At 41.8% G+C, this 72089-nt stretch overlaps 3 protein-coding genes and 1 long non-coding RNA gene across 5 annotated transcripts in view; 2 read left to right on the top strand and 2 right to left on the bottom strand.

The window, feature by feature from the left end:
- Nucleotides 1-8360, top strand: part of mcu (mitochondrial calcium uniporter) — a 143070-nt gene extending 134710 nt beyond the window's left edge. For both annotated transcript variants that reach the window (XM_084076902.1, XM_084076901.1), the window contains exons 8-9: nucleotides 661-777; nucleotides 2399-8360. In XM_084076902.1, the coding sequence (XP_083933028.1) occupies nucleotides 661-777; nucleotides 2399-2479 (198 nt within the window). In that variant the 3' untranslated portion in view covers nucleotides 2480-8360. The remainder of the gene's footprint in view (nucleotides 1-660; nucleotides 778-2398) is intronic.
- Nucleotides 8361-25890: 17530 nt separating this feature from the next.
- On the bottom strand, nucleotides 25891-28721 carry LOC311058900. Its single transcript, XR_014602093.1, has 4 exons — nucleotides 28631-28721; nucleotides 27107-27189; nucleotides 26867-26938; nucleotides 25891-26162 (listed from the first exon to the last, which is right to left on the bottom strand). It is a non-coding gene; the product is annotated as an uncharacterized lncRNA (long non-coding RNA).
- A 2255-nt stretch (nucleotides 28722-30976) lies between these two features.
- On the top strand, nucleotides 30977-45864 carry oit3 (oncoprotein induced transcript 3). Its single transcript, XM_084076903.1, has 8 exons — nucleotides 30977-31235; nucleotides 33055-33165; nucleotides 37167-37289; nucleotides 37429-37551; nucleotides 39688-39848; nucleotides 41819-42243; nucleotides 44866-44965; nucleotides 45635-45864. The coding sequence occupies exons 1-8, from the start codon at nucleotides 30992-30994 to the stop codon at nucleotides 45791-45793; spliced, it is 1446 nt and encodes a 481-aa protein (XP_083933029.1). The 5' UTR covers nucleotides 30977-30991; the 3' UTR covers nucleotides 45794-45864.
- A 20355-nt stretch (nucleotides 45865-66219) lies between these two features.
- LOC311058687 (ATP synthase subunit g, mitochondrial-like) lies at nucleotides 66220-66531 on the bottom strand (the record flags this gene model as incomplete). Its single annotated transcript, XM_084076151.1, has 1 exon — nucleotides 66220-66531. One exon carries the CDS (start codon nucleotides 66529-66531, stop codon nucleotides 66220-66222), a length of 312 nt encoding a protein of 103 aa, XP_083932277.1.
- Between the last annotated feature and the right edge of the window lie 5558 nt (nucleotides 66532-72089).

The raw sequence follows: 72089 nt of genomic DNA, 5'->3' as shown, positions 1-72089 counted from the left end.
GTTATAGTTTGGCTATTCAGAAATAGCAGATATGCAAGCTCATAGATCTGCTATTTTAGAAAAATCGTGAAAACTTGTGCAAATCTTTGAATTTTAAGTGAACATTTGTAACTCAAGTAAGTCTTTGCTTCTGGGGGGTCCCTGGAACAACATATTTTGAGATGGGGGTCCACGGCCAAATTCAAATACATTTTGGGGTCCTTGACAGGACAAAGTTTGAGAAGCACTGCTATAGAGTACCGAAGTTCTGGCGCGTCACTCGCTCATCCCTTGGGTCACGGTCAAGTTTTATTTTCTCTATGGAGAATAACATTGGGTCATCTTAGAATCGTCTTTTATAAGAATTGTGGTCCAAAAATAAAGGATTTGTCCCGGCGCTGTTGTAGGGGAGGTGGCTCCGTATCGTTTACAATAGTCAGTCACTCAAATTTGATACAGTCTGTTTCTGGCAAAAGTTTTATCTACATTCAGATGTAGTTTGAGCTTCAGATGTAGTATGAAGCTGTGGTTGTTTGCATATGTGTGAGAGTGTTGTGTGAAGCTTATTGTGTGTGTGTGTGTGTGTGTGTGTGTGTGTGTGTGTGTGTGTGTGTGTGTGTGTGTGTGTGTGTGTGTGTGTGTGTGTGTGTGTGTGTGTGTGTGTGTGTGTGTGGCCCATAGGAATACCTCTATCCTGATGCCAGGGACAGACAGTATCTGCTGACCCTCCACAAGTCGGTGAAGAGGACACGCTTTGACATTGAGAAGTACAACAAACTGAAGGATGACATCGCAGAGGTACAGTCCCTGGGGAGCTGTGTGTTGTGACTGAAATAGAGAGGGTGATGCCACCAGCAGCTGGTGTGACACCTTTCACTCCTCCAACAGCCCTAAACACTGCTCCTTGACTGTCTGTATACTGTAATCTGTCCTTCACCTCCCTGTACCTCTTGACAGTGGTGTAGGGATGCAAATTATCGATCAATTCATTAATTGATAATTGATAACCTTATCAACCGATTAACCGGTTAACTGATAAGCGGCGTTTTTTTTAATCTGAGAATCTTAATTTCAGATTAAAAAAAAAATCCCCCAAAAAAGTGCTTAGGAGCCGAGATACAGCCTTTTTCAGTAAGTTAAACAAGAAGTAGAAAATCTTCAAATCATCATATCTTGGGTTCTGAACATTTAAAAAAAATAATAATAATAAAATAAACTTTTTTTTTTCAATTAATTGTTAATTGTTTGATTTAATCGGATAATTTCTTAATCGATTAATTCGATTAATCGATTAATTGTTAACATCCCTACAGTGGTGGTAAAAGTACTTGCATTTACTAGCATTATATCAATACTGCAATGTAGAAATACTCTAAGTAAGACAGGCATTGCCCCTCTTAAGTAAAAGATGAGCTGTTTCTAAAAAAAAAGATTTAAGGTATCCTTTTAAATGAAGAATTTGAGTACTTTTCCCACCACTGCCCCCTCCACTGCCTAGTCGCGGCTCAGCACTCACCATCTCTACTCTTGCAAATAGCACCTGGTATCAGGTACTTAGAGGTACAGTACTTTTTTTTTGTGCCCATCGCTGCCAGGTTCCAAGGAGGCTGAGCGAGACTGAGGCGATGCTAAATGGTGACTTATAAGAATTCTCAATAGCAAAACACAGACAGACATAGGACAGCTCACAAGTTCTGTGAGGATTTTTTTTAAAGATATTCTTTGGGGCTTTTATGCCGTGCGTGGCGTGCACAGACATTTTGAGGGCAGGTGCTCAAGTAAATTATACTTTTTTTTTGTTTACTTGGTCTGTTCTTTTTTCCCTCTACACCTATACCAATAGCCAATTCTCAATAGCAAAACACAGACAGACATAGGACAGCTCACAAGTTCTGTGAGGATTTTTTTTAAAGATATTCTTTGGGGCTTTTATGCCTTTATTTGGACAGGACAGTAGGCTGACAGGAAATGGGGAGAGAGATGGGGGGGAGACATACAGCAAAGGTCGTCGGGAACGGGAGTCGAACCCGCGACACGCTGTCATGCTGGATTACCAGTTTATGTGGTATGCGCCTGGACCGCTAGGCCAGCAGACGCCCCAGAAGACCTACCTTTTTAACCAAGCATTCTTTTAGCTACACTGGTTTTACCTCTAGGCTTTATGCCCTCATGTTTTAAATGTTTTGTTTCAGTTTCTTAGATGTTTTTTTAATGGTCTGATGATTCTTTTTTATACAACTGCCTATTGTAGCACTTTGAGATTTTCATTATAAATAAAATCCATTATAATTATTATTATCAGTAGGCAGAGATCTCTGATCCACTAGACTAGTAGATAAGCTACAACACCGTTGTGTGCAGCGCATAATAAAATAAATGAAGCATAACTTCTCTCTGTTTCCCGTCCCGTCCCGTCCAGGTGGAGTTGGATCTCAGGCGTCTGCGGGACCCCCTCCAGCTCCAGCTCCCAGTTCAGCAGCTCACCTCCAGTAAAGATTGATGGAAAGACTGAAAACCCCCCCAAAACCAACCAACAACCACCACCAACCACCAACCTGTCCCACCCCTCTCCTCTCTGAGCTCCTTATATCCCACCTCACCCCTTAACCCTTCCAGCCCCCCCTATACCAACCCCCCCCTCCCTCCCTCCGTCCACGCCTTTCCTTTCCTCTCCTTTCCTCCCTCCCTTCCCCACGTCTCCCCAACAGGCCCCATCACTCTCTTGACCGTGGTGGGAGTTGGTTTTCTGTTCTTTTTTTCTCTCTCCTTTTTTTATTTTACTTTTTATTTTTACCTGAAATATAATTGCAAGGCAAAAACCCCCCCATCGAATGGAGATGGAGGAGGAGGAGGAGGAGGAGGATGGTGGGAAAAAAGCCCCCCAAGAGCAACACTGAACCCCTTTTTATCAACGTCCCGAGAAGTGGGAGATGATGATGATGATGATGATCGCAAAAAGAAGAAGGTGGAATTAATGAATGAACCTGGGCATTAATATGGGATTTATGCCTCAAGACTCCAGAGGGACGGCCCGCGAGGGGGGATAGGACGTATCAGAGCCAGGAGGCACTCCACCTGAGAGGACATGCAGTGTGTGTGTGTGTGTGTGTGTGTGTGTGTGTGTGTATGTTCCGAAATACACTCTGGGGGACACACTGGGACATGAGTCCCCGACTCATCCGATGGGCCACCGACGGAGGTGCCATCCATCCATCGAGCGGTGTGGTCGTGCTTTTTTGCAGCGTTCACACCGTGTGGACACACATGCAAGCGCGCGCCACGCCCCTGTTTGGTCAGGGTGGGGGCTCCAGAGGGGGGGCATTGTCCCACAAATCAAAAGTTTACAAGGATGCCCTCTTCCTACCCTGCAGGCGTTTGGGGGGGGTGGGGTTCGGGGCGAGAGGGGCAGGGTTGGGGGCTCAAAGGGGGCGCGGCCGGACCACCGGGTTGACCTTCAACGTCCTGTGGCCCAAAAAAGAAATCTGCTGCCCCCCCTACCTCTTTCCCTGGACCACGCCCCGCCCCCCCTCTGGGTGACTAGGACAGTTGTCCCGCCCAGTGTGTGACCCTTATCAGGGGCCTGTGTCTTCAGCCTTTTGCAGGATGTTGGGGGGGGGGGAAGGTGCGGCTTTCGGGGGGGGGGGGGGGGGGACGTGCCTCACTTCCTCTTCCTGTTGACGTCCTGTGTGTACCGGGGGGGGCCCGGGTCTGTCTGCGCCGAGGATGAGAGTAACTACCGACAAAAACATCACTGTGTGTTCTTTTATTCCAAAAAATATTTTGGCACTTTTTATTTTGAAAGCCATAGTATATTTGTTATGAAAAATATATAGAAATATATATAGATATATATATATATATAGTACATATACAATCAAAGTGAACAGAGGCTAGTTTTTTTTTTCAGTGGGGGGAGGAGCTCTCTCTTACAGACATCTTTTCAGTAGAAACTAATTTGCATTTCCTCCAGATCTCTCTCATCATCAAGAAACCCCTCAACTGTCCAGTGTGCACTCTCTTTCTCTCTCTCTCTCTCACTATCACTCTCTCAGTGGCGTGCACAGACATTTTGAGGGGCAGGTGCTCAAGTAAATTATACTTTTTTTTTGTTTACTTGGTCTGTTCTTTTTTCCCTCTACACCTATACCTCTTTGCCAAAAATAGCCGATCTACAAGCGGCTTGTAGATCTGCTATTTTTGGCTAAAGTTCTCCTCAGAAAAGGGATGCTAGGTTTCGAGTGGTTATGGTAAAAAGAAAAATCATATCACATAAAGATTTGGCCGACCCCCTGTAGTAACTCCGAGGACCCCCTGTTGAAGACCCCTGCTGTAAACTGGAAAAAAAAACTTTTTTTTTCTTCTTTTTTTCAAAAGGGCACTTCTGGTCAAGAGGGCAAAGGGCAGGTGCTCCAGCACCACCTAGAGTCTATCTGTGCACGTCCCTGTCTCTCACACACACACACACACACACACACACACACACACACACACACGCACACGCACTCTCTCTCACTCATCATACTATGCATTCACCACCTTGACCTAACCTATCTGTCGATAATAAACACTCTTAATGTATTCCACAGTTGCCTGTGAGGCATCATCCACCCAGATAACCTGCAGACCACTCCAAAACAGCACGCGCTAACATGCAGCAACAAAGTGCATGGCCACTAAAGCAAAGCAAATGGATGGTGATGGATGGTAAACAGGGTTAATATGGCTTTGATGTATATGCTTTGGAGCAGAAAAAGCCATCAAAAGGCCATACGATCATCTTTATATTAATCTCATCTTTGTGAATACTGAGACTATAGTGGAATATGCTAAAGTATGAATATATGAATTAAAACTACTTGTCGTGAGTGTTTCCCCAGACATTCACTGAGGCATGCCGTAGATTGACTTTTGATGTGTTTTGTGTATATGAGGGCTTTATATGAAGCCGAGATATGGAGGAATAGAGATTGGATGGATGACTCGGTGACATCTGCAATCAATCGTGATTTTCCCCATTGGAAAGCATTACCGTGCCGAAAGTACAAATATTTCCAGGCTCCTGACAATTTCTCAACATGGGGATTGGTCCATCTTGGTGACAGATGAAAACCACCGTGCCCGTGAGGGTCACATTTGACTGAATGCATACAGAGTGCAAAGTAGTGCGGCGAGTGCAAAAAAAAACGCTCCCTCGCCTCACCAGGCTTGGCAACCAATCTCGGAAATGGCTGTAAGGGCCGTTCGCGTTGTAAATCGTACACCACTATACGGCATTCATTCATTCACTCACTCACTTCACTCACTTCTGGTGGCTTTCTCATCGTCAAACTAAATTCAGAGTGTTCTCTCCTCCCTCTGCTGTAATGCTGCCTGCCCCTCGGTAAGGCAGGTTTAGACTGCATGCTATGGTATGCCCTCAGTAGAAACTTTGTGAATGTGTAGGAGCGTTGTTGCAATTTTGTATTTTCATCGGGTCATTTTTCTTCTTTGCCACCTCCGGCCTCCATGCCTGATTTATATACTCGGTTTGCTGCGCTGGTGTTGCGCACCAAAAATAGCCAAACCACAAGCTCGCTTGTAGCTTGTAGATCGGCTGTTTTTGGGTTTATGACACGGCCCTGCGTGCAACTTGAGTATAACACAGGCTTTAGTGTCTCACCCTGGTAGATTTTCACAGCCAGTTAAAGCCATATATATATATATATGTTGTCCATTCTTGGAACTGACAGAGGGTGGACCTGTTTCAGCTCAGTTAGGTTTGTGTTTGTGTTTGTGGTGGGGATTGGACGTTCTCTACTTAGGACTTATTGCTCTAGATAGGTTTCAAAGACGATTTTTTTCGGTCCAAGTTTGAACAGGACGCCTTTGTAACGGTGTGGGGAAGCACAATGACCTGACACCCCAAATGTCCTGAGGCCCCAGGGCAGAGACGCTATAGTCCATGTTTATCTCCCATTCATTTGTCATCTCCTGCGTCCCGAGATCCTATAGTGCGTGAAGCTGAAATGCATGATTTTATCAAAAGTTATCCATTCAGATCTCAAAGTTAGGATTTGTCCGTGTGTGTGTGTGTGTGTGTGTGTGTGTGTGTGTGTGTGTGTGTGTGTGTGTGTGTGGATGGGCGAGAGTACATGTCTGGAATGCGTGTGATCTCCAAGGAAAATGGTGCCTTTTTGGATGGTAAAGAATGCTATATAGAGGATGTTTATACAGTCATTTCTAATGTGAAGATCGTTGAGCCCCCGAGTTGAAACTTTCAATCTCAACCTCCATTGCACTTCAGAAACCAGCCTCTGCTGCAGAAAGGAGGGCACTTTATAGTGCACTGGCAAGAGGAAGAAATTAGAATAAGTGAATTTTAGCAGGTGTATGTGTGTGTGTCTGTCTGTGTGTATTATTCCACATGCTTGTCGTTGTGTGAGCGTACTGGGCAGTGTAGGCATCAAGCAGATAACCACGTCCATGAATCCTTTCCCCCCCTAATCGCTGCTGCTCAGTAAAGCGTATAAATCAATTGAGCCCGCACTCCCACCTCATAGGGATCAATAGCTTTAAATTCTACTTCTTGTACACACTATGCCAAGTTACACGTACACACACACACACACACACACACACACACACACACACACACGCACGCACGTATCACATAATGTGATACTGCTTCCTTGGAGATGTTTCTTTCCTTTTGGGCTAATTTTACACAGTTTTTACTTGATTTGAAAACGCCAAGGCCGGGTCGGGCAGACCCGAGTATAAATGAAACCCCTAAGGGTGTTAGTTAACTCTGTCTGCAGTCCAATCCTCCTCACCACTGACTTCTTCTGCGCTTCGCCCACCTCCTCCTCCGCTTCGTCACGTCCACATCCACCTTTTATTGCCTTGGTTTTTCTTTCCTTTAAAAAAAACTACAAAAAAAAACAAAACAAAATATATCGAATATAGGAAACTTTATTATAAAGCGGGTGTTGCATGAATGTATGTTTACACGGGGAATTATGTAAAAAGAAGAAGAAGAAAAAATATACGATTTATCAAGAAAAGAAAAGAAAAAAAAATCTTCAGAAATAATTTAAAGAACATGGTTTGTAAGAGAACTCTGTAGGTGTAAAGAGGGAGTGAATGAACAGGGCTACTACTACATCTTTATGCCATGGTCCTCAGAACGTCCTGCCCAGCCAAAAAATCTGACTCAATCCCAGCCAACCCAACCCAACTGCAACCCATCCTCCACCCCTAGTCCTTCTCCCCATGTCTAGTTGCCCCCCCACAGCGTGTCATCTGCCTGCAATAGTCCTCAATAGATGGAAAGACACCTTCGGTCCTCTGTGCAGCTTTGGGAGATCTCTCGATCCCCTCCCACCCCCCTCACCTAATTAAAGGTTTCATGACATTCATTATTTTATTTTTATTTTTTCATTTTTTTAATGATTTCAATTACACCAAAAAAGAACTTTCAGTGGATTATCTGTGGTCTGGGGTTTTCTGAATAATTCGGAATATATATATTTTTTGTTAAGTGCTGGGATTGGCCCCTGGACTTTGATGTCACAGTCCATTAATCCCGCCCCCCTCTCCTCCCTCCCTCTCCCCTCCCCTATCCTTCTTCTTTGGGGGGGCGGAGCAGAGGCGATGATAGACAGGCAAAATCCCTCAACAGCGACACCCGCAGGCAAATATAATTTGTTTTCATTGCAGCTGAAAAGGCTTCAGGACACAGAGAGAAAAAAGTCTGCCATGGCTCACTGGAGTGGATTTTTCAGTTAAAACCTTTAAATACATGTTTGAAGGACCATGATAAAGACTTCAAATGTTTTGTAAATCTGAATGTCATGAAACCTTTAACTCCTGTCACAGAATCAAGTCCAAAGGGAGGCGTATAGGGCACTTAAAAAAAAACGTTTTATAGCCTACTTTGTCGTGCGTGCCGGACTCCGCCGTATGACGGCGTGTCGGACTGTCACTTTACCTCCACTGTTTTCCACTCATCCCTTTGTCCTTTCATCTGTATCCATCCCACGTCCTCTTTTCCCGCTCCCATTGCATTGAATACGTTTTCTTTTTTTGTTGAAACGCGTGTTATTGTTTTGACGTTTCATCTCGTTTGTTTGTTTGTTTGTGTGCACTTGCAATACAAAGTACGTTGAAAATGCCTAAAAAAGAGTGGAGCAAAAATATTGGGTTGAAATGATCATTTTCTCCATTCGGAACCGCTTTCTTTTTTTTGTTTTTTTTTTGTTGGTTTCTTCTGTTGACATCTGAAGCTGTAATGTTGGCAAACAAAAAAAAAAGAAAATGTAAAATCCTGTATCATTTATGAAATATGTATAAAAGAGAAATGTAATTCAGTTATCAATAAAATCCTTATCCAGTTTTTGGAACTGGTGGTCCAGCTTTTTTTTTTTCTTAAAAAAAGTGTTATTTTATCCATTTGTAACTCTTGAGAGGGTACACATTACGGGTCCATTTGGTTAGGTGTGTGTGTGTGTGTGTGTGTGTGTGTGTGTGTGTGTGTGTGTGTGTGTGTTACTAGCGAGGACCAAGTATAGTGGAATTTGAAGAAATATGCATTTTGAGGACCGTTTTCCTGGTCCTCACTCCTCACAAGACAAATGGTTGTTTTATAGTTAAAAAAACGATTTTTAGAGATACGTTAACAATTAGAAAAACATTCAGGTCAGGATTAGACATTTAGGTGCCTTAGAGGTTAGGTTTAGGGATTGGAGTTAGAGTTCAACATGATTTATACTTAGTTGCGCGCCAGTGTCATGCACCGAAAAACAGCTGATCTATAAGCTCACAACGTGTCGCGACGCGTTGTGGGCTTGTAGATCTGCTGTTTTTCGGCCTTAGGCTTATGGTTAAAAATGGCAATTAATATTTTTAAATGGCATTCATAACATGGCTGTCCTAAAGTGTTGATGTCCTCACAATTATAGTAATATAAACGTGTGTGTGTGTGTGTGTGTGTGTGTGTGTGTGTGTGTGTTGATTAATGTGACATATCAGATGCGTTTGCTAGCAGCAGTTACTGGAGGCCTTGACTGACTGTCCTTGGCCCGCAGGTCTTCCCGTTCTAGCCGGATGTCCTATGAAGATACACAGCTGCTGAGGTAAGGCCAGACAGGTTTATTTGTATGGACCACGTTTCAACAACAAGGCAATTCAATGTGCTTTACAAACATCAAAGCAAAGGAAACACAATCATAAAATGACATTAGGATGCATAAAACAAAAAGTTAAAACTAATACAATTACAGTGCAGAAGAGAAAGAAAAAGAAACGTAACTCAATCAAAGGTACTGACTCTTTACAATACAAAGTGATGGGGTTCAAGATTCAAATCACTGGGTTTCAGCTCCTCGACATTTGCAACAAAACATTACAATATAGTAATCATCATAGTACATAGAAATAACTCAAATATAATATATCCACTCCTTTGCAGTGTTCTTTAAAAAGATATAGATACAAATATATTTCTTTGGCTTTTTCTGCCTTTATTGATAGATGCAGTAGACCAGGGGTCTTCAACAGGGAGAGTTAATACAGGTGGTCCGCCAAATCTTTGTGTGATGTTTTTTTTTTTTTTTACATTAACCCTAACATCCCTTTTCTGAGGAGAACTTTAGCCCAAAAAAGCAGATCTACAAGCTCACAACGCCTCGCGCTGCGAGGCGTTGTGAGCTTGTAGATCGGCTATTTTTGGCAAAGAGTTATAGGTGTAGAGGGAAAAAAGAGCAGCAAAAGTTTATCTGAAACACAATTTAATACAATATAGAGGGGGTCCCTGCTTCATCTCTCTCTCAGCTAGGGGGTCCTTGGCCTGAAAACGTTGAAGACCCCTGCACTAGACTGACTGGAAATGGGGAGAGAGAGATGGGGAGTGACACGCAGCAAACGTCGTCGGGATTCGAACCTGCGACACGCTGTCAGCTGTCAGCTTGTAGATCGGCAATTTCTTTTAATCGTGAAGATGTTTGCAAATCTTTGAATAATATATTTATTTATTTTTTAAGCGAACATTTTTAACTCAAATACTTGCTTCTGGAGGTCCCCCTGGCACACAACCTTTTCAAATGGGTGGCCGGCGGCCAAATACATATCATTTTGGGGGTCCTTGACATGAAAAAGCTTGAGCACCACGGATATAGCAAAAGTTTTTCCGAAAACTGAAAAAGATTATTTTTTTTCCAAATCGGCCTCAGGTCATAATGAGGAGGGCTAACTGAATCAATCCACTTGTGCCTGCCTGGGGCATAAAGACATATTGGGGCCGGTAGATCTAACTGTAGAGGTTGAAAAGTAATCACAGAAGAAGCTTCCCATGTTCCAACTCATTTCTGCTAATGGCCTTGTTGACTAGAGTGAACTATTGATTTAATTCGCGTAGGAGAAAGAAGAAACCGCAAACGTCAGGTCCATTTGAAGATATTGTATCTAAAATGGCCACATCTGTTGTGCGTTTGTTTGGGTTTGACCGCTGATCAAGTAATAATTAATACGTATTCACGCTTATTGCTTGCCCGATGTTCACACTGATGATCTTTGTTTACTGCACAGTCAATCCTGAGCCCGTTGTCTCGTAGGAAGTGGTATACATGCATCAGTATGACAGTTGGCAGATAAGTCAAATTACTTTTAATGAAGTGTAATTTGTTTTTTTTTCGTCTAAAATGAAGCAGTAATGACAGCTTCAAAACCACAGGGACGCAGAGAATCCAGGGAAAGAGTGGAAGGAGGAGAGATGGAGGATGGCAGATGAAGATGGCAGCAGATCGATCTCCATAAACAGGCCTGTCCGGCTCAGGGGCCCAAAGGTCAGCGGGGGCCTCTGGGAAATTTGGCCAACTGGGATCCACTGTTCCAGAGCCATGATCTTGAATTGAATTAGCTGAATCAAAAATACCCACATACAGGTTAACTTGGCAACTACAGTACCTTATGGATCATTCTAGATGGTCAGAATGGCCCCATTGGCATCTTCTGTGCAGGTCACAAGAATTGTCTCTGCTCACAAAAGGCTAAACATTCAGTTTAGCTGTCCTTTCTGTTTGCAAAAGGCCCCAGGACCTGCTGTAATGTATACTGTAGAACTTCACCAATGTCTATCACAATGTTATGCCTTATCGCTGATACAAGCAATTACGCTGGTTCTCATTCATGGAAATATAAAAGGTAGGCAAAGTTTAGGCGGTGAGTTTCATCCCTGAAAATCTTTACAAACAAACTATACTGTATATTGAAATAAAGTACCTATTTCTAATAGGTTTACACATTTAAATGTGATGTTACTGAATTATAGTGGAGCGGCTAAATGCTTTTTATTGGCAGAATCTTTCAGTTGATGATACAAGCGTGAAAATTGGCATGAGCAGTCTCCATGGGTCACTTGACAAGAAAATTGTCCGAGGCAGTTGTAATTTCAAGATGGCGGCCATTTTTCAAGATGGCCGACACCTTAGTGGGCAGTTAAGTGATATGATGGTTTATTTGGTGATACAAGCATGAAAATTGGCATGAATAGTCTCTGTGGGTCACTTGACAATAGGCCACCCACAGCTACTTGAAATTTCAACATGGCGGCCATTTTTCAAGATGGCCAACACTTTAGTGGAGCAATTAAGTTATACTAGACCATACCCGGTCGGCGCAGCGCATCCGTGGGGGGATATACGCACATGATCTGGCAACCCGGTTCGTCCTATAGCTGGGCAGCCCCGTAACCATGGCGACAGTGTTTGACACAGAAACGCTAATAAGAAGCTGAGATTTGATGAAATTGAAAAACGGGCTTCACAGTTGCGTTCAGATGGTAATGGTCAATGGCTGTGTGCAAAATCAGAGCAATTGGTCCAGCCAGTGAGGAGAACCGGGTATCTTCACTCACGTACTACTACAGAGGTTACTAGAATTATAGTATGATAATGGTTCATTTGGTGATACAAGCATGGAAATTGGCATGAGCAGTCTCGGTGGGTCACTTGACAATATGCCACCCACAGCTACTTGAAATTTCAAGATGGCGGCCATTTTTCAAGATGGCGGACACTTTAGTGGAGCATTTAAGTTATATAATGGTTCATTTGGTGATACAAGCATGAAAATTGGCATGAGCAGTCTCTGTGGGTCACTTGACAATAAGCCACCCACAGCTACTTGAAATTTCAAGATGGCGGCCATTTTTCAAGATGGCCACCACCTTAGTGGAGCGGTTAAGCTTAAGAAATCATTTAGTTGGTGATACAAGCATGACAATTGCCATGAGCCGTCTCAAAATGTCATTTGACAAGAAACCCCACAACCACCACTTGAAATTTCAAGATGACTGCCGCCCGCCATGTGGATCTTTAAATGATACCGTTTTCTCATAGAAATGTATTGGGTTGGGGGCACGGTGGTGCAGTCGGTAGCGCTGTCGCCTCACAGCTAGAAGGTCCTAGGTTCGATTCCCACAGGGGACGCTGTGGGCACTGGGGGCGTGTTCTCTCCTCCGCGTCATCAGCGCCCATACCCTAGGCGGGGTTGGCGAAAGGGCCTTTCTGTGTGGAGTTTGCATGTTCTCCCCGTGTCTCCTAGGGTAGGTACCCTCACAAAAACATGCAGTAATCCTGGTCACTATACTGCCTCCCCCTGGCCAGCCGGGGCGCCTGATGGAGGGGAAGGGAACTGGTTGGAATAACGTGTTCCTTCCACGCGCTACGTCCTACCAGGGAAACTCCCCCCTGTCAGGTGACAAGAAGGTCAGTTGGCTCTCATGCATTGAAGGAGGCATGAGCTCGGCCCTGGCCTCCCTAGGTTGGCAGAGGGAAGGTAGTGCCCAGGATTACATAGACGATTGGCACTGGGTGTTAAAAATAGGGTTACAAAATCGTGGGATAAAAATGTAAGTTTAAAAAAAAAAAGAAATGTATTGGGTTCCTCAAAAAGCTCTGTCAAGAGAGGTTGTTTGACTGTGTTTTGTCTGACTCCTCGCCCACAACCTGTCCAGTTTGGTAAAACCTGTAGGAGTTGCCTCCCACTGGCATAGCTCTCAGGGTTCACTGAGGTACACAAGCTCCCTTACCACGACAAGGTAACAGTCACAAGGGAGGATTTATGTTTTATTTTTTAACTAACAGCCATTACATGTGTCAAATAAATACTAAGAAATGGGGAAACAAAAAATATGACTAATAAATGAGCACAGTTGTGGTGCTGATTAGCACAGTTGTGGTGCTGAATGGACAGTGCTCCAACATTATAATTGAGCAATGGCTAATACTGAATGGCAGTAGCCACAGAACCATGACAAACCTATACTAAGGAACTAAACTGAAAATGTGCTTCACTGTTACGTATGGCAGTGGAAGCAATGTTACAAAGTAACAACTGAAAATTACACACTAATAGGCCTACACTTGAAAACACAGAGGACAACGGGGAACAACTCTGGCAAAATAAACATGCAAATAGGTTCTAGCAGGGGCAACTACATAGGCATGTGCAACCATATCTGAAGCACTTACACCTTCCAGTACATGCCTTGGTGCACCCACATTTGGTCAACTCCCAACAACTCTCCGCAATAGGTGGAAGTGGAGTCCAGAAGACTTTCCACTTCTCGTCCTGTTCCACCCATCCCCAGTCAGATGGGCTCGGCATTTGTGGATGTCGCTTCAATGCCTGTCCCCACACGTATCCAGCCTCATAAGAAGCACGTTTGGCATGCTCTTTGAGTGCTGCTTGAGTTGGTGGGATCAAGTCATAATGTCTTTGCTTTCTGGCAAAGAGATCAAGATGTAGATGCTCTCTTTTGGGCCCTTTCCAGCTCTGTGTTGTTGAACCTAAGTTTACAGCTTAAATTATATTTTGCTCTGTTTCTTGTCAATGTGATTTCTATGCCATCACCTTCATCTAGTCGGGTTAGACTAAGTAAGATAGGCAGAGCATTGATCTTATGAAATAATGGAACATTTCTTGCAATGGTATCATAACCAGTACGATCTTGCTCTCTGTTGAATAAACTCGGCTGAATGAGTTTTTCCTTGGTGACCTGCTGACAAATGAAACATCTGTCCCAGTTAGTTTTCTCAGCTGTTATGATGGCTTCTGCCATGTCTGCAGCATAGGCAGAGGCCGAGGGTTTATCCTTTTACCACCTTTTACCAAGCACTTTGATGTATGGATACAACTAAGTTCGTGCCTTAACCCTACACTTAGTCCGATCATTCATCCAATGCCATTTAAATCCCGTGCGATCTGTACACCATCCGGTTAACTAAAACCCCATTAACCTTGGCTCGGCTCTCCCGCGCTGGCACAACCTGTCAATTCAGGTGCGGCTATCTAATTGTTTTGGGGTAAATTAGACAGCATTTGGGGTACTAACTTTCAATTAGCTGACATTGAACCCCACTCTGAGTTTAACAGCAGTGATATATCACCAGTGTGCCCTGGTAGTGCGGATATTCACTCTTATCTAATCTATCTATGATCAACAAATCAACACAACTGTATTGTGATGTGTTAAAAGTTGTTCTTTAGCATAATAACAATAATCGTATAATTGCCCTTAATGAAAAAAAAACATACATTTCTATGAGAAAATTTATCTTTTGAGGATCCAGGGGAAAATAGAAATTTCAAGTGGATGTGAGTGTTTTCTTGTCAAGCAACCCTTAGAGACTGCTCATGCCAATTTTAATGCCTGTATCACCAATTAAACCATTATATAACTTAATTGCTCCACTAAAGTGTTGGCCATCTTGACAAATGGCCGCCATCTTGGAATTTAAAGTAGCTGTGGGTGGCCTATTGTCAAGTGACCCACAGAGACTGCTCATGCCAATTTTCATGCTTGTATCACCAAATAAACCATTATATAACTTAATTGCTCCACTAAAGTGTTGGCCATCTTGACAAATGGCCGCCATCTTGGAATTTCAAGTAGCTGTGGGTGGCCTATTGTCAAGTGACCCACAGAGACTGCTCATGCCAATTTTCATGCTTGTATCACCAAATAAACCATTATATAACTTAATTGCTCCACTAAAGTGTTGGCTATCTTGAAAAATGGCCGCCATCTTGGAATTTCAAGTAGCTGTGGGTGGCCTATTGTCAAGTGACCCACAGAGACTGCTCATGCCAATTTTCATGCTTGTATCACCAAATAAACCATCATATCACTTAACTGCCCACTAAGGTGTCGGCCATCTTGAAAAATGGCCGCCATCTTGAAATTACAACTGCCTCGGACAATTTTCTTGTCAAGTGACCCATGGAGACTGCTCACGCCAATTTTCACGCTTGTATCATAAATTGAAAGATCGTAGCACTTAGCTGCTCCGCTAATTAATGCATTAATAATGTATACTGACAGTCATTGCCGAGGTCATTACACTGCATGGTCACTGAGCGTTATTTGCTATTTGCTATTTAACGGCAGTGGCTCAGGGGTAGAGTGGCCGGTAGAGCGGCCGGATGGGGACTGTGAGGTTCACAGTTCGATCCCGGGCTCCCTCAGAGTTAGTGTCTTAGTGTCCTTGAGCAAGACACTGAACCCCTAATTGCTCCCGATGAGCAGGTTGGTGCCTTGCATGATTTCCTCCTCCATCGGTGTGTGAATGGGTGATACATTTACCCATGCACAATCTATGTAAAGCGCTTTGGATAAAAGCACTATATAAATGCACCATTTACCATTTACTAACTGAGAAAATGTAGCTTTGGATGGCAAACCACTGAGTGGAGCTGACCTGAGGCAGTCTCAGGCCCTGAAGACTGCAGTGTGGACATGCATGTCCATTGTCCACACTGTTTGGGATGGAGAGAGAGAGAGGAGACTTAGGGAACAATGGGAGGATGGATGGTCCTATCGCTGATTTTGGAGGTCAAGGTACGTGGGACAGACATTCAGTAAGTGACACACAAACCGGGATGTTCTTCCAGCAGATAAGAGGTCCCAGAATAAAGACCTGCTTCCCAAACTAAAAGGATCACAACAAGGTCTTCATACTTTGCTGTAACAGACGCTTGGATTAAAATTCTGACCTGAGAAGGACCATCATGTTATTGTTGCTGCTGACCATTCTGGTCCAGGAAACTCCTTCTGTTCCAGCTATGGGTGAGTTTAACATTTCCGTTCGACAAACAGGTGAGTTATTATTCTGTAGTGTAGACCAGTCGTTCTCAAACTTTTTCATGTCAAGGACCCCCAAATTGACACTTATTAGCCCGCGGACCCCCATTTTTAAAAGATAAGCCAGGGACCCCCATAAGAGAAGATCTTTTACGGCTCTAGCAGTGATTCTCAACCATTTTAATTTCAAGGACCCCCAGTTTGACATGCATTAGGGCTACGGACCCCCATTAAATGGCATTTATATCTCTGGGACCCCAATTCATATTGTAAAATCAATGTTAATTTAACTCTGAGAGTGTACAAATGGAACCAAATGGACCCGTTAGGGGGGTCCATTTGGTTCCATTTGTACACTCTCAGAGTTACAGACCCATAAGGGTCCATTTGGTTCCTGTCCATCATTTAGCTGGGGACCCCCTGGAACCCCCTCAAGTACCCCTGGGGGTCCCCGGACCCCACTTTGAGAACCAATGGTGTAGACTCAGTGAAAACATACACATAAAAAACAGACATCAGAAAAATAATATTGAGAAGATCTTGGCACATAATCTTGCTTTTGAAAAACAAAGAATATGAAAACAAAGACCAAATAGAAAGAGAGAAATAGAAAAGGAAGTAGAGAAGGAAAGGTAGAAAGAGAGGAGAAGAGAGAGAGGGGGGGCTTAATCATTCAGTGAGAGGGGATTAGATGGAGTTAAAAATGTCAAGAAAGGATCCCGTTTCTTTTGGAATGTAGTTAGATTACCTCTGGTAGAAAATCTGATCCTTTCTAATTTTAAAAAGGACATCCATTGGGGACTGGAGGGTGGTTTTAGACTTCAGACCTCATTCGTCAAGTTGCACAAGGCACATCTCTTGGTGCAGGTGTGGACATAAAAATGTAATGGCACTAAGAATATAAAAATGCAATTAAAAAAGGGTAGAGCAATAAATTAGCGGTTACATAAAAATATAATTGATATGCACAGTTAAAAAGCAGGAGTCATGGGGGAGGGCTTTATATTTATATGTCTCACTGGTCTGCATGGGGAAAGAAGCTGAGCAGGTGACAGGCTCTCAATATCAGATCTATGGTGCATTTGGAGATCAAAGGTCAAGGTCAAGAGGGTCAACTATTGAGTAACACATCGTCATATATTACTTCTGAACTATTCATCTTCAGAAGGAATTAATGCTTGTCTCAGCACATCTTTTATAGGACAGTTTGTTGTTCTCAAAGTGGGGGTCCGGGGAGCCCCAGGGGGTACTTGAGGCGATTCCAGGGGGTCCCTTATTTTATATACCCTATTTTATACTACATTTAGAAGAATCTTGAACATTTGTGAGGGGGAAAAAGTTTGTACATTTGGAAATGTTTAACAACACAAAGCTTCTCTTATGGGGGTCCCCCTGCATGTACATTTGGGGGTCCTTGACATGAAAATGTTTGTGATATGGTGACGAGCCCAGGGACGTCACAGGCTCTCAGAAGGTGGGGGGGATGGACTTTCGGTGGACTATACCCCTTACTTTACACTTTGGCTATTCAAAAATAGCAGATCTACAAGCTCATAGCGCGGCACCGAGTGCCGCGCTATGAGCTTGTAGATCTGCTATTTTTGAAAAAGCGTGAAAAACATTTGCTTTTTCAAAAATAGCAGATCTACAAGCTCATAGCGCGGCACCGAGTGCCGCGCTATGAGCTTGTAGATCTGCTATTTTTGAAAAAGCGTGAAAAACATTTGTAACTGTCAAATGTAAACAAATTCCGTATTTTCAAAATTTTGCTAAGTTTTTTGGGGCGGATTTTGTTAGTTTTTTTTTCGTGTTTTGGTTACTTTATTTCGGTTTTAGGGTTCGGGTTAGGATATTTAATTCTTATTTTTTGCCTGATTTTACCAATATATTATCAAAAAATATATTTTATTTTTTCAAAAAGTGGGGGGTATGAAATCACGGATCTGTGTGAGTGAGGGTGTTGCGTCGTACGCACAGTGAATGGCCGTGACGCCTCTGGACGAGCCTCATGGTTCAGCTAAGGACACGTGTAGAAAAGGCCCCACAGTTGTCATAGGTCTGACAATTGATACTCATCGTCGCTAAGTAACCAGTGCTATTAATATTATTCTTATTCTTTGAGACACACATCCGGGTTTTTGACCAGTAATCTAATGACCAATAAGCACCTTTGTTTGGCCCGAATTCTGGACAGCTGATGGTTTTTCGGGCCAAACAAAGGCATCACGTGACGTTGATCCCCTTCCCCTATTCGCTCATACTAGGACATGACGTATATGTGTAGGCAGAAGAATAATGTGAGCCAAAGCATGTGTTGTATATCAGTGGTTCTCAAACTTTTTCATGTCAAGGACCCCCAAATTGACACTTATTAGCCCGCGGACCCCCATTTGAAAAGATAAGCCAGGGACCCCCATAAGAGAAGATTTCTACGGCTCTAGCAGTGATTCTCAACCATTTTAATTTCAAGGACCCCCAGTTTGACATGCATTAGGCTACGGACCCCCATTTAATGGCATTTATATCTCTGGGACCCCAATTCATATTGTAAAATCTATGTCAATTTAACTCTGAGAGTGTACAAATGGAACCAAATGGACCCTAACGGGTCCATTTGGTTCCATTTGTACACTCTCAGAGTTGCAGACCCATAAGGGTCCATTTGGTTCCTATCTATCATTTAGCTGGGGGACCCCCTGGAACCCCCTCAAGTACCCCTGGGGGTCCCCGGACCCCACTTTGAGAACCAATGGTATATAATACCACACAATCAGAAACCTGTCTTTCAGTGAGTGAATCCAGAGATGAAGTTATATTGCTGCGCAATAACTTTCTTCTTCACAAGCAATCAGGGGCGTAGCCACGGGTGGGCATAGGTAGGCCTGGGCCCCACCCATTTGGTTTTTCTGTCCACCCCAAAAAATATTTATTTTTTAAAAATTATAACTTTTTTTTTCATTTAACCCTATGTCAACAAACGTATCATATATAATACACACATTACACATATTTTTTAATAAATCAGTGTAATCAATACTACAAGAACCTGTTGCATCATATCTGAAACACATCCCCACTTCCCCCTGGACCGTACCATTTGCACTGCAGGTAGTTACAGAGCCTCAGGTGGTCCGACCCAAAATGGCTGCCATCAACTAAACTGGAGAGGTTGATGCACTACTAACAAACAATTATTTTTTAAGCAGTTCTGGTAAGTTTTCCTAGTATATCTTTACTAATATTTTGAAATAAGTGTTGGATAACTTGAATGCACTTATGAGCTCTCAAAATTTAGCATTTGAGTTTGAGTTTTTTATGATGTCAAAAGTGTTTGTATCATATTTGATACTACAGGTCTAAAAGAAATGTTACATTTTTTTTTGTAAAATACCCCTTGTATCAAATATGATACAACAAATAAATGATACAAAGGAATGTTAAAAAAAATAAAACAAATCAAAAATGTTTTAAGACCCAATAAAGTGTCCCTTTTCAAAATGTTGGAATTTTCTGACCTTTCCTTCATAGTTCAGGTTCTACAGGGATATATATGGTACCCGAAATCCGTCACAAACCCGCAAAAAAAGCATCAAAAACCGCTAATAACCGCAAATTTGCCCACCCTCGGCTAGCGTTCTGGCTACGCCACTGCGAGCAATGTGTGTGTGAATGAAAAGGTAAACACACAAATAGTAACACACTACTGTTGTAGCTGTCACTGCCTTGTGTGTTGCTGCAAAGGAGAGATCAGTAAAGGATTACTGGATTCATTATGAAGACAATGAAGTGAAGTGTTGTGTGGATCCATAGTATTGCCAGCCTTCACAAGGCCTCATTTGTACGGGCCTGGAAAGCTTCTGTGTTCCCTTAATGATGATATTAAGTTGCAGCTCGATCTCTCCCCTATAGAAGATTTAGAGCCTCAATTAGCATGCGTCCACTTGAGTCAGCAGCGTCCTCTAACCACAGCTGGTCAGTGATGTGGCCCCGAAAAACAGCCATTTATACGCTGTCACCTACAGTAGGCCACGGATTGATCTCTGTGCTGTAATCAGCAGTAGTGGAAAAAGTACGTATTTTACTTAAGTAAAAGTATCAATACTGCAGTGTAGAAATACTCTGTTACAAGTAAAAGTCTGGAAATCTTTTGAAAATAGCAGATCTACAAGCTCACAATGCCTTGCGATGCGACGCATTGTGAGCTTGTAGATCGTCTATTTTCAAATGGCTGAAATGTATATAGGGCTGAAGTGGTTAATGTATGTTTTGTAATAACAATCAAAATCTTGAAAAGAAAAATCCTAAAGTTTTCAAATAATTGTAGAATAAAAGAACAATATTTGCCTCTGAGATGAGTTGAGCTACTCAAGTAAAGTACAAATACCTCAAAGCTGATTGTATGACGTTCGGCATAGTAGTGTATATTTGTCTCTTTTCTTAAATGTAATCATGATTTGAGTGGGTGGGGATCTCATTTTAAATAAGCCACTGTGCTTTTATGGGCGATCCAGTTTAGAGGACCTTGTATTGTGGGCTGTACTTCCATGTACCTTTTCCATGTCTTTCTAAATAAAGTATTTCAATGAATCAATCAGTTACTTTCCACCACTGTGCACAGTTGGTCAGTGCAGTGGTGTGTCTCAGAAGATCAGCCATTTACGCTGTCACCTCCTAGGCCACGGATTGATCGCTGTGCTGTAATCAGGGCTGGATGGATTGTCCATTAGTGATTGGAGGTCCAGAGAGAGAGAGAGAGAGAGAGAGTGAAGGATAAGAGACTATCAGAGTGAGTGATGGTTGTCTTTTTGGGATTCTGTCCTGTCAGAGAATCTTTACTGCTCAGGAGATCACTCTCCTATTTGTTTGTTCCTCTACTGATATCCAGTGATTAACACTCACTCTTGCCTTCGCACACAATCCCATCTCTCTTGGATATAGCAAGGCCTTCCTCTGGCTTAATTATATCTCTTAATTAGATCATTGGGAGAGCATGGAGAGCATGGTGAAAAGGGGATGATGTCAATTGTTGTTCTGCGTCACTTTCTTTCTTTAGCTCATTTAGTTGTTCTCCTGATGCGCCACAAATAGCCAAGATTCTATTGACATTCTGGGTAAAGACCTGCTGTCTTTGTTGGAGACAGGCAGCTGTTGCTTAGATTACAATTGACGAGACAAGTGTCTGATGCTGCTTTATCTTGGCGGTCCAGAGGACTTTGTTTCAAGCCTGAAAAAATCGGCTGGAAATAAGCTGTTCGTTGTACTTCGTATGACTGTGTCACTCACTGAAAGTCATTTGTGATAAACTGACTATAGCTCACCCATTAAGCCTTAAACTCTTCAATTATGCCGGGAAAATATATTTTAAAAGATCAAAGTGTTGACTATTAAACCATGTCCCAACCAACCAACCTCCCACTGTTTTTTTTAATTGGATGTCAACTCCATAAGATGGCATATCTGACAGAGTTGACATCTTACGAAGTCTTACAGAGTTGACAAAATGACAACAGTACAGTCATAGTGAGTAGACAATTTATTTTTTCAATGTTGCTCAGAATTCTCGTAATGCAGATTAAATTACACATTTAAAACCATAATGGTTATTTAGTTTGGATTTAGAAGGAAGTTATGGAGTTGGCATGTTATGGTTGAGACACATCTGATGGCAATATTATTGAATGCATCTGTGCAAAAATAGAAAGCTTACAATAGCTTCAGCTGCTTTCCTACCTTTTTTAAAACAGGAATTGAGATGGGGACCTTAGGATATACTGTAGCTATGCCTGTTTATGCCTGATTAAATTATGTTTTTGTAGAAATCTGACGGAGTTGACAAAGATCTTGGACACAACTTTGAACTTTAAAAAAGGGTTAGGTTTATTTGTTTTTAAATTAGTGTGTTAATAAGTAATAATTTGAAATGTTTTGGTAAGACATAATATGTCCCAATTCTCAAGAATAGGTGAGCTCTGTTTTTTCCCTTGACATTTCTGGACAGACGGACGTGATGGACAGTGGCTTAGTCTACAGGCGGTGGTGGAAAGTAACTTAAGTACATTTACTCAAAAAGCACCTACTGTACTTGTCTATTTACCTGTTTTCTATACATTATATACTCTCCAATACATCTCGAGGCAAATAATATTTTTACTTCACTACAATTACTTGACAGCTATAGTTAGACTGCTAGTTACTTGGCAGATCAAACATTAACATTCATTGTACTGATTATGTACTGTTACCCAGCAGCACAAAAAAAGTAATTAAAATCAGCCCCACGTTTACCAGCTGTAACGTTAAAGTGATGAACACATTAATGCATCACTAATGTGGAACCCATTTGGTTAAAAATAAATTCATTATAAATTGAACATCTGTCTGGAGGGATTAATGCCTCGCTAATTACAATCCAATATGAATGTAAAATGGGCCACTCTGCAGGAGTACTGGAAGGATATTTTTTGTACTTTAAGTACAATTTGGAATACAGGATTTACCTTATTGTGGTATTGCTACTTTTACTTAAGTAAACCTACTACTGCAATAGTCTCCTCTACGGTACCACTGCAAAAACTATCAAAAAACTCCAATATGTCCAAAACTCTGCTGCCCGCCTCCTCGCCAGAACCAGATCCAGAGATCACATCACCCCAGTACTCCATGACCTTCATTGGCTCCCAGTAAAACATAGAATTGACTTCAAAATACTCATCACCACCTACAAAGCCCGCAATAACCTGGCCCCCTGCTACCTCTCTGACCTCCTCCAACGCCATGCACCCTCCCGCTCCCTCAGGTCTGGCGACGCAAACCTCCTGGACTTCCCCAAAAAAATAAAAAAACGCACCTGGGGTGACAGGGCATTTTCAGTTGCGGCCCCCACCCTTTGGAATCCACTCCCACCCCACATCAAAGCTGCCCCCACTCTTGCCATTTTCAAAGCCTCCCTCAAAACCCACCTCTTTAGACTCGCCTTCCCTGCCCAGACCTAACCAAACCTCACTTTCGTCCTCTAGGACAAGTCTTAGCCTTTTGTTTTAACCTTTTAATGTTTTCTTCTCTTTTGTTTTCTTTTCTCCTAATAAAATTGTTTTTAAGCTGTTTTGTAAAGCGACTTTGGGTACTAGAAAAGCGCTATATAAGTCTGATGTATTATTATTATTATTATTAAACCAAATCTGAGTATTTCTTCCTCCTATAGTCACTGCTAAAATGATGGAAACATTCCTTTTTCTGGTTTTCACGTGAACAAGCACACAGTCCGTGATAAACTGCACTGCAGCTCTCGGTTTGTGCTTGAATAATGCTAGGACGTACAGAATGATTTATACTAGCTGTAAGATCACAGCTAAAAATGTGACTGTAATGTTTTTCACTTTTTCTATTGTCAGCCATGGTTATACTGCAGGGGTCTTCAACGTTTTTCAGGCCAAGGGCCCCGTAGCTGAGAGAGAGATGAAGCAGGGACCCCCACTACATATAAATATATAATATACACAGTTTTAAATATATATAAAACGGTGTTGTAGATTCAACTTATTCATAGATTTCATAGATGGCTTCATAGACTTGTTTGACACACATTATCTTTTCTATTGATATGTTGGATTCATGTTCATGTGTAAATTAATTCAGACAGTTAACCTTTTAAACCCTCAGTATTTAGTAGGGTTGACCGATATTTACTTTTTACCGATAACCGATATACCGATATTGTCCAACTCTTAATTACCGATACCGATATCAACCGATACCGATATATGCGGGGATTATTGTGATTAGGGTAAGCTCAAATTTCATATCACACACACCATATACAGTAAGAACTCCTGCAACTTATTTATAAAGCAAAAAAAAAAAAAAAAAAAAAACTTTTTTTTTTTTTTTTTTTCAAAAACCGATACCGATATTTTCCCGATATCAATTTTTATGCTAATATCGGCCGATAATATCGGGAGGCCGATAATATCGGACATCCCTAGTATTTAGTCAACTTGACCATTGGCTCTGTACTTGGTCTGCTCTTTTTCCCTCCACACCAACTCCGAAAATAGCTGATCTACAAGCTCACAACGCCTCGCAGCGTGAGGCGTTGTGAGTTTGTAGATCAGCTATTTTCGGCTAATGTTCCCCATCATACAAAGATTTGGCGGATCCCCTGTAATAACTCTGAGGATCCCCTAGGGGTCCCGCACCCCCTGTTGAAGACCCATGTTATACTGTATGACGTCAAGTATAGGCTTTACATTGTCATGGTATGTACAGTATAGAAACATGGGCTATAGAACTGTAGAATAGTCTAGTGGTTGTTAGGTTCTCTTCCTTTCAAGTATAACTCAGGCAAAAATAACAAAAAGATACAAGGAAAATAACTTCATAATTACTCAAACAAAAGGCACAACAAAAGGCTTGTGTGGCAGCATGCCCCCCCCCCCCCCCCTCTCTCTCTCTCCTGGAGCAAAAAAATACTTTATTTATAGACAGTTCAATTTACACCTAGACTGCTGCCTGAAACTCTAACAAAAGAGAGTGACCTTACAAATAACCATAATACAAGGAAATCATTTAACATTCTTGGCCTCATTAGAAAGCCCATCTACCTGAATAAAAGACTACAAATGCTAAGTTATTCCCAAAACCAAAAGAAGGTCAACGAGAACTGTGTGGACTAGCTTATGAACAAACAATATTTTTGAATGATCGCAACCTTTGCCAGATAATCGGTTCAGGAAAATAAAAGAAGACATACAGTACACACTAGGTTTTCCAATTTGCACGTCATTTTTTTTTAGGTATCTAAAGCAGTGGTTCTCAACCAGTGGTCCGGGGACCACCAGTGGTCCTTGAGGGGTTTTCCAGGGGGTCCCCAGCCAAATTAAGTTAGGAACCAAATTGACCCTTATGTGTCTGTAAATGAACACTGATGATGATGATACAGTGTAGATTGGGAAGAAATCAAAATGGTTGAGTCCCTGGCATATCTTTTCAAATGGTGGTCCCTGGGCTAATATGTGTCAATTTTGGGGTCCTTGACGCGAAAAAGGTTGAAAACCACTGATCTGAAGAACACAGAGTAAGTTTCTGACAGACAGGTCCGTATGGGCTGTCATCACAATAGTTGGTTGACTGGCTGCGAACATTTGACAGTCTGGCGATGACAGCTGGCACATACTGTACAGCTGGCTTCCCACACGGAAAGGAAATATATGAACATACATTTTTTAAATATATGTCACATATATGTTCAGCATATATGTGACATATTCGGAATTGGCCGCCTACATATATGTATATTACATATATGTACATATATGCACATATATGTCTATATATGTTTAGAACATATATGTAGGTGGCCAATTTCGAATATGTCACATATATGTATATTACATATATGCACATATATGTCTATATATGTTTAGAACATATATGTAGGCGGCCAATTTCGAATATGTCACATATATGTATTCAATATATATGTTAAATATGCACATATATGTATTTAATATATATGTTAAATATATGTCATATATGTTTATTTACACATATTTGTTCAGGAATACATGCATATACCTACCTACATAAATGAATAAAAAACAAATCTAAAAGTCATTAACATTCATTTATTCAGAAAAACAAAACATTTATTGTTCACGCCTCTACCACATCCTTCCTATCATAGGCATGTTTTTAATATTTGTTTCAGTATAAAACAAACAAAATAGCTGATCAGCAACCTCACAATTAACATTGGAGCACAGCTTTCTTTCCCATCATGGGCATGTTTTCAATATTTTTGTTTCAATATAAAACAAACAAAATAGCTGATCTACAAGCTCACAAAACATTGGCGCACAGCTTTCTTTCCCATCATGGGCATGTTTTCAATATTTGAGTTTCAATATAAAACAGACAAAATAGCTAATCTACAAGCTCACAAAACATTGGAGCACAGCTTTCTTCACTTAGTCTGCCTTTGGCGATAACGGAGCTCTGTCAGCTTGGAATTGATGGCTGTACCCAGCTGGCCTTTGGTTGCATGTGGCCTTCTTCTGTGTTGCCTCTACAGAGAAGAGAAAGGGAGATAATAAGCTAGAAGACAGGACCAAATGCTCAGTCTACTATAGACTCCAAGCATTCCACTCCATGGCAAGAGGAACAATTTGATTAGTGATTTTAGTCATGATCTTTTCTTAATATTAGAATTATATAGAACTTTCTGAAAAATCAGTGCATTTATTGAGTCTGTCTAAGTTTACAATTATTAGTGACAACTTGTCAAATGATCTCATGGTATGTTTGACATCACATGAACTTCACTTGTACGAACAACAGATTATCAGCACAGGTTGTTTACCAGTAAGAGCAATAAGATATGCTTCGCAATCAAGCAAATAAATTAAAGGCATGAATGAAAATGAATTAAAGGCATGGTCTGGTCATTGCGTGAGTATGGGTGAAGGAGGGATGAAGATGCCGGTGTTCTAACAGTGTTATAACACAGAGGACCGCCACAGTGGAAGCAGACTAAGCCAGATCTATTAGAATCCTGTGATCAGGAAGTGAGCAATTGGAAAGTTAGTGTATGATCACCCTACAGTAGGTGCCAAGCCGTGCAAGATACCATTAATGGTGTCGATGCTTACCTGATGCCTTCTCCACTGATGGCTAATAAATAGTGAAACAGGGATGTTAAAGTAGCCAACTTAAGGCATCAGCTATTACTATTACCCATTTTCCTTTCTCAATTCTTTTGTTTTTACTCACCAATTATGGCTGTCTTTTTCTCAGCGTCCAGGGCTTCCAGCTGATCCCCTTCACCTCGCTTTGGCTTGCCACCTTAAGAAATATTTCATGATTATTATTTTAGAGGAGAAGAATGTCAAACAAAAAAAAAAGTATCAAACGAAAGTACACAGTATCCCAAAATTAAATAAAAAATAAAGACATCATCAGACTAATGCAAGAGAAGTAAAGACATCATGTAGCAGCAGATATTCTTTTCACCTGAAAATCGTCTTCGCACTTCTTCTTGTCGTGTCCAGTCTTTGCACTGGTGCTCACTGCCAGCCAGGTGTTTCTTTCAGCAACTGTGATAGTAGAAATATTTTAAAACATTATTTGTGTGTTAGTAATTTAAAAAGTAATGTTAACTCATCAGATTGCTCATAATTCGCGCCACCGTGCCCCCTTCTCATAATTCATTCAGTTCTTCTGATGAACTTGGCAAAGTGTTTCACAATGCAGAACTGATTAATGAACTCATGTTATACAAATCAGTGGTTCTCAAACATGTTCATGTCAAGTACCCCCTAATTAGTATGTACTTGGCTATGCAGACTCAAGATTTGAGTTACAAAAGTGCTTCAAAAATATTCCACACATATTGTTTACAGTGTTCTTTAGTTTTTTAATAGCTGGTAGATCTGCTATTTTCAAATAGGCACTTTGTATAGGGTTTAAGTGGTTAAACTGATTTGATGCTTTACCAGGGGACCACCTAGAAACCCCCCAATGACCCCTGGGGGTCCCTGGTGCTCACTTTGAGAACCATTACCTGCTTTTGGTTCAAAATTCACAGATATAATAATAACAATAATAATAATAATAATAATAATAATAATAATAATAATAATAATAATAATAATAATAATAATAATAATAATAATGAATTACAGTCAAAACAAACGCCAACATTAGCTCTCACTGAGGTGGACTGATTTATACCTGAAATAAACTCATCATGCACCACATGGAAATGAATTAGCCCTGAAACATGAGAAATGAATATGCTAATGCCATATCTAAGACTGTGTTACACACCCCAAAAACCTTATCTCAAGCTCACAATGCGTCGCTGTGAGCTTGTAGATCAGTGATTTTTGGGAGTGCAACACAGTCTTACGACAAAACATAACCGGAGCGAATCACTGTATCATGACAATCATGACGAAACTTAAACCTGGTGTTTGCACTTTATCCATTTACGGCCCTACATCTACATACACGTTCTGATTTCAAATATATAGTGCTTAACTCCTGGCCACGGATGTTACAATTCACTTCGGGTGGGTGTAAGTACTCGTATTATTCCGGATGGTTCAATAAAAAGCATTTTAATCCGATCGGTGGCCATTGTGTCATAGAGTTATAATGTATCAGAGTGCAGTACACCTCCCAACCAATAGGGTCACGTAGTTGAAAGCATGAGGAAATACGGAAAAAATGGCCACCAATCGAATTAAAATGCTTTTTATTGAACAATACAGACAATACAGGTATTTCCGAGTGCCCTAGTAGACTTGTAACATCCGTGGCCATGGAGTAAGCACTTTATATTTAAAATGTGAACGTGTATGTGGATGTACAGGTTGTAAATAGAGAAAGTACAAAAACCAGGTTGCAGTTCAGCCATGACGCTCATGACGGACGAGCGTCGTGTGATCCATGGCTAATACGCTAATATAATTGCACTTTTACGATACTAACAAGTTGGATAACATAATAACATAAACTAATTAAAGAACTTACCTGCTATCTAGTAGAGTAGAAGCACGGAAGCACCCGATTTGTTTGTAAATAAATGTTCGCCGACAGACGTTAGATCCACATGATGAATTCAAAACGAATAAGCTCCGCCCAGAGCTGCGTGACGTATTTCTGTGAGCGTGGTTCTCAACCTGTGGGTCGGGAACCACAGGGGGGTCCCCATATGATTTTGGGGAGTTTCCCAGATGACAGTGAAGTAAAATTTAAGTAAACTTTTTAATACCTAAAAAAGAAATAAAAGAAAGCAAAGAAAAAGACTATTACTGCATCAAAAGTAATCAACAAACTATACAAAAAAAATGGTCAAACATTGGCCAAATTGCCAAAAATATAAGAAAGAGGCAAACATAACCCATCAAGCCGTTGTTGTGAGCTTGTAGATCGGCTATTTTCACAATATTGGTCTGTAGAGTCAAACTAAATACATCAACTCCTACATTCCAAATACATATTAGGGTTCGTGGCAGCGGTGGCCTAGTGGTTAGAGGGGCGGCCTTGATACCGGAAGGTCCCTAGTTCGATTCCCCAATTCATCACATCAATCATGAATCACCGCTGAATAGCCCTTGAGCAAGGCTTCCATGCAGGGTCTGGCTGTAAATAAGTTCCGCACTTAGTCCAACACCCTGGGTAAACAACAAACTTTGCTTTGTTCGGGGTCCCCAGTTCAAATATGATTATTTTGGGGGATCTCGGCATGAAAAGGTTGAGAACCACTGCTGTAAGTAACAGGATAGATGGGCACGGCATGGGATATCTGCACACCTCAATGTAAATTGGCTATTTTGTCCAAAATGTAAAAAAAAAAAAAAAAGAAAATATTTTTAAGTAAAATAAAGTATACATGATTAGAACATTCTTAAACATTCGACAATTAGGGTCTAATATTTCCATAATTGCTACAAAATTGCTACAAAACCTGTATAGCAGTTGGGGCATAAACAAGAAGTTGAAGGATACAACTACTAATGATAATAATAACTGATAATGATGATTATGTTCACATCATGTAAAACATTTTAAATTGTTGTGCCTCTAGAAGGCAATGGAAAACAGAAAGGTCTTTAGTTGTGTTTTAAAATAAATAAGAGTGGCAGCAGACCTAATTAAACAATATTGTCTTTATGTTATATCTTCCACAATCCACAAACCACAATCTACATTGAATGGAAATACATACAATAATGAATACATTTTCTTATATAACTTTGGACTGATATGCACATATTACCTTGCAAATAAAAAAGGGAGATATGAGCTATATATATATATAGGCATTATGTATGACATATATGCAAAAAGTCAAATACATATTAGCTATATATGTAGGCATATATGTAGGCATTTATGACATATATGCAAATATATGAACCTGATTGTGGCATATATGTGAACATATATGAGCTACATATGAGACATATATTCCCTATATATCAACATATATGCACATATATGAACCTGATTGTGGCATATATGTGAACATATATGATCTATATATGAGACATATATTCCCTATATATCAACATATATGCACATATATGAACCTGAATATGACATATATGCAGCATATATTCTGCATATACCTGCCATATATTGGCATATATGTTCATATATTTAAGTAGTTAAATAAAGAACCGAGAGTGTACTGTAGACCTATGTGTTGGCCCTGACATGTATATGATTTGATTTTTCTTTATTAAAGCGTCATGCTGCCAAGGAAGCCCAGCCCATATGGACTTCAGGACACTTTTACATTTCATTATAATTCACAAACAATGATCAAACGAATAACAAACTAAAACACTCAAGCTTCATACTGCATTTGTGTTGCTCTTCTCCAGTGGTGGAAAAAGTACTCAATTTCTTTTCTACTTATGTAAAAGTATCAATACTGCAATGTAGAAATACTCCTGTTAAAAGTCTAGAATAAAAAAAGTCTTGAGTAAAAGTCCTAAAGTATTGGTATCAAAATGTACTTAAAGTACCAAAAGTAGAAAGTACTCACAAGTCAAAAAGAAAAAATCAAAATGTATAAAAATCTTTTGAAAATAGCAGATCTACAAGCTCACAATGCGTCGCATCGCACAGTCAGTGATTTGGCCACCACTGACTGTGTATTACTCGGCCAATTCATTGTGCATCTCTTTTTTTTACACACCGCATCCAGCCGTATTATTTCTAATTCTCTCCTCCATCTGTCCGTCCGTCACAGCCCTGGACCCGTGCTCGGCGTACATCAGCCTCAACGAGCCCTGGAGGAACACCGAGTTCCACGTCAACCAGTCCAAAGGCGTGCCCCTGTGCGACAGCCACGTGTCGGGGGAGTGGTACCGCTTCACGGGCATGGCGGGCGACGCCATGCCCACCTTCTGCATCTCCGAGAACCACTGCGGCACGCACGCGCCCATCTGGCTCAACGGCAGCCACCCGGACGCCCGCGATGGCATCGTCGCCCGCTCCGTCTGCGCCAGCTTCGGCGACAACTGCTGCCAGTGGAACGCCAGCGTGGACGTGAAGGCCTGCCCCGGGGGCTACTACGTCTACCGCCTCCCCAGGCCCTCCGTCTGCTTCCACGTCTACTGTGGACGTGAGTGAGGAAATATTATAAACCAAGAAAAAAAAAAGTCCTGAGTTCATTTTGTATAGTTTCTGTTGAGCTCAGGGGCCTTCAATAGGGGGTCCTCAGAGTTAATACAGGGGGTCCGCCAAATCTTTGTGTGATATGCTTCTTTTTAGCGGCGCTAGCCGCTCTATACCTTTAGGTATAGAGCGGATCCTGCTCTATACCTGACTTTGTCCGTGTTCACCGTCAACGTTCTGATTGGTCAGACCCGTCAACGTTCTGATTGGTCAGACCCGTCAACGTTCTGATTGGTCAGACCCGTCAACAAAGTGATTGGTCAAGCTTCACGTGACACATGACTATAAACACATTATAAACACATATCGATGACAAAATGTATCAAAGGCGCCGCTACCTTTTTTTTTTTTACGTTAACCACTTGAACCCTAGCATCCCTTTTTCTGAGGAGAACTTTAGCCAAAAATAGCAGATCGCGCGAGGCGTTGTGAGCTTGTAGATCGGCTATTTTTGGCAAAGAGTTATAGGTGTAGAGGGGAAAAAAGAGCAGCAAAAGTTTAGCTGAAACACAATTTTATACAATATAGAGGGGGTCCCTGCTTCATCTCTCTCTCAGCTAGGGGGTCCTTGGCCTGAAGACGTTGAAGACCCCTGGTTTTGCTCCATCTTATAATTAGCATTAGTGACGACCAATTATAGGTTGGAAAATGGGTGAAGTAATCCCTTACCTTAACCCTAACCCCCCAACCCATTTTCAACCTTATATTATTCATATAATTGGTCTTCATTAATGCTCATTATCAGTGGGGGCATAATGGAAGGGCTTTGGGTGCTGCAGCACAGGGCACCAACTTCAGGGGGGGGGGGCACCATCCTCCAAAATGGATCTATCGTTATTATAATCTTACTAGTTGGTCGACGTCATGTATGTGTGAGTGTGTCTGTGTATGTGTTGCACACTGTATCATCGCGAAATGACCGGCGAAATATTGAAACCCTGCTGACAAAATCAAAATGGGTTGTAGCACAGGCCCAGGGCACCACAAAGGGTTAATCCACAATGAAATGGTACCATTTCTGTCTATACTTTCTATCTGTATCCATTGATATCATCATCAGTGGTCATTTCAAACTTTGAATTTCATTTTCTATCGATGCAAGAACAATGGCGTCTATTTCAGCATGCTAACTTTCCCGGAAGAGAAAGGATGTGTACTGTCCTTCCATGAGCATTAGTGAGGATAATTACAGCTCAATTACATGTGTGTGCATTCAATGTACAGTCTGTCACTCAGTGCAGGGACGTGCACAGATAGACTCTAGGAGGTGCTGGAGCACCTGCCCTTTGCCCTCTTGACCAGAAGTGCCCTTTTGAAAAAAAGAAGAAAAAAAGTTTTTCTTTCCCCAGTTTACAGCAGGGGTCTTCAACAGGGGGTCCGGGACCCCTAGGGGGTCCTCAGAGTTACTACAGGGGGTCCGCCAAATCTTTATGTGATATGATTTTTCTTTTTACCATAACCACTCGAAACCTAGCATCCCTTTTCTGAGGAGAACTTTAGCCAAAAATAGCAGATCTACAAGCCCACAACGCCTGCTGCGAGGCGTTGTGGGCTTGTAGATCGGCTATTTTTGGCAAAGAGGTATAGGTGAGAGGGAAAAAAGAGCAGACCAAGTAAACAAAAAAAAGTATAATTTACTTGAGCTCCTGCCCCTCAAAATGTCTGTGCACGCCACTGACTCAGTGGGTCCATGTGTGCTTCTTATTTGCACGGAACATACCGTATCATTTTTGGGGTTTCATTTGTGTGTGTGTTGTGCTGTGCAGATTTCTATGACATCTGTGATGAAGTGGAGTGCAGGGGTCGACCGTGTCCCGAAGCGGAGTGTCGCTGTGCCCCCGGGACCGTGCTGGGAGCTGATGGACAGACCTGCCTCGGTGAGTACGAGAGAGAGAGAGAGAGAGAGAGGATAAGAGAGCTGAGAACAGATAAATGGGTAAATAGCCAAAGAACAGATACTGTACAGTATGATATACATTTTCGGTGAGAGACGCCGTTGTATGACAGAGCATCAAGCATGACTCAGGGAGATAAGGGAGACAACATGGATGAGGAACAGTCAGGCTGGGAAGGTTTCCTGAGAGAGACAGATAAGGTTTTGAGAGAAAATAATAAATAAACCTGATTTTAACGTTTCATTTGGCCTTCTTGTTATCGACTCTTCTGACTTCCCGTCGTGTTCAGGATGCACATCTTCATCTCAACCTATTTATACTGTTTAGCAGGACGGTGTGCTGCTCGCTAACATGCTTCAGTGCCTTAGTGATAGCTTATCTCTATGGACAAGTGGAACGTTCCCAATATCGCCATGGAAACAACACATTTGCAGCATCCGACAAGCCAACAGTCCACAGGATAATGTGATTATGTTCTACAGTACTCTGGCTTAATATTATTGGTTCATTCTGTATCTGAGCCAACGCTGGCATACTCAGTACCCACAGTACCCTTAAATGAACACAAAGGATTTGACTGTGTATTTGCTGACTCAGCGTTGAGCAGAGCTTGGCAACAGGATGTCAGCAGGGGGGGAGGGGGGTGAATGAATGAATTAATATGGTACCCACTCCTTTAGGGTATTTAGTTTTTGTCACAGTCTAGGGGTTCAGGCTGCTACACGGCTCTCTCGGTGGTGCCGAGAGAGCTAAAGTGGCTCAAGTTTGCTTGAGACGGCACGCCTCTGTCTCAGTCCAAAACTCTACTTTATACAAAACACCTACTGAGCCCCGTGGGTAGGTCAGTATCTCACCTGCTTAGACCAATCAATAGTCTGATTAAATGTGATAATCTCCCATTCAGTGCATTGACAGCATCCAAAATGGGTGAATATTTAACATCAGGGTATAAGATTTCAGTTGTGTTCAACGCATATACTGGGACCTTAGTTGGAGCAAGCCAGGGGACCGTGTGTTTCCCAGATGGCATCTCAGTCATACCCATTCACCCAGGATACCGCCCAGGATGGCAGCAGGGTGGCACTAGCGAGAGGTGGCAGGAGGATGGCGGTGGGGGGAGGGTGTTGTGCAGGGTGGCAGTGGTGGAAAAAAGTACTCACATGTGTTTACTTATGTAAAAGTATCAATACTGCAATGTAGAAATACTCTGTTACAAGTAAAAGTCTGGAATTCCAAATGGACTTGAGTAAAAGTACAAAAGGACTGGCATCAAAATATACTTAAAGTAGCAAAAGTAAAAGTATTAAAATGTGTGAAAATAGCAGATCTACAAGCTCACAACGCGTCGCGATGCGACGCGTTGTGAGCTATATTGTGAGCTATATTGTGAGCTATTTTCAAATAGCCTATGTACTGTATAATAAAGAAAGAAAAACATCACATGGATGCACCTGGGACGTATCATCAGTGTTGTAGCCTGGGGTCATCGGGTGTTTCGGGTCTCGCAACAACATACACCCTCACCCAGGCGACCCAGCCGGGGTTGATCAAGCCCCGACTTACGTCCCAGTAGCTACCCCACGGTCAGTCCTCTTAGGGAAAGACAGGGCCACTCAATCCGCTTCTCCGGAACTGCTCTGCCGGTACTGGGGGAGAGGAGAGGCTCTGGCACGTGGAGGGACTAGGCTCTGTGGGTGGCCTCCTGGCCGGGCTCCTCCTTCGTCTCTCACCAGGTCCAGGACCCTGAGCGTTGCACCAGACTCCCCCCATAAAAGTACACTATTTGCCTCTGAGATGTAGTGGAGTAAGAAGTAAAAGTATTGAAAATTGGAAATACTCCAGTAAAGTAAAGATTCCTCCTTCCTTTGTGCAGGGTGGCAGTAGCAGAGTGGCACTATAGCGGGAGGTGGCAGGAGGATGGCAATAGAAGGGGGGTGGCAGCTCTACTGTAGGATGGCAGTTGTTGCATGGGGACCAGCAGACTCCAGCTGTCAGAGAGAACTTGTATGAACGAGGCTTCACAGAGACGGAGACACACAGTACGGCTAATGAGGGGTGACAAATACACTATGAGAAACCCCCGCACTGCACAACACTCCCTTCATCACTGCGTTCACTCATGGACCAAATGTGTCAGCATGGGCCCACGCTGAGGAACGACTGATGCCTTCTTTATCACTTTGTCTGCCAACGTCTCCTCAATCTCATCATGAATGCTAGGCAGCACACTCTCTTTGGCTCCAGACAATTCATCAGTGGTGGAAAAAGTACTCACATTTAGTACTTTAGTACTAAGTAAAAGAATCAATACTGCAACGTAGAAATACTCTGTTACAAGTAAAATTCCGGAGCACAAAACATACTTGAGTAAAAGTACAAAATATTGGTATCAAAATATACTTAACTAAAAGTAGAAAGTACTCATTATGCAGAATATTCCATTTCACAAGTTTTTAAATATATAAAATGTATAAAAAATCTTTTGAAAATAGCAGATCTACAAGCTCACAATGCATCGCATTGTGAGCTTGTAGACCGGCTATTTTCAAATGGCCGAATTGTATAGGGCTGAAGTGGTTAATGTATGTTTTGTAAAAATGATCAAAATCTACAAAGTAACTACAGTAGTAACTAAAGATTTCAAATACTTGTAGTGGAGTAAAAGTAAAAAATGTGCCCCTGAGATGTAGTGGAGTAGAAGTAAAAGAACTGGAAATTGGAAATACTCAAATACCTCAACATTTTACTTAAGTACAGTACTTGAATCAGAATCAGAATTAGGTTTATTGTCACATCACAGGTTTACAAAGTAAAAAAAGTGGGTGAAATTCGTTTTTGTACATCATTCCCATCGCAACGTTAATTTCCTTGAGTAAATGTACTTAGTTACTTTGCACCACTGGAAACGACTGATGCCTCCTTTTTTACTTTGTCTGCCAATAATGTCTCCTCAATCTCATCATGAATGCCAGTACACTCTCTTTGGCTCCAGACAATCCCCCCCCACCCCCCCCCCCCTTGTGTCTGTTGCAGCCATATGGTTTTTAATCTTACATCAGTATGAAGGATGGATGCTAAAGATGAATGGTAATCAAAGAAAGTTAAGACAGTCAGAGGAAAGTATTTTAGTCACTCCTCCTGTGTGGCATAATGTGCTTGCGGCCATTTACAGCATACTGACAATAGCGATATAACATGATCTGGTAAACTCCATTTGATTGAATTTATTAAATATTTTATTAGATAGAAATGTAAAAACACCAACAAAAAGTCCTTGTGGTCTTGTTTCCATTGGGGTGTTTCCTAGGTATTCAATTCATCAACATATAAAATAGCACCAAACATTCAATACCATCACAAAATATAAAACACTATACGTACAGAGTAGGGGAAAAAAGGCAGGGGGGGGGTAAAGAAAAGGGGGGGGGGGGGTCGCTTGTCTAAGGGAGAAGTGATAACTACCTCCCCCTTTGGCCTCTTGAAAAGTGAATATTCAGGGCTGTTTTAAATGTGCCAGTGATCTACATTTTTTGAGGGATGGGGTCAGGCCATTCCACACTTGGGTGGCAGTGCTGTAGAAGGAGAATTGACCCATGTTTGTTCTATAAGTGGGTGTTACCAGATCGTTGTTTACACTCCCTCTAGTATTATGGCTGTGGATGTCGCACATTTTGGGGAGGTATTTAGTCAGATATGTGGGTATTGAGGGCATTGAGGGCAAAGTCGCATTGACTATTTTGAAAGCCAATCCCATTTTTTATAGTTTGACCCTGTCTTCCACCCTGAGCCATCCTAGGAATCCTAGCAAAATGTGTGGGAAAAAGGTGGGTCATGCATGGGCCCCAGGCCGAGAAGCAGTCGAATCAGTTTGTTTTGGGAGGTACATGGAAACCAAACTAAAAGCATTAACATTTCATGCTGCTGTGTTGTGTTGTGTTGTGTTGTGTTGTGTTGTGTTGTGTTGTGTTGTGTTGTGCGTTCAGATGTGAACGAATGTGAGAAGGACAACGGGGGGTGTGCAGAGGTGTGTGTCAACACCAAAGGCTCCAGGCGCTGTGAGTGCGGGCCGGGCCGTGTGCTGGCTGAAGATACACGCACCTGCAAAGGTAAAGGCAACGTTCCTGTGTTTTTATTATTCACCATGTGGTGCTGCTGAGGTGAGGTGACTTGGTGATGAGACCAGCGTGGCGTGGCTTTATCCTTGTGTTTTTTTTTTCTCTCCTTCTCTCTTGCACACCTGTGCAGAGATAGCTGGCTGTCACGCCAACAATGGAGGCTGCAGCCATGGCTGCTCTGCACTGCTGGTCTCCTATCAGTGCCATTGTCCTCGCGGGTTGGAGCTGGGAGAGGATAGACTCACGTGTCAGGGTGAGATTACTGTTTGTGTGTGTGTGTGTGTGTGTGTGTGTGTGTGTGTGTGTGTGTGTGTGTGTGTGTGTGCGTGTGCGTGCGCGTGCGCTTTTTTCACTGACGAAAAATAAATAAGCTATGATGACTAAAACTAAGACTAAATATATTGACAATTTCGTCAACAAATAAAAACTAGACTAAAATGTTAGTGGGACTAGTGGAGAAGAGATCCAGTAGATCTAAAAGACAAGTCATTTTATGTTTGGTTGCGCTCGGGTGCGCTCTGAAAATGGCAGATCTACAAGTTCACAACGCGTCGCAGAGCTTGTAGATTATCTATTTTCAACATGCAACCAAGTGTAAAAATCAGTCATTACGACGCCATCAAGGCACCGCCAAAATACATTTTAGTCGAGTGAATCAACTGTAGATTTAGTCGACTATAATCTTATGATATTTAGTCATACTAAAACTAGACTAACACTAAAACATTTCAGATGACGAAAATATGACTAAAACTAAATGGAATTTGATTCAAAAGACAAAAACTGAATACAAATTAGCTGTCAAAATCATCACTGTTGTGTACTGTTACTGTTGTTGTTTTCTACACTCTATTTTTTCCTGTTATCAAAGCTTCTCGGGGGAATAGAAGTCCACCTGTGTGAGTGTACTATACAGAATGAAAGAGAGACTGACAGAAACAACAGCGGCACACAAACAACTTCACAGACAGCTAGCTAGACAGGCGGGCGGGGCAGACAGACAGACAGACAGACAGACAGACATGCACTAGATAGCAGGTAATTGGACCGTTTCCCATCATGCCGTGCATGCCTCGGCGTGCCTGTCTCCAGTGGTGTAAAGTAACTAAGAACATTTACTCAAGTACCGTACTTCAGTATAATTTTGAGGTATTTTTTAAACTTTATTGGGGTATTGCCAGTTTTCAGTACCTTTACTTCTACTCCACTACATCTCAGAGGCAAATATTGTACTTTTACTCCACTGCAATTATTTGAACATTTTAGTTACTGGTTATTTTGTAGATTTTTATTATTATTACAAAACATACATTACCCACTTCAGCCCTAGCCTATATACATTTCGGCCATTTGAAAATAGCCGATCTACAAGCTCACACTGCGTCGCAATGCGACGCAGTGTGAGCTAGTAGATCTGCTATTTTCAAAACATTTTTATACATCTGAAAACTTGTGAAATGGGACAGTCTGCAGACTGAGTACTTTCTACTATTGGTACTTTAAGTACATTTTGATACCAATTTTTTTGTACTTTTAAGTTTCAAGTAAATTTTGAATTCTGGACTTTTATTTCAAAGAGAGTACTTCTACAGCACATTGCAGTATTGATATACTTTTACTTAAGTAAATAATGTGAGAGGGATAGTGGGGAGAACGGTGGAGCCTACTCCTTTAGGTGCGCTGTTTGGGGTTTTCCCCTCACTGCCCTCCCTCTCTAAATTGGAGAAGGATGCTCTGGCCTTTGTTACTTTATTGGCTCGGAGACTCATTCTAATTAATTGGAAATCACCTACTTCCCCCTCTCACACTCATTGGATGAGAGACATCTTGTATTGTCTAAAACTAGAAAAAATAAGACTCTCATTGAATGGCTCCTCTAGATTTGAGAAAGTATGGGGTCCATTCTTTCAATTTGTCCGGAATTTGAATCCATCTTTGATCAGAGATACGGATACTGTATATGAGGTCTGGTGGAGCATTTATGTCGGGTTTGCTGTGGCGGAGGTGTGGTGCTGTAAAACGGATTTTGGATGTGATATGGATATGTATTGTTTGACTGGTGTTTTTTGTTCTAGTTCTGTTTGTTTTTGTTTTTGTCTTGTTCGGTCTGTGTTTGTTTATATATCCTTTTATATGTATATATATGTTGTATTAATTTTGTGTCTTTAATTTTATGTCTTCATGTCTTGGGGGGATAATGTAATCCGTATTGAGCTTTTTTATTTTATTGGTTGCCTTAAAAAGCTTTTCTGTACCTTCTTATATGCCTTTCATGCTGAACACTGCTATGGAAAAACCCAATAAACAAAGTTTAAAAAAAAAAAAAAGTAAATAATGTGAGTACTTTTTTCACCCCTGCCTGTCTCCTCCCCTCTCTCTCTGCTTGCAGTGCCGGTGCAGTGTGAGTCCAGCTCCATCAAAGTGTCGGTTCCTAAGGACCTGGTGGGAGGGCTGGACCTGTTCCTGACCAACTCCTCGTGCCGCGGCGTCTCCAACGGAACCCACATCAACCTCAGCTTCAGCCTCAAGACCTGCGGCACGGTGGTGGAGGTCAGTGCTGCGCTGTACCCCCCCCCCCCACACACACACACACACACACACACACACACACACACACACAGAGCAGGGGCTTACATACTGTATGAACCCATTAAGACCTGAGGCTGTAGTTCTCAAACTTTTTCATGCCAAAACATTTATATGTACTTGGCCGGGGACCCTCCATCTGAAAATGTTTTGTGCCAGGGACAGGGCCATTCATTTCAAAATGATTCAATGTTTTTCAAACACTTTCAAGATTTCAAGATGTACAAGCTAGCAGCGCTGAGTTTTTTTGAAAAACCTAGGTTGCTATATATAGCTAAAATCTAAAATGACACAGATGCTCTCCCGGTTTTAATGGGTTAACTTAGGGGTGTGCCGATATATCGTCCCGCGATATATCGCGATACGTTTTCGTGACGATATGTATCGTTTTGGGGGAAAAAATCTTGTTTGAAAAAAAATATTTTTTTTGTTTTGTTTTTACAAGCCTAATAATCAGGCATGCAAACAGCCCCGAGGTGAAAAGGGTGACAACATGTTTTTTTTTTTTCGGGTCAGGTGTCACACTATTGCCCTATTTGGCTTCAAAACGGCTATTGTAGCTGAAAAGCTATACGTTTGCATGTCTGAATAATGCAAAAACAGAATTTGTTTGCATTTGCTTTTTTTTTTTATATTTTCATAATAAAAAAAGTGCGTATCGTATCAAAATCGTATCGAAGTTGTGAGCCAAATATCGTATCTTATCGTTTGGTGAAATTAGTGTATCGGCACACCCCTAGGTTAACCCATTAAGACCTGAGGCCGATTCTACAAATGTCTTCTAAATCCTAACAGTTCAATCCTAAAAAGTTAAAGTTTTAACTTTTTGTCTTTTTTCGTAACTTTCGAAATTGCTTTGTTTGTCCTGTCCATTGAATAGCAAAACGAGAGGTGTCCTGTGGATTCGGGCTGTGGATGACTTTAAACCAGCATCGAGTGTTTTCCCATTTGCTTCTGATAAGGCGGCTCCGTGTTTCGATTTCTCTACCAAGCCCATTCTTCTGTTTGCTCCCAGCATTAATCAGAGTGAAAGAACAGGCACTTTCCTCTGAGGGAAATGGAGATGTTGTGTCTTATAAGCAGTAGAACACAAAGTCTTCACAAATGTGTTCATGAAAGTGTCTACTATCACCTCTGAATTTGTTCCAACCCAACTCCCTTGGGAAACTTTGTGGGAGCCTATCAAAGTTGGGGTACCCGGAGGGCCTGGGCAAACAATCCATTCCAATTCGGGGTAGAAAAGGAAAGTTACATAGTGCAACTTTAAACCAGCTAACTGTTCCACAGTCTTCAAAGTCTGTAACTATACGCCTCCTGAAAGCGGTGCAAAGGAAGTCTATTATCATCTTCCGTTCACGGAAATGCATTTAAAAATATCTTTAGATTATCTTTTTGAATTTCCATTTCTGCTAAGCAGCAAGCTAGATATGCTTTGACTAATTTGATCTACAGAAGAACAAATGTGCACTTTTCCAGTGTTTCCATTGACCATATTGCACAGACTGTACGGCGGAACTCCATTTCACAAGTTTTCAATGTATAAAAATCCTTTGAAAATATCAGATCTACAAGCTATCTTCAAATGGCCAAAATGTATATAGAGCTGAAGTGAGTAATGTGTGTTTTGTAATAATAATCAAAATCTACAAAGTAACTAGTAACTAAAGTTTTAAAAGAATTTTAGTGGAGTAAAAGTACAATAGATGTAATGGAGTAGAAGTAAAAGTACTGGAAACTGGAAATACTCCAGTAAAGTAAAAAAGACCTCAAAATTGTGCAGTGCTTGAGTAAATGTACTTAGTTACTTTACACCACTGCATAGGAGCTATTACTGTACAGGCTTTTCCTTGTGTTGGCTCAAGGTTACAAACTCCTGGAAATGTCAGTGAAAAACCACATGAACCGAATATCTCCCCCTCTCCCCTCCCCCCCAGGTAACAGACGATAAGATCGTGGGCACCAACCTGGTGACGGGCCTCCCCAGGACCAGCCCCGGCAGCAGCGGCCGCGACATGATCGTCCGCACCAGCAAGCTGCTGCTGCCCGTCACCTGCGAGTTCCCGCGGGAGTACCGGGTGTCGGACAACGGCTACCGGGCGGCCCTGGTGGTCGGCTCCGCCCTGGAGCTGGCCGGCCACAGCGCGGGCGTCTTCCCCTTCTCGCTGGAGCTCTTCAAGAGCGCCGAGTTCTCGGAGCACTACAGCGCCCCGCCGCAGCTCCGTCTGCAGGACTCGCTGTTCTTCGGCGTGGAGCCCGTCGGGGAGAGGGTGGAGGGGCTGTCCGCGCTGGTGGAGAGCTGCTTCGCCACGCCGACCGCCAAGGCCGACCAGGCGCTGAAGTATTACCTCATCAAGGACGGGTGAGTCTGAAACTTTAAAAAAAAAATTTTTTTCCCACGATTTTTGTAACCCATTTTTTCACCCAGTGCCATTTCCCTAAACTGTGATCCTGGGCGCTACTCTCCCTCTGCCAGCCTGGGGACAGCCCCGTACAGAGCTCATGCTTCCTTCAATGCATGAGGAGTGCATTGAGTGCAGCATGTGGAAGGAACACGTTATTCCAACCAGTTCCTTTCCCCTCCATCAGGCGCCCCGGCTGACCAGGGGGAGGCAGTATAGAGACCAGGATTACTGCATGTTTTTTGTGAGGGTACCTACCCTAGGGGACACGGGGAGAACATGCAAACTCCACACAGAAAGGCCCTTTCGCCTATATTTCAGGGCCCCCCAGTTTTATACGCATTAGGCCACAGACCGGCCATAGCTGAATGGTTAGTGAGCCCGCCTAGGGAGCCAGAGGCCCTGTTTGCCCCAGGTTCGATTCCAGGCCAGGTCAGCATGTGTCGGTGAAATGAAATTTGTCCCTGAGCAAGACTCTTAACCCCTAATTGCTCACAGGTTCTCATTGGAAACAAGACCGCAAGGACTTTCATGAACAACCTGTTAAAAGGAATTATCCTTATCCTTACCCCCATTTAATACCCTTTTTAAAAAAATATATATATCTGGGACCCCATTGTACAATGTAACATGGAACCAAATGGACCTGAAACCCTTTTGGGTCCTTTTGGTTCCATTCGTACACTCTCAGAGTTACAGACCTGTAAGGGTGCATTTGGTCCCCTGAACCAGTGTATGGAATGTCCATCTATTGACTGTATAGAGAATGTGACAACAGATGATGTATACTGTACCATAGTGTGTTCATGAGGGCTGGCCTGGCCATTTTATCAATATTATATTGATATTGTGATGTGAGACTAGATATCGTCTGGTATTTTGGATGTCATAATAAGTATTATCTTTTCCTGGCATATCACCCAGTGTGGTCATTAAATAAAGTGCTTCTCAAACCTTGCATAATGGTAAATGGTGCATTTATATAGCGCCTTCATCCAAAGCACTTCACAATGTGCATTACATTCACACACACATTCACAGTCATACATTCACACACACACACACACACACACACACACACACACACACACACACACACACACACACACACACACACACACACACACACACACACACACACACACACACACACACACACATTCACACACAGATGGTGAGGGAAACCATGCAAGGCACCAAGCTGCTCACCGGGAGCAGTTAGGGGTTCAGTGTCTTGCTCAAGGACACTTCGACACTAGTCTGGGAGTCTTCGGCTTGGATCCTGGACAACAGGGGCGCGGCCACTGAGTTCTGATTCAAATCAACAGCCAATGAAGAAAAGGGGGCGGGATCCACATGCAGTGGGTGTTGCATCTAAATATGATCGACGGGAAGAAATTTCGACCGCCATTGTTGTGTACTGCTGTTTGCCTCTCGTCTGACTTTTTAGACGAGTTGCACAGCTCTCAGACCGGTAAGAGGCGTGTCCGCTCAGATTCTGAGCGTAAGTTACATCCCGCCGTCAAATACCAGGACTCTGGCCCAGAAGTTCCTCGCCAGAGCTGGCGAAAACTTCTGGGAACTCAGATTACTTCGACACTAACCCCAGTGGCCGGGCCAGGCAAGCGAACGGGAACCTTGCGTTTCCCAAAGCTGTCGATCTACAGTACGTCCTGAGCCACTGCAACTCAAGTGCCTTGCTCTGGGGCACGATGGCAGTAGTATAGTATTAGTTAGTAATCCCAGCAACACCAGCACCAGCTTCCAGGCCTGCTATGTGTTCAGCCCTTTATAATGAGTGGCCAACAAGTCCAGAGGCAACGGCTGGCTGTATGTGTTCTACTGTAATAGGGTTTCAAATAAGCACCTTGATGCTTATAAGACAGAAAATCTCCATTCCCCTCAGAGGAAAGTCAAGTAAAAAATGCCACTGTTCTTTCACTCTGATTAATGTTGGGAGCAAACAGAAGAATGGGCCTGGGTGGAGAAATCGAAACACAGAGCCGCCTTATCAGAGGCAAATGTGAAAACACTCGATGCTGGTTGAATGTCATTCCCCGCCCGAATCCACAGGGACACCTCTCGTTTTGCTATTCAATGGACAGGACAAACAAAGCAGGCCTAAAATCTGTCTCCGTAATTTCCAGATTTTTGACAAACACCACGACGGCTCGAAAAGCCCCAAGGCAGCTAAAATGGTGACGGAATAACAGCTTGTTAGAAATACACACGTAGGATCTCTGGGTATTGTGCTAAGACACTGGTTCTCAACTTGGGGAAATTGGTGGCAAACAGGGGTCCTTGAGGGGCTTTCAAAGGGGGGACCCCTTTGAAAGCCCCTCAAGGACCCCTGTTTGCCCCTGTCTACAAGTTCACAACTTGTAGATCTGTTATTTTTGTTGAATTTTTAAAAATATTTTACAAATGAACAATACAAATCTGATGTTATGGGGGTTCCCTGCCTGGTGCAAAATATTTTATATTATATTTTATATAGGGGGTCGTTGACATGAAAATGTCAACGACACAGTGTTAATAAATTGATCGTATGCTTAACCTCTCCCCCCCCCCCCCCCACCCAGTTGTATCTCAGATGACACGGTGAGACAGTACTCATCCAGGGACCAGCTCTCCAAACACTACCAGGTCCCCGTGTTCAAGTTCATCGGCAAGGACAGCCGGGTGAGTGAGAGAGAGATGCATGCTGGGAGCCAACTGGCTAAGGCTAAGTCTCACTCTTTTGTGCTGCATAATAATAATAATAATAACGCATAATCTGTGTAGAAATGTTGAGGCCGCACTATTGTTATGCAGAATTATACTTCAAACAAAAAGTGTTGTATATTGTCGCTGTCGGGCAGAGAAATCTCTTATGTCCATATTCTGGCTTTTTGTGTTATTTTTTTGGTAAATTAAAGGAATAGTTCAACCCAAAAAATATCATTTTTTAAAATAAAAAATATCACCCCATGGAGACTTGAATTCATGTTGTTTTTTTCCGGTTAGGGTTAGCCCTAAGCCAATAATTTGATGACCAGCGGACCAGTAGGCAGCGGTTTCCCGGTAGGAGACACAAAGGAGAGTCTTTGTGTCTCCTACCGGAACGGCTGCCCCGGTCATCAAATTATTGGCTTAGGAATGCGACAAAAAAACAACAACAACCATGAATTCAAATCTCCATGGGGTGATTAAATTGAGAGTTTCAGCCTGCCATGCAATGTTGTCCATCTCTCTCCAAAAGCTTGTCCACTCTGCCAATACATTTGTGTGTGTGTGTGTGTGTGTGTGTGTGTGTGTGTGTGTGTGTGTGTGTGTGTGTGTGTGTGTGTGTGCGTGTGCGTGTGTATACAGGAGGTGTTCTTGCACTGTCAGGTGTTGGTGTGCGGTGAGGGAGACTCCCGCTGTGCTCAACACTGCGGGGGGCGTGTGCGCAGGGGCCTAAGGGCCCACGGCGGGCCCCAGGACCAGCATCGTGTGCTCAGTGGCGGCCCCATCTTCATCCTGCCCTGAGCCCTGACGACAACGTCCTGCTTCCCTGCCCAAGCCAACGGCAAAACCACCTTGAAGTACCGCTAGACACTTAAACCTTACACTTATTTGACCGAATCCACACGCGCGCACACACACACACACACACACACACACACACACACACACACACACACACACAAAAATAAACAAACTGTCTCGGCATAATTGTCAGGGAGGAGGATCTGTATCGTTAATGACAGTCAGTCACTTATATTTGATACAGTCTGTTTCTGGCGAAAATGTAACTAATTCGGCGGAAGTAACATTATCGTTTTCACACCGTTAGTTGATGCTTCATATCCATAAGAGTAAAACCGCCGGGGTCACTTGTTTATTTTTGGAACACAGTTCTTATTTGACGCGATATTAAAGACGTCTATGGGATTCAGAATGGGGGTGGAAAACCGCGAACCAGGTAGACAAACCAAGGATGTGTAAATTACGTCAGACTTCGGTGGTCTATTGCTGTGTTTTGCTGCATTTCTGGTTAATTGTACAGTATAGGGCAGGCTATCTTTGCCACTTTTCCCAGTTTTACAATTTGGTCTCATTAAAGTGACTGACATCCCTATTAGAAATCATTTGGAGGAGAGATAGCAGTTCATTTATAGCTACAACCAGTCAACATAGTTTTCTAGGTCATTGGTTCTCAAAGTGGGGTCCTTGAGGGAGTTCCAGGGGGTCCCCAGCTAAATGATAGATTAGGCACCAAATGTACCCTTATGGGTCTGTAACTCTGAGAGTGTACAAATGGAACCGAATGGACCCTAACGGGTCCATTCGGTTCCATTTGTACACTCTCAGAGTTAAATTGACATTGATTTTACAATATAAATTGCAGTCCAAGTGATAGAAATGCCATTAAATGGGGGTCTGTAGCCTAATGCATGTCAAACTGGGGGTCCTTGAAATTAAAATGGTTGAGAATCACTGCTAGAGCCGTAAAAAATCTTCTCTTATGGGGGTCCCTGGCATATTTTTTCAAATGGGGGTCCGCGGGCTAATAAGTGTCATTTTGGGGGTCCTTGACATGAAAAAGTTTGAGAACCTCTGTTCTAGGTCACTGTTGTTGGAGGCGTATCTCAAGCTTGATTACTGTGACATTTAGCAAGGTCAAGAAAATTGTTTATTATTTCACACCAATGTAATGCCTTGAAAAATACTTCTAGAACGTCCATAGATAATTTCTGTCTCATCTCCGTATCGTAGCCTAATGTTAGAGAATATTCCTGTGAAATGCAAAAAGAAATAGCAGTAAAAGCCTGATTTATACTTCGTCATATGACAGAGGCACGGGTGCATTTCTCCTTTCCGACATGTCGCCTTTCCGACGTTGACGAACCCTATACCTAACCCTAACCCTAACCCTAACCGCACGCGGAAGCCACTAGTCGGAGTGGTGAGATGTCGGAATGGAGAGTGAACACCCAGAGGCACGCGCCCCAAAATTGCCGATCTACAAGCTCACAACATCGTGGCACATTGTCGGGCTATGTTTTTTAGGTCATGTTTTTCGGCCCGCATTTCCGTCATGCGACAAAGTATTAAATCCGGCATAAACATTATGCTTGCACTTCTGCACTCAAAGCAACTAATGCTCAATCATTTCACGCGAATTATACAGTTAGTAATGCATTTATTCACAGAAAAATAACACGGCCACTCATACATTTACATCAAACATGAACTGGACACAGCAGTAATAGGTCATACGTTTCGTTACTGTCGGGCAGAAACCTCTCCAATCTCCATATTTCGCTTTTTAATGTTTTTTTTTCTCCCCGTAAATGAATGCCCTACTTCGTCAGTCAAGAGTGTCGCACAAAATAAGTGAAAACAGCAGATCTACAAGCTCACGACGCGTCGCGAGCTTGTAGATGCTGCTGTTTTCACTGTTTATGAATGTTTTTAAAATAATAAAGATTTTGGACATACAAGTTTTCCACCCGACAGTGACGATTTACATGAACCTTCGCTCAGATGATAATTTGTATACAAACAAGCAGCACTATGAGCTCCACTCTAATGAAACCATATCACCTGTTAGAGGAAAACAGAGGCACTATCTATCACGTCCATCTTTATCAAAAATAATTTATGGTAATGAGGTCATAGCCAGCGGAGTTATCAAAAGAATATGCTAATGAGGTCATAGCCTTGTACTAAAACTATGGAGAACAGATACTGTATGTCTGAAAGCATATTGCATATGTATGAGCATTGTACAAATACTCTGAAAAAGGAGTAGCCTTAGCCATATTCAGATACTGAATACTTAATATATTCTAATACTGCATACAGTCAAAAATGAAATGAAACTCACACAGCCAAAAGTCACCCTCATTTGCATTTGCCATATGAGACCTCTTAAAGGTGCAGTAAGTGATATTTCTGCGTTAGAAATGGGTTAAATAGATCGTAATCATTGCTATAGGATGTTTGTTCAGTAACGGGGGTCTTGCCAGCTCTTAAGAAGAAAAAAAATAAAATCCACTTTCAGGTTGGGATAGCAATCAGGATATTAGAAGTGATGACACAAATGAATGAGCAGACAAAATTGGAACTGGAACACTATCAAATAGGCTCTATGCACAGCAGCCATACTGGAAAGAAATTGGGCCTCTTCTCACTTCCTTCACAGGTGTTACCAATGATACTATTGAAGGCTCTGTTCCATTCTGGTCAGGGTGCTGATATTGTGCATGTTGGCTCACTAGAAACACTCCATTTTGGTTCCCAAATGGCCCCTTATGGTGGGTGTGTTAACTCTGAGACTGTACAAATGGAACCAAATGGACCCGTTATGGGGGTTCTTGAAAATAAGACACCCTAGAGCCTATTGAAGTGATTAATGGGTATTCTCTCCTGATTGGATGAAATTGCATTGGCAACCAACCTAAAAATGTATTTTCCGTTTATTAAAGAACCGGAGAGTCGAGGAGACACCTGTTACTGAATAAACACACTATAGCAATGATCACTAGCAGAATATTATAGCTTAAACTTTTTCCACACAAAAAAATAACCTTTTTGTTTTAACCAGAAAATATCACGCTACCTTTGACTCTCTGAAGCCTGAACTCGGAGAGACTTCTTTGTTCTCTGTCTAAATATGCACAGTATTTTCTCTTTGACAAATAGTCTATAAATAATGTATTCCATGGAAATGCCTTCGACTCTTTAATTTGTCTCTCTGTGTGTGAGTTGAATGAGTAGTTTAAAGGCGTTGGTTCTCAAAGTTGGTTCCACAAAAACACTCGCCCCAAAACACGCTCGCCCCGGGTCAATTCCGGCGACCTCGGAAAGGTAGCTACCGGGTATTCCTAAACGTAACCTCAGTAAAACTATGCCTAAACCTAACCTTATTCCTAAACTTAACCTCAGCAAAACTATGCCTAAACCTAACCTTATTCCTAAACTTAACCTCAGTAAAACTATGTCTAAACCTAACCTTATTCCTAATCATAACCTCAGTAAAACTATGCCTAAACCTAACCTTATTCCTAAACTTAACCTCAGCAAAACTATGCCTAAATCTAACCTTATTCCTAAACGTAACCTCAGTAGAACTATGCCTAAACCTAACCTTATTCCTAATCATAACCTCAGTAAAACTATGCCTAAACCTAACCTTATTCCTAATCTTAACCTCAGTAAAACAAATACAAGAATAAAAGAACCACTGGGGGGCGAGCAGTCCGCAAAACAAAAGGGGGCGAGTGTGTTTTGTGCGAGTCTTCCGGTTACGGGTTCCTTTAGGCGGGGTCTAAATTGACCCTTCCAAGTCTATAACTCTGACAGTGTACAAATGGAACCAAATGGACCCTTCAGGGTCCATTTGGTTCCATTTGGGGAGACCTTGAAATGTAAAAGGTTTGGTTTGAGGGGTTATTTTTCAGTCTCTTACAGCTCGTCCCTCTCCTCTTCTGCACAGTAGCATGCTGCCCTCTGGCTGTTCATGTAGGGTTTGCAGCCCAGCGTTGACACCGTCCTGTATAAGACATCTGCCATCGACTCGCAGGCTGATGACAAACAAACAACAGGCACAAAGGAGGGGGGGACAGGGGGACAGGGGTTATTGATGGATAAATAATTTGTATTTCTTTAAAAATCTTTTTTAAGACACAGTGGTTCTCAAAATAGGGACCCCGAGGGGTCGTCAAGGGGCGGGTTCAAGGGGGTCCCCAGCTAAATGAAGAACAATTTAAACACTTCAACCCTATTTGATATTCGAAAATAGCCTACAAGCTCACAACGTGTTTCATCATGACATGTTGTGAGCTTGTAGATGTTCAAGAAAACTGTGTAGATATTTTTTTTAAATGTATAACAACACAAATCGTGCACAATCCCTGGCACAAAATATTTTCAGATGGGGGTCCGTGGCCGATTACATATCAATTTGGGGGTCCCTGACATGAAAATGTTTGAGAACCACTGTTTTAAAGGAATTAGTTCACCCAAAAAATTACTTATTTTCTATCAATTACACACCCCATGAGGCATTGAATTCATGGAGATTTTTTTTTTTTTTGTCACATTCCTGAGCCAATAATTTGATGACCGTTGTGTTTCCGGTAAGGGACTCAAAGAGACTCCTTTGAGTCTCCTAGCGGATACATTAGCATCTTTCCGCCGGTAATCATATTATTGGTTTAGGAATGCGACAAAAACTCTCCATGGATTCAATGCTTCATGATATGTGTAATTGATCGAAAATATATATATTTTTTTGGTGAACAACTCCTTTAGGGCATTTATACTTTGTTTGAAGGCACATCTCCACCACACAGTAGCCTATCCATGGCTAACTTAGTAGGACACATTGTGTGAGAACATCTTACCTTGGACCTTTGAAACCAGGCCCAGGCTGTTCTTGAGGTCAGAGCAGAGGCCATGCACACACCAGCGGAACTTGGAGTCACAGCGGAGCTTGCTGGTGCCACATGTGTCGTAGCACATGTCCAGCTTGTCACAGCACGCTGTCATGGCAGGGACCCCCAGATCAATCTGTTTCAAGAAAACAGAAACACTATTACTGTAGGCTACTGTACCTCAGTAGAATCCAGCACATATTGTTCAAGGCTGGAGCAGCAATTTCCAACCTGTCAAAACATTAAAGGAATAGTTTACCCCAAAATATTACTTATTTTCTATGAATTACACACCCCATGAAGCCTTGAATTCATGGAGATTTTTTTTTGTTTTTGTCGCATTCCTAAGACAATAATTTGATGAAAGTTGACATTTTGAGTGTCCTACCGGAGCCGCCGCCGGTGATAGTAATCGATAGGAAAAAAAAACATTTTGGGGGTAAACTATCCCTTTAATCTTTAAAACCTAGAAAATGATATTAATAATACATACATGCAATTTATATAGTGCTTTTCTAAGTACTCAAGTCGCTTTACAGAAACAAATTATTTGTAGAAACTAGTTAAAAGGTTAGAAACTCAAGAACGCAAAGCAAAGAATTATAGAAATAAAAGGTAGAAAATGGGGATTAGAATTAGGTAGGGAATATATGCCAGTCTGAAAAGGTGGGTTTTGAGAAAAATGTGTTTTCATTGTGATACCAATAAACAGGAACTTAAAGGAATGTTTCATCCCCAAAATGACTTTTTTCTATCGATTACTCACCCCATGGAGACTTGAATTCATGGATATTTTTTAATTTTTGTTGCATTCCTAAGCCAATAAATTGATGACCGGCAGCGGTTCCGGTAGGAGACACAAAGAGTCTCCTTTGTGTCTCCTACCGGAACCGCTGCCTAGCGGTCCGCTGATCATCAAATTATTGTCTTAGGAATGCGACAAAAACAAAAGAATATTCATGAATTCGAGTAATCGATAGAGAAAGAGATTTTATTTGGGTGAACTATACCTATAAAGTATACTACGTTATGTTCACTCCCAGCATTAAACATTCATCATGTAATTGTCCAGACAGTGTTAGTAGATTGTGTGTATTAGTTCACATACAGTGTCATATACCTGGAATCCCATTAGAGAGTTAGTGCAGCCATCAGGCTCTGGCATCTGGAAGTCAGGGCGAGGCTGAGGTGTTTCACCTGTGGAAATAGTAAGGCTCTGTTTAGTTTAGTTGGTAAATGGACCTTACATTATAAAGGAAAAGGAAAACATCTGTCATTTTACATTTTGACCACTTTAACCATTATTTTTACTTTGGCTATAGCAGATATACAAGCTCAAGCTTGTAGATCTGCTATTTTAGAAAAATCTTGAAACTTCTGTGCAAATCTTTGAATATGTTTTTTAAAGCGAGCATTTGTAACTCAAATCTTTGCTTCTGCGGGGGCACCCTGGAACAACATATTTTGATATGGGGGTCCGTGGCCAAATGCATGTCATTTTGGGGGTCCTTGACATGAAAAAGTTTGAGAACCACTGATAATATAGCAGTTAAAAAAAAATGTTTAAAAAAATATTAGGATATAGAAGACATTTGCAGAATCCCCAGAAGCAAAGATTTGAGTTAAAAATGTTCGCTTTAAAAAATATATATTGAAAGATTTGCACAAATTTTCACGAAATGTAAAAAAAAAAAACTATTCTTGAATAGCCCAAATAAATGTAAAATGACACAGATGCGTTCCCGGGTTGAATGGGTTAATGAACTAATCCTCATCAGTCTCAGACAGGCCTCTTTAAGATTTTCCCTCAATCGGCTTGATTAGGTTCACACAGGGTGTTACAATGCCACGTACACAGTGTATTCATAGATAAAGATGTACTGTACCCATCTTTATCTATAGACTATAACCTCTGTCGGAGCAGCTCTGTATGAATTGTGTAACTGCTAGTGATTTGTTCACAGAGCTGCCTTAGCTGACTGATAACCACAATGTACTGCATGTTAACATGTAATCTCTGAAGCCATGTGGCCTTTAATATCAATAATGTCTCAGACCATGGGTTTTAAAGTGATCAATCACAGATAAACAGCCGTCGCAGAAAAAAAGGAAAACACTCAGGCAGTGTTAGAGGTGTGTCAAGAAAATTCACTTGTTTTCATGCCAAAGGCAATCTAGATCTAGATCAGTGTTGTTTAGTTTTAGTCATAGTCTTTTGAATACAATTCCATTTAGTTTTAGTCTTATTTTAGTCATCTGAAATGTTTTCGTTTTTGTCTAGTTTTAGTCGACTAAATATCATAAGATTAGGCCTATAGTCAACTAAATTTACAGTTGATTTAGTCAATTAAAGTGTATTTTGGCGGTGCCTTGATGGCGTCGTAATGGCTGATTTTACACTTGGTTGCATGCTGAAAAAGCAGATCTACAAGCCCACAACGCGTCGCAGCGTGACACGTTGTGAGCTTGTAGATCTGCTATTTTCAGAGCGCAACACCCGAGCGCAACCAAACATAAAATGACTTGTCTTTTAGTTCTACTTGATCTCTTCTCCACTAGATCCTCCCTGACCCTTTTGTCTAGTTTTTACTTGTTGATGAAATTGTCAATATATTTAGTCTTAGTTTTAGTCATCGTAGCTTAGTTTTTATTTTGTCTTCGTCAGTGAAAAACAAACATTTTTCGTCAGAGTTTTAGTCTACGAAACACTGATCTAGATAGGCCAATTTAACAATACAAAAAAAAACTACTGAAATGACTATGTGATGAGGCACTTGAACAAAGTTACAGAACATTGAAGAACATCCACAGTCAAAAGGCTTGAACGGTTTCATACCATTTTTGCAGCGGTACTGACACACTCCGTCCTGCCCCCCAACGATCTCCACCAGAGAGGTAAAGTATCCGTTGATAGCCTGAAAACCACTTCTGATTGAACCCAGGCCCCAGCTGGATTCCTCCACCTCTTCCAATGTGCTGAGGGAGTGGTCCATCACCTCCAGAGCATGCATCATCTCAGCCAGCACTTCATCGGTCACAGTCTCCATGTCCACCTCTGCATCTGCAGCAGCAAGGACATCTGTTTCAGGGACATCCGGTTCAGGGACTTCCGCTTCTAGCAGGACTTCTGCAACGGGGACATCCGGTTCAGGGACCTCTGCTTCTGGGACTTCTGCAACGGCGACGTCTTCTTCAGGGACTTCTGGGACCTCTGCAATGGGGACATCTGCTTCGGGGACGTCTGCTTCAGGGACATCAGCTACCGGAACATCTGCAGCGGGGACATCTGTGGTGGGGACATCTGCAGCAAGGTCATCTGCGGCTGCGGGGACGTCTGATTCAACGGCAACTGCTTCAGGGACATCTGTTTCGGGGACATCTGCAGCAGCGGGGACCACTGCTTCAGGGACATCTGCAGCAGCGGGGACCTCTGCTTCAGGGACAACTGCTTCGGGGACGTCTGTTTCAGGGACATCTGCAGCAACAGGCTCATCAGCAGCAGGCATATCCCCCAGCATAGCATCAGTGTCAGGCCCTACCAGAGGGATGTTCAGCCAAGGTTCCTCAGCCACTGGTTCATCAGCTGCAGGCTCTTCAGCTACCTTCTCGTCAGAAGGCTCCTCGGCAGCAGCAGGGACAACAGCTTCTGGCGCGTCCTCAGTCTGGACATCAGGCTCAGCTACAGCCTCCTCAGTCCCCGGCCCGCCATCGACGAGAGCTTCCGCTACAGGCGGCGCATCTGCTACGGCGCCGTCCACGGTTTCTACAGCAGCGGCATCCACAACCGGGGCCTCCACAGCGATAGTTTCCTGCTCCTCGGGTGCTTCCACAGGCCTGTACAGCACGGCACACATGGCCGCCGACAGGCAGAGGAGCAGCAGGCTGGCGATCAGGAGCTTCATGATGTTCCGAGTCCGAGCAGAGGAGTTGTCAACGTTGTAGCGGTTTAAATTGTCCACTGGAAGCATATGGCTTATCTGTGGTTTGACTTCCACCACCGCAGTGAGGCGAGCTCAGGCAGTAGTGAAGGAAAACACAGCAAACCGCTCATTGTGACTCCACTGAGAGCCTCACAGGGCAGACTTTAACCTCTGATTTGTTCAGCCACACAGCGAGGCAGTCTGTGACACTGAGGCCAAAGGGCATCCCATATCTCCAACAGAGAAGGGACGGCTCCTAATGTAGGTGCACAGTAAACAGTGGTGGAAAAAGTACTCAAATTCTTTACTTAAGTAAAAGTAGCAATATTGCAATGTAGAAGTACTCTGTTACAAGTAAAAGTCCGGAATTCAAGCGTTACTTGAGTAAAAGTACAAAAGTAGTGGAATCAAAATGTGCTTAAAGTACCAAAAGTAGAAAGTCCATATTATGCTGAATGTCCCATTTCACATTTTCAAAATGTATAACTATAAAATGTCAAAATATATTTTGAAAATAGGAGATTTAGCAAATAGCAGATCACAATGCGTCGCATTGCGACACATTGTGAGCTTGTAGATCTGCTGTTTTAAAATGGCCGAAATGTATTTAGGGCTGAAGTGGTTAATGTATATTTTGTAATAATAATCAACATCTACAAAACTAAAGTTTTCAAATCATTGTGGTGGAGTAAAAGTACAATATTTGCCTCTGAGATGTAGTGGAGTAGAAGTAAAAGTACTGCAAATTGGAAATACTCCAGTAAAGTAAAAGTACCTCAAATTGTCCTTAAGTACAGTACTTGAGTAAATGTACTTAGTTACTGTACACCACTGACAGTAAAATTCCGTGTTAACTTAACTCCGAGAGTTTACAAATGTGACCAAATTGTCTGTTACAGGTCCATTTGGTTACATTTGTACACTCTAAGTTACAAATGAATAAATGAACACAGGGGATTTGTTGTGTTCCTCGTCTCTCTCGATTCCAGAGAGAGAGAGAGAGAGAGAGAGAGAGATTCAGATTACATAAACTCACAATTACAGACACACACTGGCTTAATCACAAGGACACCCCAGACTGGCTGGTCTTTTATCTGTCATAAAACACACACACACACACACACACACACACACACACACACACACACACACACACACACACACACACACACACACACACACACACACACACACACACACACACACACACACACACAAAGCCACATTGATGAGGTACAGCTGCTGACGTTAACAGCATACAGTAAGACCCATGGTATCTCCTCCCTACTAGGTGATCCCTGCTATAGCCATGAAAGCTGGTGACAGCTACAGAGATGCCACTGCCTTAAGGTTACCTTCAGGTTGGGGGAGAGTCAGCCGAGAGTTAGCCAATCTACAAGCTCACAATGCGTCACGATGCGAAACATTGTGAGCTTGTAGATCTGCTATTTTCAAAAGATTTGTATACTTGTTTATATTATTATTATTTGAAAACTTGTAAAATGGCACATTCTGCATAAATGAGTACTTTCTACTTACAGTATGGTAAGTGCATTTTGTAAGTGCATTTTGATACCAATACTTTTGAACTTTGAAGTAAATGTTTAATTCCGGACTTTTACTAGTATGTTTACATTGCAGTATTGATACTTTTACTTAAGTAAAACATTTGAGTATACTTTTTCTACCACTGCGTTTCGTTTTTCAACCAATGCTGTATCCTACAAAATGTCATGTGAGAAATCGAATGAAAACCTGGCCCATTTATGTAACAATGTAGGCTATTTTCTACAGTCATGTTTGGTCAGAAGTATTATTTTTTTCAACCAGACTTCCCAACTCCCACACATTCCAGTATGTATCTGCCCACAGGTTTTAACCCATTGAGACCGGGAACGCATCTGTGTAACCGCTTTAACCAGTAATGTATACTTTAGCTATTCAAAAATAGCAGATCTACAAGCTCATAGCGCGGCACTCTGTGCCGCGCTATGAGCTTGTAGATCTGCTATTTTTGAAAAATCGTGAACATTTGTGCAAATCTTTGAATATATATGTATTTTTCAGGCGAACATTTTTACTCAAATCTTTGCTTCTGGGGGGTCCCTGGAACAAAATGTTTTGAGATGGGGGGTCCGCGGCCAAATATATATAATTTGGGGGGTCCTTGACATGAAACAGTTTGAGAACATGATTCATCATGATGATCATGATTTGTGTGCATGGGGATCTCATCTTAAACAAGCTAAGTGCTTAATGAGCTATCCAGTTTAGTAGACCTTGTATTGTGAATTTGTACTTCCATGTACTGTTATGTACTGTCATGTACTGTTCTCATGTGTTACTAAATAAAGTACATCAATCAATCAATCAATCAATCAATCAATCAATCAGAACCAATGATTTTCAAAAAACAGAAGCAAAGATTTGAGTTAGATGTTACATGAGTTATGTTCGCTTTGACAAATACATATTCAAAGATTTGCAAAAGTGTTCATGATTTTTTTTAAATAGCAGATATACAAGCTCATAGCTAAGAGCTTGTAGATCTGCTATTTTTGAATAGCCAAAGTACAAGGGAATGGTTAAAATGACAGATGCTTTCCCGATCTTTAAAGAGTTAATAGGCCAGAGCCAGACGACCTTGGAACAAACTCTAGATCTGTAAGACCGTTGTCTTTGTGACGCCGTTCAGGTGTTAGTTAGTTAGTTAGTCCCGTGTCAGTAGCAGTGAGCAGAGAAGAGAAGAAGCAGCAGATCAGAAGATGGACTGTCCTGGACCGTTGTCCCCTCCTGTTCAAGGAGGCCAGAAGCCCCCTAGAAGGTGTTCTCGTTGCAGGAACCACGGCACCGTGTCCCCGCTGAGGGGACACAAGCATCTCTGTGTCTGGAGGGACTGTCAGTGTCCCAAATGCAAGCCAAAGGTAAAAGTCTTACATTTTTCTTTCACTCACTCACTCTCACACACACATACTCACACACACACACTCTCTCACACACACACACACACACACACACACACACACACACACACACACACACACACACACACACACACACACACACACACACACACACACACACACACACACACACACACACACACAGTATATCTCTGCTGTCGGGCAGAACCAAATATTGGTCCAAAATATTAACTTTTCAGGAACAAAACAAGACATGTTTTTAGAACAACACAACACTGCCCCGTCAAAGTCAATATGGTAACTTTATACATTGTCAGATACTTGAATGTGTCCTCATTATTATCATCCCTTTACCCAAATGTATGATGAGGTAGGGCATTGATTTACGAAAAAAAAGCATTAAACGTTGAAATATGGAGATAACAAGGTTTCTGCCTGACAGCAACGTAGTTTTGTGTAGGGTGCAGCATTCTGTAGACCTGATTAAACAGCATTGTCAATGAGACCAACCGTTATATGCCTCAATGGCCATCAAAGAGAGTGCATAGATCATACATGGGCAACTGGCGGCCCGGGGCCACATGCGGCCCCCACCTTCACTTAATGCGGCCCGCAGGTTAATACTGGAATACTGATATATTATTGATTTCGGCTGTTACAATTCCAAACATGCAAACATGACCCACTTAATTACTTCAGTCTATAATAGTAGCTTAATGACTAGTATTAAAATTCTATTGTCTTTTTTTTGTCCAATGTATTTGTATTTAAGTTCATAAAGTTAACATAAGTGATTATGTGCAACTAAATGCATTTGAAATTAAATAAAAATGTTACTTTTCAGGATTACAATTCAAAATAGCAAAACAATCTGGATTCCAATTCAAAAGTAGCAAAAATAGCAGATCGACAAGCTCAAAACGCGTCGCTCTGCGACGCGTTTTGAGCTTGTCGATCTGCTGTTTTTGCTACTTTTGTGTGACATAGACTGGCGAAAAAAGTTACAATACGGAGAGACAGTATATATGCAATGTGACCCTCTGGAGTGAGTGTGGAAATCTAGTGGCCCTCTCCATCATCAAAGTTGCCCACACCTGGCATAGATGGTTATCATAACTTGGCCATCCTCCTTTATGAATTATGAACAGGGTGCTAAACCGTGATGATTTTTTTTAATGTTGTCAGGTTGTGAGCATCAAACAGTCCCATTATTCTAATTCAGCTGTGGTACTAGACATCTCGTTCATATTTTAGGTGCCTCGTTTGTCTCTTTGTACCTACATTATGGGTTTATATGAATACAATAGCCGTTGCCCTCCCAGTTTCAGTGTCACGATTGCGTTAGTAACTCTGAGGGAGTGTAGATGGATAGATACCCACAGAGTTGAACTCATTTCCAGGATTTTGCTGGGTGTTTTGTTAGACAAACCTTATTACTTAATGCAGTGGTTTTCAACCTTTTTCATGCCAGGGAACCCTAAATTGATATAGATTTGGCCGCAGACCACCATCTGAATTTTTTTTGTGCCAGGGACCCCCAGAAGCAAAGATTTTAGTTAAAAATTAATATATTCAAAGATTTGCACACATTTTCAAGATTTTTCAAAAATAGCAGATATGCAAGCTCATAGCGCGGCACTCGGTAACGCGCTATGAGCTTGTAGATCTGCTATTTCTGAATAGCCAAAGCTAAGTGGTTGAAATGATTCTGAGGCTATGTTAACTAATTTAGCTGGGGACCCCCTGGTAGCCACCCAAGGACCACTGGTGGTCCCCGGACCACTGGATGAAAACCACTGACTTAATCCTTTATTCAAGGTTTTCTTGTGTTTACCCCCAAAAACAGGACAGGACTTGTGCTGAACCAGCTGTATTGCGTCGAACAGTGGTTCCCAAACTGGGGGGTCCAAATTATTTTGGGGGGTCCCCAGATGATTAGCTTAATGCGCAACATTGTTTTCTCACTCAACAGTAATCAAACCAACATACAGTATAAGTGTATACAGGGTATCTGCACATTTCTAAAGTCACAATTTAATGACTTTACACAGGACTCTGCTGCCCCCTGGAGGACTGCTGCCTACATGTCTTCCACCTTCACCCTTAAGGACAACCGCACTGATGCTGAGGCAGGCAGTGAGTTACACACACACACACACACACACACACACACACACACACACACACACACACACACACACACACACACACACACACACACACACACACACACACACACACACACACACACACACACACACACATACACACATACATACATACATACAGTCAGTACATGTGCACTATATTCATACTTTGTCAATGACCTTTTTGACAAAGATGTAATCTGACAATACAAACATTATTCCAAAGCAATCAATAAGTAGGAGAATCAATGTTATCCAACATGAAAACGCATTCCTCTCTCCTCTTCTAGATCTCCAATTCCTTCCTGATGTGCGTAATGAGGAGGTTTCTCCTGGACATAAGGAGAGGAGCTCAAGTCAGGTCCAGGTGAAACTAGAAGCTCCACAGGTTAAAGAAGAACACCAGGAGAGCTGCAGCCCCAGCCTGGTCCAGGTGAAGCTAGAACCTCCACAGATTAAAGAGAAACAGCAGGAGAGTAGCTTCGGTCTGGTCCAGGTGAAACTAGAACCTCCACAGATTAACACAGAACAGCAGAAGACGAGCCCCAGCCCGGTCCAGGTGAAACTAGAACCTCCCCAACAGAATAACGCAGAACAGCAAAAGACGGGCCCCGGTCTAGTTGAGGTGAAACGAGAACCTCCAAAGTTTAAAGGAGAAAAGTTGGCCGAGGTGAAAATAGAACCTCCACAGTTTAAAGAGGAGCAGCAGGATAAGAGCCACAGTCTGGTCCAGGTGAAACTAGAACCTGTTGCCCGGAGTGCAGTTTGCATGAATCGAGATCCTCGTCTGGCAGGGTCCACAAGTAACGACTCGTTACCAAGAGCCAAAAAGATGGCTTATGTGGTAGCGACACTTCAGGGGCCTTCAGATGGCGCTAGGCCCCACAACAGTCAGGAGGTCGCTCAAGCAGGGCCCAGCTCTGTTAGTAATGTAGCTCCAACAGAGGAAGAAATATTACATCTGGTGTTAGCTGGCCTTAATAGTGACAGATTGGAGGACAGGAGGGGAGTAGCTCATGATGTCACAACGAGAGAACAAGAACGAGAGAGGGAACACGGGATGGAATTAGGCGCTGGGATCAGAGATGGCATCAGAGATGCGGTGATGATTGTTGATTGTGATGTAGAGGAGGTTGAGGACACAGAGGGTGACATCATGCAACAGGAAGGGTCAGAAGAAGAGCAGCACGGTTCAGAGGAGGGGGAAAGTGAGGTGGAGTTAGAGCAGGGTCCAGAGGCGGATGGCCTAACACCCCAACAGGAGCAGCTGATAAGGTTGATGTTGCAACGACCACAATCACCAGGCCGCGTTATCGCCAGGCTGCATCATTCCCTGCTCTACGTGTCTCCCACACCGGAATGGGGGAATTCGCCTCCCACTACCCCTCCATCCTCTCCAGACAGTCCATATGACAGTGGTTCTCAAACTTTTTCATGTCAAGGACCCCCAAATTGACACTTATTATCCCGCGGACCCCCATTTGAAAAGATATGCCAGCTATAGGGAGTCCCATAAGAGAAGATTTTTACGTCTCTAGTGGTGATTCTCAACCATTTTAATTTCAAGGACCCCCAGTTTGACATGCATTAGGCTACGGACCCCCATTTAATGGCATTTCTATCTCCGGGACCCCAATTCATATTGTAAAATCAATGTTAATTTAACTCTGAGAGTGTTCAAATGGAACCAAATGGACCCGTTAGGGTCCATTTGTACACTCTCAGAGTTACAGAGCCATAAGGGTCCATTTGGTTCCTAATTATCCATCATTTGGCTCGGTACCCCCTGGAACTCCCTCAAGGACCCCTGGGGGTCCCCGGACCCCACTTTGAGAACCTAATGCCATAGGAGAGTGAGGTGGCAATGAGGGAGATCAGAGCCTTCCTCCACCATATAGTGGAGTAAAAGTACAATATTTTCCTCTGAGATGTGTGGAGTAGAAGTAAAAGTACTGAAAACTGGAAATACTCCAGTAAAGTAATAAAATCACACCCAGTGTGAAGTGGGCGGTGTGTGGTCATCACAACATGACTCCCTTTAAAGAAAGGATAAATGACTTTTTTTAAAGTCCATACTGCTATTCATAGGGCTGCACATGTGTCATGTGTTTCGCTAGCCAATCACAGTCCTGAATTTGCAAAGTCAGCCAATCACATTACAGTTAGTGGTGATGACACTAGCTGTAATGTGATTGGCTGACTTTGCAAAAGTATCGATTTGCATTAACAATGGAAGGGTTAGGGGGTATACAAATCTTTTGGTCGGTGTCCAAAACCCACTTATAGGGGGCGGCTACACCGCCCCAAAAATACCTCAAAATTGTTCTTAAGTAGTACTTGAGTAAATGTACTTGGTTACTTTCCACCACTGCTGTTCACTCTGTGTCTGTATACATTGTTGGAAGATTTATTAGTCACCGTCACCGTGGTCAAATATTCTGCCATGGTGCATTTAGAGACAGATGAACAAATCTAATACATGTCTTTAATATATGATTTTAAAAGATTGTTTTTAATTTGTCATCTTGCCAATACCATTTTGTCACTGACTCAGAAACGCATCAAAATAGCTTGGGTATGTTCATAATACTTAGCTTACACTTTAGCCTATACAGATACATACACATGAATTATTTATACAGTGGAAATAACACAAAGAGGACAATCTTCATTAAAGAATCCAGTAGAATCGTCTCATATAAGCATTTTGGTCTTAAGATAAACAAATTGTCAATTGTACATTAAACCATGAACCAGGTAGGATGCATACATTACATTTATGATGATAATAATAATAAGCATAAGAAGAAGAAGAAGGAGAATAAGAATAATGTATATTAATAATAATAATAATAATAAACATGGTTGTTGTCTCCGAGGAAAACTTTATTATTTATTATTTCCTACAAAGCAAGCAGCTCAAAGTGATTTACATTGAAGACATAACAACAGGAAACAGATAGGAGGATGAACATATTAAACAATGAAAACACAATGATTAACAAATACAAATAAAATGTAAAATGAATATACAGCTACAATTCTTAAAGCACATAATCAATTAATCAGAATGTTAATTGTTAAATGAAATAAAATCATTTGAAATAAATCAAATGGTGAGAAGTTATACATGATGATAATAAGATGAGAAATAGATGCATAATAACTTGTTCTGCACTGAAGAAAACAACACACTTTATGAATCTACAGCAGTGGCTCTCAATGTTGTATTATCATTTCAACGATCCCCATAACTCTGAGTGTTAAGGGTCCATTTGGTTCCATTTGTAAACTCAGAGTTACAGACCCGTAAGGGTCCATTTGGAACTCTCTCAAGGAACCCTGAGGCAGTGGTTCTCAAACCTTTTCATGTCAAGGACCCAAATGAATGTGTTTCTATAAATTAATATGTATTTATATAGATTAACATGTATTTAAATAAATGTATATGTGTTTCTATATATTTATATTTATAAAATAATGTGTTTAGTGCCAGGGACCCCCATAAGATAAGATTTGTATACAAAAAAATTGTCTTAATACTTTCAAGATTTTGTACAAAAATGTTTAAAAAAAAGTAGCAGATAATACAAGCTCACAACGTGTCACAAAGTGACCAGGCGACGTGCTGTGAGCTTTACTGGGGACCCCTGGAACCCCCCCCCCCAGGGACCCCTGGGGGTCCCCGGACCCTACTTTGAGAACCACTGATGTGCATGTTTCAATAATGATTGATTAATTGATTGATTGAATGAATACATTATTAGCAATTTGAAACAGTATATAAACGTCCTCTATTAGACCCAGCTCTGTTATAAAACACAACTCAGTGTATTAACGTACTTGAAACATGGTATTAATACATGTTTCAGTACACATAACCAGTGTTGATTTAACAATGAAGCATGGTATTAATACATGCTTCAGTACATAACTGATACATTGTGACAATGATGATTTCACTACACAACTCTTTCACACATCCAAGGGTGAGTGTACAAACATGATGTGTCAGACCATCCTTTGTATATAGACTCTGCAGACCTTCCATTATAATAATGAATACAGTTTGCTCCAATGTCATCAGGCTGAGCAGGGTACCAGAACCTGTAGAAACATTTGTATTCATTACAATACATTTACAACAATGATTTATTTTCTCTCTAAATGATTCGTTTTTTAACCTCTTAAACCCTGGAGTCTCTATTTGGGGCATCCTTAGATGAACATTATTGTGAAAGGTATTGAAAATATGTCAGGTTAATCCTGACCTCAAATGATAATGTACGATGATATTAGATATAAATGAACTGTCTGTCTGTACTTACTAACTGTCTGTCTGTCTGTCTGTCTGTCTGTCTGTCTGTCTGTGTACACTGACTGTCTGTCTGTCTGTCTGTCTGCCTGTGTACACTAACTGTCTGTCTGTCTGTCTGTCTGTGTAACTAAGTAACTGTCTGTCTGTTATTTATTATTGTTATTATTAATGAAGGTAAAGTCTTACGTTGGTGAGGTCAGTGGCGTTCCATCCACCCAATTATAGGATCCTTCTCTCTCTCTGTCAGTCAAACCAATCCATGCTGTGCCAATGCGAACAACTCTGTCAACAAGGTTCTGGACAGAAAAGCTGCTGGTTACTTAAAGCTGCGATCAGTAAGTTTTATGTCTTCTCCAGACAGAGAGAGGTTGCAACTATAACACACAGGATTTGAACCCAGGGTCTCCTGTGTGGGTAAACAAACCTTAACCGCTAAACAAAGAGGGAATCTGCCCTTTAGTAGGAGAGATATTGAACTTAAGAGCTTCAGGCAGGGCTACTTGTCAACCAGTAGGTTGAGTAGGTAGTGTAGTGAGACCACCTCCAACCACTGTAACATACAGTACAATACAGATATACTAGTTATGCTGTGTTAACATACTCTACCATACAGATGTACTAGTTATATTTTATTAACATACCCTACCATACAGATTGGTTAAATAATATTTTATTCATACAATGAGATCCAGATTTCAGATTTAAGTAAAAACACACACATACCTCTTTTTCTTGACTGTTTATGATGATCAGGTCTGATTGTCTGTCTCTACAGTATTGTCTGCTCTCATCCCAGGTTTTACTCTCAGTAGAGTGGTAATAACACACACCACCATCTAATGTAAATCCATGTGGTTCTAATAAGAAAAAACAATAAAGTTAGCCACAGTTTGTTGATCTTGTTCCATTTGCTCTAATTCATGATAAATGACGAACAACATGGTATAAAAATGAATAAAAACAGTGATGTCTCACTGACCACAACGAAGCCTCTTCTCATCTGGGTGAGCTTCAATTAGTTGGTTATATCTGGACTGTAGCTGGTCAAAACTGGACTGTATCTGGTCCTTCTGTTCAGTCAAGTTGTTATGGCTGCTCTGTAACTGGTCAAAACTGGACTGTATCTGGTCCTTCTGTTCAGTCAACTTGTTATGGCTGCTCTGTAACTGGTCAAAACTGGACTGTATCTGGTCCTTCTGTTCAGCCAACTTGTTATGGCTGCTCTGTAACTGGTCACAACTGGACTGTATCTGGTCCTTCTGTTCAGTCAACGTGTTATGGCTGCTCTGTAACTGGTCACAACTGGACTGTATCTGGTCCTTCTGTTCAGTCAAGTTGTTATGGCTGCTCTGTAACTGGTCAAAACTGGACTGTATCTGGTCCTTCTGTTCAGTCAACTTGTTATGGCTGCTCTGTAACTGGTCAAAACTGGACTGTATCTGGTCCTTCTGTTCAGTCAAGTTGTTATGGCTGATAAAAGCTTGGCTCGATAAGGTGCTCATTATCAATAAAAATTAACGAGCTCCATCTCTACTCTTCTGTGGTGCAGGATATCAAAACACACATCAAAGATAAAAAGCCTGTACACTGATCACCTCTGCACTGAGTTTATTAACAATTCATCAATATTTCGGTCACAAGGACCTTCCTCAAGAACGTCATAGACTGGCCACATGAAGTCTGATATCACATGGTAGCTACTTGTTTTCATGTGTTCCATTTTGCTGAATTAAACCTGGCATTTGTTGCACCATGGCAGGAGAAATATGAAAATTCCTAGAAATTGAAAACAACCGTAGCATCTACGACGTGACGTCACATACAAATGCAGACCTTACCAAGTAGCGTCAATAGTTAATTAACAGGGTGGAGTCAGGAAAGGAGGACAATCATCTGTGTGTTTAACAAACATGACCCCTCGCATGCGTTTACATCACCCACCTTTTATAGATTACACCTGTTGCACCAATTATTTAATCATTAATGATTGTATTTTATAATCTATTTCTTCACTTGTTTTCGTTTCTTTTTTTCTTTTTTAGATTCTCTTTTTCATGGGGTTTTGTTGAATGCAATTATTCCCGAGTTAAATTGCACCAATGTAAATCTAATGCACACATCTGGTAAGGACTGGCATATTTGAAATTAAAACGCAGAGAGAGAGAGGAAGAGAAGTGGAGCCTCATGGTCGAGTACAGCAGAAAGTATCAACGGTCCAAAACTCAGACATCGTAGCCAATAAGGCCTCCTTTGCCAATGCACTCTCCAATATAGAACCACATCAACACTTCAGTGGCCACCAGTCCATTCCTTAGTGCATCCTTCACTGGTGTTTGTCCAAGGCGTCCCGTCTGGAAGCCCTTGATGAGGCCTTGTACACTCTCAATAGCTCTGGGGATCTCAGCAGGAGACGGCGGAACCAGCTCAACGCGAGCGTAACGCCAGAAGGTCGCCAGCCGGGGTCTGGAATAGGTGACAGTGGCGTCGACCAGTGTGGGTACCTTTGCCATCAATTTCTGCACTGCTTGTGACATGACGAAGCGTGAACTTGTCCACCTCACAACCTGGATCTGTCAACTGAATGTCACCTCCAGCAGACCTTTGTTCCCTTTAAATGAATGATGACAGACAGTGACGTGTTTCTCAGCCGCTTGCAGGTCAGGATGTGATGATGTTATCACAGCCTGACGCGATCAGTGACATCACCACTGATGTCATGTTATGACGTCACAAACGAGCGCAATCGGCTATTTTCACAATTTGACCAATGCTTGACCAGTTTGTGTATTTCATTCGGTTTTTAAAGGACAACTTTAGTTTTTTTACAACCAAGGTTTATATTTTATATAGCTTGTAATTAAAGTAAATAAAAGATGAGTGTCATTTTTTTTTCATTTACTGCTTTCTACAGTTTTGGCAATTTTCGTGATATTTTTTACAGTGGGCGGGGGCATTCTGTCCGGTGGCTAAATATGTATTTTTTACACAATAAAAAAGGTCCTGTGGTCTTTGATGGCCAGATGTGAGTTATTGGGGGCTCGAAGAGCTACTGTAAATAATAATAAAGAAAACACCAGGTTATTGTGTAAAAAAAGACATATTTAGCCACCAGACAGAATGCCCCCGCCCACTGTAAAAAATATCGCGAAAATTGCTAAAACTATAGAAAGCAGTACATTAATTACAATCTAAAACATAAACCTTGGTTGTAAAAAACTAAAGTTGTCCTTTAAAGGTCCTTAAATGTTCACTTTACTGTCATTTGGGCTATAGCCTGTCCAAAATGGGCTTACTCAAGTAAAAGTATGAGAAACAGTGTAAGGATGTTATGGTTTCTGTGGAGCTCCATGTGTTTGGATCCCACCCTTCTTTAGTAATAATTAGACCTAATAGATCCAATGGAGAAATTCAGTTTCATCCAGTTGATTGCTGCTCACAGTTAAGGGTTTCAGTGTCTCATAAAAGTGGTGACACATTACCGGAACTGGAAATCAAACCCTGGACATTTTGCTTTGCAGGTGGGCTCTCTATCCATTCAGCTATGACGGCTACTTTCAATGACTTAGTGGTTCTCTTGTCATAGACCCCCAAATGGATATTTGGCCATCTGAGGGGGGCGGGGGTGGGGTTACAAAAGATATGTGTTTAAAACATTGACGTATTCAAAATGTGTCCATTTTGAGCTTGTAGATCGGCTATTTTTGGCAAAGAGGTATAGGTGCAGAGGGAAAAAAGAGCAGACCAAGTAAACAAAAAAAAGTTTAATCTAAAACACAATTTTATACAATATAGAGGGGGTCTGTTGGTGACAGGTATATGCAGCTATAATGGGTTGTTATGGTTTTTAATTGATTCATTGATCATGTCATTGACAAAGAGTCACGTGGTGTTGGTGCTACGTCAGTCAGACAGTGGTAGTAAAGTCAGCTGTTCACCTGCGGTTTTTATCAATGAAATGGAGAGGGGGTGAATGGGGGAAGTCCAACTTTGCTAACCGCACGGTATAGCCTACTGTTCACTATGTCATGATGTCGCTAAATGAAATGCCTTTTAAACTTTAATAAAACAAAGGAGACGGATTGGAGCCACGGAAGGACACGAAAAATCACACGTTGGACGCGGAGCAAGAGAGCAACGCATGCAAACAAACAAACAATGGAATGACACGCACGCAGGCACGCACGGAGCCGCGGACACACACACACACACACACACACACACACACACACACACACACACACCACGGAACGGAACGGAACGGAACGGAGCTATCACGGAGGACGAGCGGTAACGTAACCCGACCCGTTTTCGTTCTGCTGTTGACCCATGTTGGTTCGTTTGGAACAGTTTGAGCTGGTTCTGCTGCTGAGTGGAAACTGTCATTGTGGTGAACTTGAATACACTGATGTGTGTGCGCGGCCCGCCGGGCCAAGCTTGTATTGTGTGTGTGTGTGTGACAAACAATTAACGTGCGCTGCAGGCTGCTCTCTTTGCGATCGCTGTGGCTGTTTATGTGGCTTTGTATTGGATTCTCATTGACTGTGATAATTTCGTTGTTTATTCAAAATGAGTGGAACAAAAGTTGGTTCACATGTTGGAAAAGGACATGGAAAAAAGGAGAATAAATCTCACTGAAAAGGCCCTGGCAAATAAAATCGAATCAATCCAAAAGGAACGCAAAAAGAAAGTGGAGGAAACAAAAGCTCTGATAACCTCTATTAAAGAGCTCATGAAAGATGAGAAAGATGTTTCACTGGTTAAAGCACAACCTTGCCTTGATGAAAGTGTCTGAAAATGCCAATGCACTGCATGATTCTCTAATGACTATTATTCCACTTGATGAACAAGAAAAGCAAAATAACTGGTTCTCAAAGGTCAATAAATATAAAGATGGATGCATTGAAGATGTTAACGCCTGGTTCTCAGTAGCCAGAGGACCACCAAGCCAACCCCAGCTAGAGGCTCATAACAGGCCTACTGAAAGGCCCCAGCAGCATGAGGCTGCTGAGGAGGAAAATGGAGGACATGGGGATGTGGAAAATGTGGAAAATGTGGAAATGACTGTGCCCCAGTCACATAATGTTTATGATGCTCAGGAGGATGTTCAACCATATGACAGCATATCAAACCTTAGCAACAAGACTCATGTTTCAATGAGATCAAAGGTTTCCTCTATTGCATCTGCATGTGTTAAAGCCGAGGCTGAAATGGCTGCTTTAATGGCTCGGCAAAAGTTGCTTGAACAAAAGCATGCTCTAGAAGAACAGGAAGCTCACATAAGAAAACTAAAGGAACAACTTCAGCTTGAAGCAGACATAGCCGCATCGGCGGCAATGCTCAAGGGTGCGGAGTGCTGCTTCTCAGAAATTGAATGGAATGGAATCCTACTTTGAAAAAGGCCTCAACATTAATGCAGAAACATTCGTACCACACAAGGATGGAAAAGGACAACCTGCAGATGTTGGAGGCACAAGGCCAAAGCAAAGGCAACATGGTAGAGCCAAACATCTCAGAAGCCCTCAGCACTCACACAAACCAAGAGTACAGTATCAAAGGCTACAGGGCCCCCATTGGCCCTGTATAGAGATATACAATCTGACGATAGGAATAACAGCAGTGAACAGAACAAACATGATGTCTATAATGAAACAAGAAATGACATAAGTCATTATATACCCGCTTGCGGCAGGCTTTTTGTGGCCCAATCTGCATCACAAAATGTAAAAGTTGTCATTAAAATAAAATCTCAGCCATTCCAATGCGACAAAAATAACTCCACAGAGGTTCATTGGTTGGCTACCAATATAAAGTAAGTGTGTGTGTGTGTGTGTGTGTGTGTGTGTGTGTGTGTGTGTGTACAATATCAATAATAGTGAGGAAAAAAAGCTATTCCTGTCATACCTAAATAAATTCATTTAGCCTAAGCCTAATATAAATCATTGGTGGAAAAAGTGCTCAAATTTAAATGAAAGTATAAATACTGCAATGTAAAAGTACTCTGTTACAATAAATGTCCGGAATTCAAAATGTACTTGAGTAAAACAAGTACAAAAGTATTGGTATCAAAATGTACTTAAAGTACCAAAAGTTAAAGTATTAAAATGTTTGAAAATAGCAGATCTACAAGCTCACAACATGTTGTGAGCTTGTATGTATAAAATAGGGCTAAAGTGGTAAATATATGTTTTATAATGTAATGTTTATCTACAAAGTAGGCCTAACACGTAACTAAAGTTTTCAAATAATTGTGGTGGAGTAAAAGTACAATATTTGCCTGTGAGATGTAGTTGAGTAGAAGTAAAAGCACTGATTATTGGAAATGCTCCAGTAAAGTAAAAGTACCTCAACTGGTTGATTATTAAAAAGAATTGATCTACAATCTCACAGATCTGCTATTTTCACCAGCTGAAATAGTTACTTCATAATGTAGCCTATACCCTTGGCCAAGTCAAAACAACAGTGTTTCACTTAGAAATGTATGAACAACAAAAAGAATATGCATGGACTCCATTGAATGTATTTCAATGTACAGGTAGCCTAATGGTCGTCAACAGCACAACATTTAACTATAAAGAAATGAAGATGACAAAAGACAGCTAATGGTTGTCAGGTGATGGACAATTAACAAGTTTCAGAATGAATGAAAGACGCAATCAGAGTGATGCACAGCCAGCCACACAGTATAGGCAAAATAATAATAGTATTCAAATAGTAGCTTTAAGGCTACTAATCATTTACACACTAAGTTACCTTACAATACACTGAATACAGGCCATGTTCCCTAGTAAGAGAGGGGTAAATAAAAAATATACTGCCTCCAAAGCTATTCCTGTCATACCTAAATAAATTCATTTAGCCTAAGCCTAATATAAAGCATTGGTGGAAAAAGTACTCAAATGTTTTATTTAAGTGAAAGTGTAAATGCTGCAATGTAAAAGTACTCTGTTACAATAAATGTCCGGAATTCAAAATGTACTTGAGTAAAACAAGTACAAAAGTATTGGTATCAAAATGTACTTAAAGTACCAAAAGTGAAAGTATTAAAATGTTTGAAAATAGCAGATCTACAAGCTCACAATGCGTCACGATGCGACGTGTTATGATCTTAATTACAGTACTTGAGTAAATGTACTTACTTTCCACCACTGCAAATAATTAAGCAGCTACAGGTTGTCGTGACGTCTTTGTTGTCTTTGTTGAACTGAAACATGGCGTTTGCACTTTGTTCATTTACAGCCTGTACATCTACATAAACGTTCAGATTTCAAATATGAAGAAGTTGCCCTACAAGTTAAGAGACACGTGGTGAACAGAAGCATGTAACATCCAGGAAAGGCACCGCAAACAAGCTATGTTTGCCGATATTGTGACTTTTATTGAGCGTCAAGTGAGAATTGCTACAGACCCCGTATTCGGAGACATACAAGATGCTCCTTCCAAGGAAAGCGGCAGAGCTAAACCTGTGCCTTATCTTCAGGCTAGAGGGAGTAGTTTTGCCACGTTAACTACAGTTGAAAGAGACGCTCAGTGGGAGAACCGAGAGGATGGATATGAGAAGACTTGCCTTTTTTGCAATAAGGGTAGACACACACTGGAGTCGTGCACTCTATTGGAGAGGAGAGCTCACAGTGAGAAGATGGAGTTCCTGAAGAAGAATGGAGTCTGCTTTGGATGCTTGTGCACTGGGCACATCAGCAGAGACTGCAGGGAACGTCTGTTTTGCAATACATGTGGCTCACGACACCCTACCTTGCTTCATATCCACTCTAGGGAGACTGGAGATGCAGAGAAAGGCAGGAGCAACTCAGACAGAGCAGTGGATAGAGCTCTAATTGAAGTTCAAACCGGTGGTCTCACTGGGGCCGGTGATCCAGATCCAGAAACTATGTCTGTCCTCAGATTATATGACAATGTCCATCTACTCAGTGCAGACCCTATTCTGGTAATACCTACTAAGCCTCCACTCTTCTTTCCTGTAGCATTTAGCCATTCTGTACTTTGGTCCGCTGAGCAAGGTGTTTGTGGCTGATATTTAAGTTAGGCCATCACTTTATACCACAGGCTTGCAATATGCTTTTAAAGCAGTTTCTTC

This window comes from Gymnoscopelus microlampas (assembly GCF_963454915.1).
Source record: "Gymnoscopelus microlampas genome assembly, chromosome: 13".
NCBI lineage: Eukaryota > Metazoa > Chordata > Actinopteri > Myctophiformes > Myctophidae > Gymnoscopelus > Gymnoscopelus microlampas.
This window is presented reverse-complemented; position numbering and strand designations above follow the sequence as displayed.

Bases quoted from the DNA above. Each gene is read 5' to 3' on its own strand.
- oit3 (XM_084076903.1), top strand. From the start codon at position 30,992: ATGGCGGGCGACGCCATGCCCACCTTCTGCATCTCCGAGAACCACTGC. The intron at 37,290-37,428 runs GTAAAGGCAACG...ACACCTGTGCAG, and splicing joins AGATACACGCACCTGCAAAG to AGATAGCTGGCTGTCACGCC. The intron at 39,849-41,818 runs GTCAGTGCTGCG...CCTCCCCCCCAG, and splicing joins CCTGCGGCACGGTGGTGGAG to GTAACAGACGATAAGATCGT.